Here is a 72,089-nt window from a genome sequence, read left to right on the forward strand (position 1 = left end):
TATGGGTGACCTTTGAGAGACACTAAAGTAACCTTGAGAAATTCCAACCACTTACTAGTCTTAAAATAGAGTCATAAATGAGTGTGAGGAATTAGGACTAGAAGCTAGAGTTGAGGTTTACAATACTAGATGGGATTAACTATGATGTGAAAATGTCATTTAAGTGTGAGTTTATCTATCCTTCTTCCAATACTCAATACTTAGTACATTTCCGTTCATTTAGTGTGTGAGTGCTACAAGTAACTACATAATTTTTACTGGGCATTTCATCTCAGTTATTTAGAAGTGTCTACTTATGGTTTCTGCAGACGCGCCACTGTAGTACATTCCTGCTTGCCGGATGAAATAAAAAGCAAAAAAGCAAAAGTCAGGACTTCAAATGAAATCCTGTCTGAAAATTATGCACTTATATGCAGCAATCGCCCATTAAATGAACAGAAGAAATACCCGAAAATGTTTAATATCGCACACATATTGAACATTAAAAAATGGGTTGTCTAAAAATTCACGGACACATATTCTGTATTCAATTTAACCAATTTCTATTTATCCTATTCATAGTATTGATCGAATTCTTGTTAATGGAGTTTAGAATGTAACCATCTATCAGATTAAGTGATGAGGTTTTATATAAGTAAATATACATTAGTGAAGACTATATGTAATCTAGGAGAAATTGAAATTCCCTGTATGGATCGAAATATGTGTCACCGAGTACACTGATGTTTGCTAATATTTCTCTTCATCAATCTAACGTTATGCATCAATGAATTTTGTTTCTAACTAAGAAATCTGTAATTAATGACATAGGGGTCGAATGTTTCCCGACTAGTCAGCGGAAAAACTTTGAGCCTCAGTTGTACGCGGTGTTTTATCAATATTTATCAATAACATTTATAATATAGCTTATGATAGTGTTCGGAACCGTAAAAACAAGGACACTATCATTGAGATAATGGAGTTTGAAAGTATCTATGAATAGTAGTCTCACGATGTTCACGAATTGATTGTCAATGGATAGGTACTTGCTTTGTCGTTTACATTAAGAAATCAGAATTATTTTAGTTCGATCTTTGAGAGAAAGACAATCGATTGTACATACTCACTGTTAGAGAATACTAAATTAATCAAGTATTCCAGTAAATGGATAGTGTATGGAAACGAAAATAATTCATAAACAGAATTTAATGAACCTATTGAAGTCTCCTACAGTTTTCTCTGTCTATAAATCAAAAATACAATGATGAACACTCGTCACTTATAAGGACTCAAATAGATTTTAAGAGTTCCCACCTGGTACATGTTTAGGACTAAGTATATAGGGATAGAACTAGAGATTTAGGGCTATAGATTTTATCATCAATCTACAACAATTATAATACAAAAATGCTCTACAGATGAATGTATTTCGCTTAAAGGCTCAAGCGATGTCTATAAAATAAAGTCCCACTAGGTTAGGGTTGTACTCAAAATATATTTTACTTGGTAACTACTTTGTCTTAAGATATCAGTTCAATTAGACTACATGTATATTATCAATCGATCAATGCCTCTAATTAATTAATATGAAAATCTCTAGACGTCTTCTCATTACAAAATTATAAAAGGTTAACTCATAGCACATAAAAATCACCGAGATATGTATCCAAATAATATTGAGGTACGAAACTGTAAAATGTGACAACAGGTTTAATTATGAACTTACTGATAAATTACAGCAAGTGAGTTTAGACGTGCAGTGTATTGTGAACGATAACTAATGGAAAAGTTTATTAGCATCAGGAAATCAAGTTGCATTTTGAAAAACTGTTTGTTAACGAGTAATCAAAGATACACAAGCTGAATGTAATTAAAGAGTAGAAATATTAATGAAGTTTATTTCCAAAGTAAGTTTAACTTAAGTATCTCCATAGATTTGATATGATTAAATCAATGTGAAATACTCAACGTTAGGTACAGGTGGCAAGCGTATAAATTCTTGGTTCACTATGACTGAACAAGTAATAATTTACATTATGTAATAAATAGACGAGCTTTCGAACTGTGTAAAATGTTAAACAAACTTCATTAGCAGTATAGATGATTACATCGCATCGTATAAATTTATGAATCCTTTAGAGAATCCCTTGGGAATCGTAACTTTGAACCGGTCTTATTTTTGTCGTGACTTTTGTATATCACCATTAACTATACTTAAACTAGTCCTGATCATTTTAAAGTGCTAAATGATTGATTTTCTCAACAAAATTCTCATATAATCCCTTCAAACTACCACTAGGAAAGTCAACCAGAGTACCAGATACCCTTCTAAACCACTCAGATTATGATAATTTACATAAAAGGCGAGACAAAAATCTCTCTAAATAATAAATCTTAATAAGTATCTACGAGGATACATACAGTACAAAACAGCGCAATAGCTTTATAACTAATTTAAGCCCTCTTCGCGGGACTTGAAGTTCTTGAGTTACATCATCGGTCGGGTCGTGGATATAAACTGCATTGTGGACTCTCATACTAAGACGAAACACCTGTCCAATGCTACTACTACTGTTAGGCATGTTAGATCCCCAGAACTCACTTGGTAAATATCTTAATTTTGTAATTTTATTTTGAAAATTTAAACTTCCTTGTTTTCGAGTCAAAAACGCACTTTTCACCTTCATGTCGTATTTACGACTTGGGAGAATCATTAACGTTATTGGCTCGCTGTGTAATTTTAGTTTGCTATTTTTCCTACGTTTCCCAAGGACAGTTTTCTACTGTATATATATCTTTGTTTTGTGTCTGTTATTACTCACTCGTCCTTCTGGATTAAGGAATATAAATTACCGTTCCAAAGCTGGACATCTTCCTCTAATTAAAGGAGCTGGGACATATCAAATAGCTAGCTTATAAGTCTATGATACGAGGAATGAGTTCCCTTCTCATAATAAAAGAAATCGTAATGGCCACAAACCAAGCAACAACTATACTACTACTACTACTACTACTACTACTACTACTACTACTACTGGTTAACAAATACACTGCTTCGCTCATCTTCCCCGTTCTGTTTTCATTCGAGATTGAGTTAACTGAGATATAAAACAAATATTATTTACATTCATATACTGTGAGAGCGCAGACACGATATCTTACTTTGGATTACACCACTGGGGAGTTCATCGATACGTTTGGAATTACCAAGCATCTATAATTGTGGATTCATTGTACCAGAATAAAGCCGAACACGTATCATTTTGGTGAACTTAGGTAAAGTCCTGTGGAGATAACTCTAACAAGCTTATTTTGTAAATAGTTTTTAATATTATTTGTATTTATTTTGTCAATTTTTCACTGTATGTACATTCATCATTAAATGACTGTACGTGTTGTTTTAGTCATTGACCTTGAAGACACTTTCCGTTGAGCTACTACATAGCGTGACATATTCGTGCTGGTTAACAAATACATTACTACTCACGCATTCCTAGTTCTATCTTCATTTGTGATTGAGTTAATGGAAGTTTAAATCAAATACTATCTACATTTATAGACTATAATCGGAATATATCACATCCTACGTTGGACTATATCGCTAGAGAGTTCACCAACCTGCTCAGAGTCATCAAGCATTTATAATTGTGGATTTACATTACTGGACTTAATCAGAACACGCAACGTTTGGGCAATTTAAGTAACGTCCTTAATTATTATTGTATTTGTAACATTTAACTTGTATATATTAATATTACTATTGATTGTTATTAACTTTGTTGATACCTTTTGCGTTTATATATTGTCTGGTCCACCACAATTATTTGGTGAGCCTCGTGTTTATCCTAACGGTTATTTTGTCTTTCATTTCACACAATTTACTGGCTTATTTTTTTCTCGTAATGTCCTCTCCCACTAAACTCATTGATATGGATTCGCCTCCAGTAACAACTTTTGTCTCATTGTCGAACTCTCCCGAAAATAATTTTAGTCCAGTTAATTCTATCTCAGAATTCAGACTCCCAACTTATGGAGCTAATAATCCCAGAGTCTGGTTTGCTCAAATTGAAGCTTTATTCATGGCTAGAGGCATAAGATCTCAGGCATCAAAGTATGCATACGTAGTCGGCGCACTTCCTATCGAGATTGCCGCTGAAGTTGGTGATTTAATCGATCACGTGCCAGAATCTGAACCATATGATAAGATAAAAGCAGCAGTTATTCAACGCACCACGGTCTCAGATGAGAAAAGGCTACAACAGTTGTTAACATCTTGTGACTTGGGTGATAAAAGACCCTCGCAACTTCTCCGCCACATGAAACAACTCGCCGGTCCATACAAGCTAGACGAAGCCCTCCTAAAGCAAATGTGGTTTCAAAGATTACCACACAGCGTTCGACAAATTCTCAGTGTTTCAGGGAAATCCGTCGCACTTGATGACTTAGCCGACATGGCAGATAAAATGATGGAAGTATACCACGATAATCACTGTGTAAACTCATTGCAACCACCTGGACCAACAGATATTAGCTGTTTAGCCTCCTTTCAAAAGCAGTTAACACAATTAACGAGCCAGCTGGCGTCACTGCAATCGACCATAGCAACCATCCAAGCTAGACAATCGAGATCCCCCTCCAGACGAAGATCTTTTTCTAGACAACGGTCTCGGTCACCGAAGCGAACATTTGATATTTGTTGGTACCACCAAAAATACGGCACCAAAGCACGGCGTTGTACACGACCGTGCACATTTTCTGCGTCTGACACAGAAAATCAGGGAAACGACCCGGCCAGACAGTGATGGCGGCGCCTGTTTCTGGCCACTACCCGAGCCGTCTATTTCATGTCAGGGATCGAATTTCGGGCTCAGATTTTTGGTCGATACAGGAGCCGAAATCAGCATTATCCCATTACAGCTCTCTCAACGACGGCACCCTCAGAGTACTAAATTGTCTCTAGTCGCAGCCAATAACACAGTCATTAAAACTTATGGCGAGCAATCACTTATTTTAGATCTCGGTCTCCGGAGACGTTTCACATGGGTTTTCATCGTAGCTGAAATCAAACAACCCATTATCGGGGCCGATTTTCTCGGTGCTTACAACCTACTTGTAGATATGGCAAAAAAGAAACTAATCGACAAAAACACAAGCTTACAGGTCAGTGGCACAACTATCTCCAGTTACGAAATTCATGGAGTCCGTATGTTAAGACCTGAAAACAAAATTTTCACCGATATCCTATCGAACTATGAAAGTATAACCAGAGCTGATTACCAAAACGAATGCTCCACACATCGTGTCCAACACAGTATTACTACTACAGGACCACCTATTCGCGCCAGGGCGAGAAGACTCCCTCCAAACAAGTTGCAGTTCTCTAAGAGAGAATTCGAACATATGATGCAACTTGGGATAATCGGACAATCTAACAGTCCTTGGGCCTCGCCGCTGCATATGGTTCCCAAGAAAGATCAAGACTGGCGCCCATGTGGAGATTATCGCCGATTGAATAACCAGACTATCCCAGACCGGTATCCGATCCCTCACCTGCATGATTTTTCTTTAAATCTACATGGAAAACAGATTTTTCAAAGTTAGATCTAGTCCGAGCATACCATCAAATACCGATGGCACCTGAGGATATCGAGAAAACAGCTGTAATCACACCTTTTGGCTTGTTTGAATTCTTGAGGATGCCTTTCGGACTAAAAAACGCCGCTCAAACCTTCCAGAGATTTATGGACGAAGTAACTAGAGGTCTGGATTTCGTATTTGTCTATATCGACGATGTTTTAATCGCTAGTTCTTCCATTGACGAACATGTTCAACACCTACACACGCTTTTTGAACGTTTCAAAAGTTATGGTGTTGTAATCAACCCTTCGAAGTGTATATTTGGCGCCTCATCTCTGGAATTCCTGGGACACCACATTGATTCCCAAGGAATTAAACCACTTGAAGAGAAAGTCAAAGCCATCTCCAGCTATCCAGAACCAACCTCAGTAAAATCACTACGCCGTTTTCTTGGAACATGTAATTTTTATCGACGATTTCTACCAAATTGTGCCGATGTACTACAGCCATTGACAGATTTACTGAAAAACGATAAATCAGGTACCAAGAAAGAAAAGAACCAAATATTCAAGTTACCTTCCGATGCCAAAGTAGCATTTGAAAAAGCTAAATCCATGATTGCTAATGCTACCATGCTCCAACACCTAAATACTGACCCCACAACACTGTTGATCCTATGCACGGATGCTTCACAAAAAGCCGTAGGGGCAGTATTACAACAGCGAGTAAACAACACGATTACCCCCATTGCCTTTTTCTCCAAGAGATTATCGCCAGCACAAGAACGTTATAGTACTTTTGGACGCGAACTCTTAGCTATGTATTTAGCAGTAAAACATTTCAACTTTTTGCTACAGGGTCGTGATTTCATCATTATGACAGATCATAAACCCCTTTGCCATTCTTTTAGCACATCGTATGACAAACACTCCCCACGAGAAGCAAGACAACTTGATTATATCTCACAATTTACCACAGACATCAGGTTTATCAAAGGTCACTCGAACATTGTTGCAGACGCACTATCTAGGAGGGATATCAATACGATGGTACTCAATCATGACATCAGCCTTGAAACCTTGGCTAAATTACAAGCAGACGATGCAGAATTAAAAGTCTGCAAAGAAAAGTCTAGCTTAGACCTCAAACCTGTACCTATTCCCCTTTCAGACGAATTCATCATGTGCGACACTTCAACAGACAACAATCGTCCGTTTGTCCCACATGCTTGCCGACGAAAAATATTCCAGCATTTGCATGGTCTTTCACATCCAGGCATCAGAGCAACAACAAAGCTCATTACCGAACGTTTTGTGTGGCCTAAAATCAACTCGGATGTTAAACGTTGGACACGTAACTGTCTCCAGTGCCAACGCAGTAAGACGCAAAAACACACCTACAGTCCAATTGGGAAGTTCCCTATCCCTGACAAACGCTTCCAGCACGTGCATTTAGATTTAGTTGGGCCTCTGCCACCATCAAACTCTTTCACACATATCCTCACCGCAATAGATAGGTTCACAAGATGGGCCATAGCATGCCCCATTAAAGACACATCGGCAGAGACAGTGGCTTCAGTTTTCCTCGACCGCTGGATATCCAACTTTGGCGTACCATCAACAATCACAACAGATCGCGGTCCCCAATTCCAATCCGTTCTATTTAACGAGTTCACTAAACTTCTTGGAGTAAATCATGTTAAAACGACAGCTTATCATCCGGCAGCTAATGGCATGGTTGAAAGATTCCATCGCCAACTAAAAAGCTCTCTGATGGCACAACCGGACCCTTCAAAATGGAGCGATGCTTTACCGCTCGTTCTCCTTGGGATTCGCTCGTCTGTAAAGGAAGACATCGGATGCACGGCCGCTGAATTAGTCTATGGCACGACATTAACGTTACCAGGACAACTGGTCAAGAATGAAACCACAACACCAGGAGACCCTTCTCGTTTTGTAAGCAGATTACTACAAATGATGCAGAGCATCAGAGCAATACCACCTCGAGAATACGACAACCGAGTCCATCTCGATAAACATTTAGAAACGTGCAAATTTGTTTTTGTCCGAGTAGACGCGGTGAAAAAGCCACTGACACCACCATATGAAGGCCCTTATAAAGTAATAAAACGCACTGACAAATATTTCATTATCAACAAAAATGGGAACCATGAGACAATTTCTATAGACCGAATAAAACCAGCTTCCTACGAAGTCCCTCATGACACAGAAGACAATACTGCGAACAAACAATCACTCCCATCTATTGCTAAGAAACAAGAGGAAGAGGAAAAACTTAGCACTACACCCTCTTGTTTAACACGTTCTGGGAGACTTATAAAAAAACCAAAGCGTTACGTACATTTTGCCATATAAAAAAAAAACTAAAACAATCAAAGCAAACAATTATCGAGGACCTACACTATCAATCCCATCTAAAAAAAATTTTTTTTTTTAACAGTGTATATGATTAATCACATTTTCCCACAATTATTCGTTTTGTCACTTTTTCAAAAAAAAAAATTTTGTCACAAAAATAAACGGTTCAATTTTGTTTGTGTGTGTGTGGGTCATTAACAGTTTTACACATTATCATTGTTAGCTAAACAAGACATTAAATGACAGTATATTCATTTTCTTTTGTGTTTGTTATTCTGTGACATCACTGTTATTTTTTTCACTCGATAACACACGGTATGTCTCACTAATATACATATCATACGCATCTCCGCATCTTTGTTTGTTATAACTGTAAATATTATTTTTTTTTTATATACATATCATATTCTCACATTTTTGTTGTTATTATAACCAGTGTTACCTCCGGACACTCTGGGGGGAGCTATGTGGAGATAACTCTAACAAGCTTATTTTGTAAATAGTTTTTAATATTATTTGTATTTATTTTGTCAATTTTCCACTGTATGTACATTCATCATTAAATGACTGTACGTGTTGTTTTAGTCATTGACCTTGAAGACACTTTCCGTTGAGCTACTACATAGCGTGACATATTCGTGCTGGTTAACAAATACATTACTACTCACGCATTCCTAGTTCTATCTTCATTTGTGATTGAGTTAATGGAAGTTTAAATCAAATACTATCTACATTTATAGACTATAATCGGAATATATCACATCCTACGTTGGACTATATCGCTAGAGAGTTCACCAACCTGCTCAGAGTCATCAAGCATTTATAATTGTGGATTTACATTACTGGACTTAATCAGAACACGCAACGTTTGGGCAATTTAAGTAACGTCCTTAATTATTATTGTATTTGTAACATTTAACTTGTATATATTAATATTACTATTGATTGTTATTAACTTTGTTGATACCTTTTGCGTTTATATATTGTCTGGTCCACCACAGTCCCATTTTTATTGTATTTGTAACATTTAACTGATATATATTAATATTACTATTGTTTTTTATTAACTTTGTTGATACTTTTTGTGTTTATATATCGTCTGGTCCACCACAGTATCAATGGCAAGGTTGGACTTGATGGTTTCAAACAAATCGAGCATTGAGTAGAAGGTTAATAATAAATATACTTTTTGTTATATCCTAATGAGTAGAAAAATATATTTCTGACGTTTCGTGACTTAATGTACTCCACTTCTTCAGAATAAATAATTGACCGACATTAAATTAACATAAGTCTAAATAGTCCAAAGGAAACAATTCAGAATCTTTTAGTACAATCAAACTCATAATAGGTTTGAATATGTCAATGTTAAGTAATTTATGGTCAAGGTGAATTTGTATGTTCTGTCACTGTATTAATTTGTGTCAGAATGCGGGTATAAAAAATGCGTGTATTTGTAAAATGATGTAGTGGGTTGTTATGTCCCGATGAGAATAATGAATGGTAACTGTTGGAATACATTTCTGGACTAGTACTATACATGTATTTCTATTGTATAATTGTTAAGTAACTAAAATATTCATATTTGTTCACTTGGTGCTGTTTTACTCGTATCTTCCCATTGTTATTTAGGACTGCAATCAATCAGTCTCATGTTGGCATATGTGCATCCTGTGCAGATTGCCTCAAGTCATATTTGTGTTTCTCTTGTTATAAGCTTTATTTTGACCCATAGACTATTATTATACGATTTATCGTTCTTGAGTTATGCCCAGTCTATTAATTACTATCTCTCACATTCACAGTAACTTTAGGCTAAATCTTGTACAAATGTTATTTTCTATTTTATGGTACGATGTGGTCTGTCTGGTTGGCATGTAAACCTAATATGTTTGAAATACATGATTCACATCACAGAGGCTGAGATCAGTGTTCTGGATTTAAAAGATAGGGCTAGGCAGGAACAAGGATTCAGAGCTAGTAAATCTAACTATTGGGTCCGTAATGTATGGTACCACCGGGTTAAGATTTGTTTCAGGATTAATAGTTACGATTTGAAAATATTACTTACTCGTCTGTTATATACAATCTACAAAGTAGAATTGGAGTACTTAATACGTCTAACACTATTCTTTACAAGTTATGACGACAAAAAGCCATTTTCCAATACCATTTCAAACGATTTCAGTGCTATACAAAGGTATTTCTACTGCCTGCTATACATGTTTAGATTTTGAGCACAAATATAAGTCGATTCTGATTGGCTCGTTTCTATACTAAGTTTTTACCATCCATCATCTATATTCGATCGATAAGCTTATTTTGTGATAAACTCGCTGTGATTACTCCGAAGCAACTTGACCAAATCGAGTTGACTTATTCGCTTTGACTTCTCGCTTTTCACTCTAAATGTCTGTTCGGATCAACGAGTTTACGAAATAAACGTATTCAAACTTCATCCTCGTATTTGACTTAGTTTATTTCATTATTCTCTAACGTGAATTAAGTCGATAATTATGTACGAAGATAATCAGAATGTATATTTTGATAACATCATCATACCATCTAATTGGAGCCAAACCAAACTGCCATAAAAGTCTCATTATGAAATACAATGTTTTAATAACAAGAATAAGGAGTATGAGAAAGGAGAGTAGAACGAAAAAAGAAGACAATCCTCGTCAGACCAACCGTCACTATATCGACTGATTATCAAGTCAACTTTGAAATCATAGCAAAATTCAGCAAAAGCAGCATTGACCAAGAGGGTGAGTGTATACAAGGAGTTAAAAATGGGAAAATCAATAAAGAAATAAGGAAAGACCACATAATTTCCTCTGAAAAACAACACAAATCACAAGCGACAAACAACAACAACGGAATAGGTTATTGTGATGTTATGAAATAATTTATATGCAAATAATAAGTGTACAACGAGAAAAAGGTACTAGACCTTAGAAACCCGGTGGAATACAAACGTAATAATAACAGTACTAGTTTGTAGACAGAAAGGAACCAGTTAAATCACAGATAATTCAGTTTCAATGGGAATTATATAATTTGCCAATACTTGAAGCCTAGAATCATATTATCTTGATGAAGAGAACGACAGACAACCATTTACCAGCCAACACAAACAACTGAATATCGACTTGAATGTCACATACATCTGTCAATTATCAACCAATCAGTCAATCAAACAGAGTCAGTTATCCAAAAGTCAGTGGATTTTTTAAAAACAAACAACTGTTATTTATGCAGTAGCGGTAGTAGCAGGAATTTCAAGTGATTCCATTTGAGTAAAATGTTTTACATGAGAACTGCCAGCACTGCTGCTGTAATTACAGATATTACGCAATCCGGAAGCGCATAGATTACAAAACTGTACAGATCTTTGTTCATTTGACCATAAACTCGGAATTTTTGGTGGGTTTGAGTGAATACACCGAGAGCATGTAAGCAGACCACATGAATGACAATGAACCTGTTTGTTTTTCCGGAAGATTAATAAAAACACAATTAAAAACCAATATATGACATTGAGCATAAATTTCACTGTAGAAAAACTCAGTGACAAAATTAAATGGTACCGTCTTTACGGCACGCTTCTTGACGATGTGCAAACACTGACCTTAAATAAGACGGTTCCCCACAGGATTTTTACAAACACTGTGGTAAACACGATATCACAAAGTCACTGTTTTGAAAACCCACGGTCGGGGAACATTATGGACATTTGGATTTCAACTAGAAAGAAACTGCTGTTATCAAAAGCTTACTTAGCTTTACATGAATCTACAACTTCTGAACTAATAGAATTATCTCCATTTACACAGAACATGAAAGAAAATAGTGACATCAAAACATGTTGATACGGTGTTGTGTCCTCCATACTCGACTGGTTAATTATAGACTTTTGATTACATTTTTAGACAAGGTCATCAATACATACTTCGAAAGGAAGTGAGTTATTAAAATTTCTTTACAATTGACTAACAGCTTGTTCTGCGGACTTGACAGGTTGGATCTTGTTTGAGCGGTTATTTTTTGTGTTGTCCGATTCTAATACTGACATACAAGCTTCTTATACAGTAGCCCAAACCAGCTAGTTGAATGAGAAGGAAGCTTTGATGACCGAAACTAAATCAAGAATGTATATTTACTTAATCATGAATACATATCTCTATCCCCTACAACATGAGGTCAAGTTTTCGACAAACCACATGTGATTTTTTTACTTGGAGAGGGAAGCCAAGTCCTGTTCAATAGCGTAAGGTTGTTATTTGACCTGTATCTGATTCCCTAAGAATGTCACATTTAATTTATAAATATTCAGAAAAATATGTATAAATCGTTTTTAAACAGCAATTTATCGCTCAATATCTAGGATCAGTCTTTTTTCAGTGCAATTCTCTTCATCCCTGAATATATCTGCTGCATTAATTCTATGGTAATTGCTTTTCGTTGCTCCAAAAGATAGAGGGGTAAGAAGAAAATTATACGGACCAGCGTGATGGTACCTCTTGATAAGATTTCTTGTAAAAAGGTCGTATGAAAGCGCGTAAATACGGTTGATAGACAATAATTCATTAAAACAATCGGAAATATGGTGGTGAATACGTTTGAACAGCCCATCGTGTCATAACCATGCCTACTTAGTAGCTTGTATTACATACTTACCGATTGATTTGACAAAGCTAACAAACTATTACATACACAGCATAAACTTCCTGATTTAAAGCAATGTGTCCAGTTCACGTTGATTATACTCATCTCACATTTCAATTGTCCAATGGTGGGTTGAGATAAACGCTTTTGATCACCTAAAAATTTGTTATCCGAAGAGAAAAAGAATTAGGAAAACTCAATATAGTATCACGTTACAATTGGACGGATATCGTAAAGGTTGGCAATTTTCGGAAGTATTTCTCAGATTATTGTCATTTATATTTTATCTTTAACTGGTATTATTGTATTTCTATGTTTCCTCCATGATAGACTTACTAAGCATTGTTATGCGCTTTATTATTTATTTATTTTAACAAATAGACATTGGTACAAAGAGGCACTAAATACATATGCGCCACACAAATCTCATTCGATATGTGTGAGGGCTGTGATACTGCCCGGGCGCCCGGACCGAAGCAGGTGGTTTTCTCAGGGGGCCACACCCAGAGCCTTCGACCTGAAGGTCTGACCCACAAGGTAGTGTAGCATCGTGAGGAGATGCAGTCCCATGGAAGCCGGTGACCAAGAATTGGTTCATACGCCATTTGTTCCTGTTAAAGCGCCGGACATTCGCTTTTCGTCCTCTCATTTTCGTAAACAACACCACCGCCACGAGAAGGCAGTGAGTAGGACTACCCTGACAGAGACTCCGGGTTGATCGTACGAAGATGTTATGAACATAAATTTTCTATTTGACTCCGTATATTACCTAGGCTAATTCAGTCTGTGTAACGGCGGTAATAAGAAGCCAAATACGTGTCGTTGGATGAATTGATTTCAAGCACTCGTTTATACAGACAGACATTCAGAATGAAGAAGCGGGAAAGCAAGGGAGCCAACTCCATTCGGTTAAGCGTGACTCAGTGTTTATAGTCAGACAAAAAGAGGTTACAGATAGTCAAGGCTAATAAGCGAATAATTAACAAGGTCAAAGTGTGACCTGAAAAGAATTAGTAAGTAGATCTGTACGGGAGCTAGAATAACCCACGTGGGCCTGACATGGTACTAGACACTACAGCTTCGCTCCTGCCACTCATGGCATGATTGTATTTTTAGTGGCCCTGTATGTGATTCCGATTAAATCGTATGCTGATTGTCATCGAAATGTACATGCCTCCTGTTGTGACTATTAAGTATGGTTTAATATCACGTGATTTATTCACCAATCGGAATACGACTTATACAATCTTAGCGGTGTGCCAAACCAATGATGTGTTGTCCTTACTGGTTCTTTGTTCTTCAAGTTCTCCCAGTTGAGTCCCAAACACCGATACAAGCTTCCGCTATGCGAATCATTTATTTCAAACCTACCTAGTTTATATACAAACCAAACGGACCATATCACAAAATAAAATAGGGAATAACATTTGTACATGTTCTAGGCAAAAGTGGCTGTGATGGTGGGAGACGGTAATTAATAAACTGAGCATAACTTGGGAATAGTAAGTCGTATAATAATAGTCTATAGGTGAAAATAAAGCTTATAATAAGAGAAACATAAATACATATAATCTAGTTACTGAATAGTTGTATATATATATATATATATATATATATATATATATATATATATATATATATATATATAACATATTAGTCTATTAATAGTTCTCAGATATTGCTCGTAATTTAATCTTCATAAAGATATGACACTGCCGATCCTTGTACATAATTATCGACTTAATTCGCGTTAGAATATAAACAAGTCAAATACAAGAATGAAGTTTGAAGTGAGCCAACTCGATTTAACCAATCGTGAATCGATAATTATAGTCAAACAAAAATAAGTTAAAGACACACGATGTATAGGATGAGTAATTAACACACATTCAAATAAAAATAGTCAAGAATAATAAGCGAATAGTTAACATGGTAAAATGTGGGTTGAGAAGAATGGATAAATTGGTTTGTCCAGAAGGTGGAATAACCTTTGCTGGCTTGACATAGTACCAGCCACTACATGTTCAACGTGTGACTTCTTATTCGGTGTGCTGTGCAATTTGATAATTCGTGCTTAGGTAAGCCAATATGTGTTTAAAATAGTTGTTGACTCGGTGATTGGAACATAATAGTTGAAGTTTGTCTGTTGAATTCTCTTCCGACTTAAGACTAGAGATTGAGAAAGGTTTGCGAATAGGTGTACCAGTAGGAGTGGTGTTGATGTCAACTGAAGGTCAAGTGCACAGATCAGGACATATAACTGACTAATCCCAAGATGCCAGGCTACAGAGAGAATAGCAGTTGCGGGATAGAAGAAATTATAATCGGAAATATCACTGAAGAACTCAGCATGTGATATCCACTAAGGTCTCAAGTCTCAACATACTATACATATGATTGAAGTGTATTCATAATTGTATATTACACAAAGTACATCGATTGATTAAATTAATGATAAGACTGGTAGTTCATTGAACTCTGGTGGTTATGTGAATTCTTAACTGAATTTTTAATTCGCACAATGTTCCCAGCTTCTCAATGCCGTACACTAGAAACTAAAAGGCGGAAATACAGACAACAAAGGATATTTTCGGATGATTACCAAAGAATGCAACAGACTAAAAGACTTTTACGAAAGTGTTAAACTTCCACCTTCATCAATCAGAGTGAAGAAAAGCGTACTGAGTTAACTTGCTCATTATACTGGTGTGGGGTAGGAAAGTGTTTAGATCATATCGACTAAAAATGTATCCCATTAGTTAATGAGTAGATTAGAATTGGAAACAATGTAAATAAGAAAATTCAGTCTAAAAATACTTTGTTTATTTTAATCACCTTTAGACCCTCCCCTCAGCAGTGTTTATGTTGACTTTAACAAGCAAAGCATGTTTTAATACGTGCGAGGCAGCTATTAGGCAGCTGAAATACAAGAATTATCAAATCACTAGAGACTTGAAAATTTTACCATGCCGTAATTTTCTTTATTTCGTGTAGTTATTCAGTTATCATCAACATAAAACCTGGCCTAAGTTTTCATACCGTATCGGCTTGACGAGATGAAAATAACGTGGCAGTAATGACGAGAAAGTATGAAAAGTATATATGAAGGAATACTAGAATTCAAGATAGAAAGTGCTAGGTTTGAAGCAGTTACGAGTTCACTTAGACTGCGGACGGAACAAAGACTTGTGACCGAAGACCAATGAACTTGCGTTCAAGCCTCGCTAACTAGAGAGAGAAGTCGAAGTCCGAACGGGGAAGTATATTCCGCAAAAGCCAGAAGCACGGGCGATAACAACAGACACAAATCAAAACGTATATATATACAGCACAAAACCGTCCTTGGAAAGCTTTACAAAATAACATACTAAAAGACACTGGACCAATAGCGTTTAAGATTCTCCCAAGTGGGAAATACGACATGAAAAGTGTGACAGTTAGTGACATCTTGGACTGATGTCATATCTTGTTATGGATATACCATTGGTTTTTTCTAACCACCCCTCTCACTGATAAGCATCGCTCGTCGTCAAAGTAGATGGTGGTTAGGCATATGTATAACAAGTATGTGCTAACCACTTCAGTCAATGAAGATTAAACAATCTCGACAACGGATTTTTTTACCTTTGCCTAGCAACCTCCATACGTAAACTTCATTATTACTCACTTGGTCATTCCACGAGACGCGAACAATACTTCAAAGATGCCTATAATCAAACTTCATTCCACATTATTACATTTAATCAATATATGCGTAACGCCCAAAGTATTTTACGCTAAATTCCAATGAACGGGGAAAAAAAAGTTCCTTAATAATTTAATAAACACCATACATTATATCAACTTCAAGTTACGCTTACTCGTAATTGAATTCTGTTTTGTAAGAACACGAGAATGATTATTAGCATTATTGTTAAGGGTTGGTGACGATGTGATTGTACGTTGAAAATGAAATAAATTGGAGATAGTATCTATGATCGTCTGTTCATTTCCATCATTGTTCATAAGCTAAGAGGAATTTTTTCATATAAAATAACATGGTTGAAGTAAAATAAAACAATAAAGAAATAAGCAGATTTTTATAAAATCTAATCTCAGCACCCGCGAGGCTCGAACCTGGGACCATCGATATTGCATGTAAAAACTTAAACTCTAGACCACTGAGCTCTCACCCAACAATGTTAATGTCTAACTTCAATCGATCTCGCGCAATCCACTGTCTGAGGCGAGTAATTCTTTAATCTATAGGGATCGAATTCTACTGGTCATGACTTTTTCACTAGAAATCCAGGAAATCCATCTTGAAGCTAGTCACTAGTGAGCAAATGATTAATTTAATCATGTAGATCACATTGTTGTTTGATATACAACTGGTTCGTATATGAAACAACCCTGTTATCTTTAAAGAAGAGTGAGTTCCAGAGAAACGACTTATAAATGTAAACATGTAGAGTATCAACTTTGAAAGTAATGGTGCAAAATATTGTTCAGTATGTAATTTACATCACCGTTTGACATTAGTTGGACGATTATAACGAAACGGAAAAAGCATCGGGTAGCTCCATTTGGTTCAAAAATGAGAGTTGCTTGAAGGTGTATCTATATGATATCACTAGGGGTAGGATCTAGTGTCTATAAGCCTCGCATGATGCCTAACTTTCAAACCACTGAGTTGGCATTTGAGTCCTGGGTACGATTCTTGGTGGAGTTGTTGATGGACATTACTAAGTTCCATGCTAGTACGAAACAACTGTCAAGTACGTGATGTAAACAATAGATTCCGAGATTACTAGTTATAGTCACATTGCTTTATATATATATATATGCTGACCCAGATATAGACAGACAAATGAATTATTAATTCACGTGCGATAGCATCCCGACGCTTTCATGTTTTGTGTGTGAACTCTTCCAGCCTATCAATATGTTGTTGATTAAATGCTACATGAGACTGGCTAGACCACCAGTGACATCTCTCTTCAACTTCAAAGACGAATGATGATGAATCGAGTTATCGAAGAAGATCGAGTTTCAACGAATACGCATGCACAATACCTCCTTGTTGAAGGACAATATCGGATATGAAGTTTTAAATTTATTCAAACAATTAACTCAAAGTAGTAGTACAAAGTACGGTCATATAAACAAAAAGCTAACATACAATAAACTTGGAAGTTACATAACCATCAACGCTAATAAGTAAACATAATCTTTGGTTTTAGATAAATAAAACGTTACTCTATACAGGGCCATAAATATAACACCTTAATGTATAGATAAATCTTATAGAAAACTTAAAATTCATACCAGCTGTTTGATTTATAATATAATTTATTATTTAGCCATTTAAACACGTTATTATCGTCTTTAAGTATATAGCTTTATTGATGGGAACTTCAAACTGTCGAACAAGAAAATATGATTAAATTACCCGTTCGCAATAAATTTTCGGAGCTGTGAGAACATAAAACTGATTCCTTTCCTACTTATATCTTAAATATCATTATTAAAAATCATTTATTTTTACAAACACCTACCTACCTTAGATGTGATAGATTTTTCCATTGAATTAGATAGATTATTCTTACCAAATACAATTTTAAAATTTAATAATTCTTGCAACTGACCGATTCTAGCCTCTAAAAGTCGATTGTGATCGAGTAGAGTTGACAGACCGGATAAATAATCCGAAACATAATTTTCACGTTGTAAATCGTATTTAGGCAAACGCCATTCCCAATGTAAATAAAGATCACGCCATAAACTGTTGCAATGAAATGAATAAAAACAAGAATATATGTTTAAAAATCTAAGTCTACAAATTGATGGTGTAATTCGATTGCTTGATTTATGACGAAGCAAGTGTTTCGGCTGATCAGTGAGCTACTTTATGCTAAAAGTTAGCACACTAACAAAATTGATAATAATGTCTAGTTTGATAAGTAATCATAAATAAATTGGAATAGTTAATTGAAGGTTATATATATATATATATATATATATATATATATATATATATATATATATATATATATATATATATATATATATATATTGATTGATTGAGTAACGAAAGCATGATAATTCAGTAAGACTTTTTACTCTGTACGGAACAACTATATTATTTCATATAAATAGGACAGAAAGGTGAATATTTTCTAAGTGAAAGATTTCGCTAACTGACGCCAAGAAATAAGATGGTAAAATTCTCTAATTGCGCATAGACTAAAGCGAGTCAATGACATTAAACTACATGTAGAGATAGAATTTCCTACAAGTCATTCCATTATTTCAAGAAAAACACAATAAAATGATAAGTAAATAAATATATTTGTAATATCCTAATGAGTAGAGAATATTCTCTGAAGAAGTGGATTACACTAAGTCACAAAACGTCAGAAAATCAAGTTTTTCTACTCATTGGAATATTACAAATATATTAATTTATTTCTAACAATCTACCCGATGCTTAATTCATTCGAAATTATCAAGTCAAACCTTGGAAATGATACCTACAATAACATAATGTTTTTCAGCACATAAAAAATTCAATTAATTGAAATTACAAAATACAGATGATTAGTTAGTTAGTTGAAACGTAGGACCTGGTACGTATGTAATAGATATCGAAAATACGATTCAAGAAGAAAATATAAATTAGTGAAATAAAAACAAAATTTGAGGGGAGACAAAGAATGGATGCATCTGCGCCATGCCATCCAAAGTCTCTACCACTGGTTATGATAATCATGTGGACCGTGAAAAACTGGTCTACCCCTGTTAACATGGTTCAGCTCGTTTGCCAATGACTTCAATGATTGATTCTACGTCTCGATTTGGGCACTCCTAGCTTTTACCCAAATCCTACACCAGACAACATCATCCGTCGAAATAGGCGGTAGTTGAACATATGTAGCACATGTCCCAACTATCTCAGTCGACGAAGATCTACTAACTTATCAACCAATTTACCATCCTTACCTAAAATCCTATTCCTAACCCGGACATTGTTTGCTAGGTAGTCCCAAAATACACGAGAATGATTCGAAAATATATGTAATCGAATACTAGTAATCTACGATTACCCTCACGTCTTTATGGCCATGAATCACATCAATAAGTTAGAACCGATCAAACTCATTTGATTGGTAGAGCGATATTTCACATACACCCCAAGTGATGCAATTTAGCAAAACTAATCGAGCCTTCTGAATTTGTGTCAAGATAACGTCTGTGGCTGAATGCCAGTTGAACTGTAACATAAAGTGTCCTGCCGATCAGCTCAATCTCCTGGATCAAGGGTGAATAACAGTCCCAGCATTATATGAGATTGTCTCACAAACAGCCGGATTTTTAATACCCGTTTCCTTGATAAGTCAGAACAGTTGTCTACGATTACCTATCGTCGCTGCTTTTTCAATTTCTTCTGCATTCGCCACCCACCACTGCTCACGATCATTACGTAAGCTTTTGATCAACCTACGCTTAATCGGCCTCTGCTTCTCATCGTGTTTGTAGTCAGATAGGATGAATTCCCGAGCATCTGTGAGCTCATTAGGCGCAGCAGAAATCCACTTTTTTTTCATAACTTTTTGGTTAAAGTCACTAGTAAATATCACTACTGCTTCCACAGCTATTCGGACATCATACTAAGTTACCTCGGGGTGAATATCACTGTCATGGTTTACTAGTTCCTTCTCTAGTTGTTCCTGAAATATATTTTTGACTTATTCATTGTTAAGTTGAACTCTAAGGGGTTTTCTTGGTATGGCTTTTCTAAGTCCAGGACGACGCAGACAAACACATGCCCGAAGTAGAGCACGATTCTAGTATAAACATGTACTCCAGAATGAGCGACAGTTTCCTATCGAGTTTTTTCAACGATGGCAATATGGTCTATTTGAGTCCATCGATGAGTCGATTGTGGAGGTCGCCGCGCCAGATGATGTTCTTCCTTATGCTTAAAGTTGGTGTTTGTCAGAAATAGACGGTTATCTGAACACAGTTGCAACAGACGGTCACCAATATCTGTTCGTTGAGCTGAGACACCGTAAAATCCGCTCACGTGCCTTTCAATTTGGCTTGGTTTACCTACTTGGGCACTAAAATCACCGGTAACCATTGCTATATCAGTGCGCCTAGCTCTTTGAAGGAGGTTGGATAGATTTCCTATAAAATTTATCTTTGACGTCGTCCGAGCTGCAATCGATGGGAGATAAGGCAAAGACAACGAAGAGGCAACGGCGTGTGCTCCTAAATCTCTGAGTTCTTACTGTCTTGAGTAGTCGAACAGCACACAAGCGACTGTCTAGTGAAATTCAGTCTAGGAGAGCCTGTTCCGCTTTTGAAATTAAGGCTATACCTGAACCAGTGAGGCCACTTGACGTAGCCGTGTGGATTTCAGATACACAAAAGGTAAATCGTGCCAGTTCTTTACATTGACAAAGTAAGATCCGAGAATGAATGTACTTGGACCCCGTGTGTGTTTTGGAGACCCAGCATACATTGGTGGCGTGAGGTTCTAGAGTCCAAGCTAAAGAAATCTACTATCGTATCTGACAAAAGGTTCGAAAATTAAAATCTCACACATGCAGTTTAGAGTATGGTTTCAAGATACCAGGGATAAGATTTCGTGAACTCAAATCATTAACATTAGTGGTGCGTGATGATAGATATGTGAGTAGGGTTAGGAAAACAATTGACAAGTGAGGGGTGGATTTGATCATAAACAAGATCATCTCGGGCGCCCCCAAATGCACTGGTACGGTAGAGAATGGGGAAGGACATCCCTCCCATTCTCTCTCTCACTGCCTACTAACACCGGGGGAGCTGTTTATGAAATTGAGAGGACGGAAAGCGAATGTCCGGCGTTTTGACCAGGTTAGTGCATATGGAGGATCCACCTGGAGGGTTATAATTAAGATAACGCATATCAATTTGATAACATTCATTTTTATGTTTTTATATACTATGCCACATAGATAATCCATTTCATTCCCACTCTGTCTATCCTTACTTTTCGACTTAGACAGCAGCTCGTCTATAGTGGAAATTCGACTCTATCTAAACGTTCTGTAGTCACTGCCTCGTTGAAAATTGAATGCTACCACCAAATACGAATACTAAAACAGCTTTTCTGAAACCACGTGCACCATTCAAACTGGCTGCCTTCAACGTTCGCACACTTATGTAGGTCGGACAACAAATAGGGCTGACTATGTCTTTAGAAAGTCTTAACATTGATGATTGCTGTCTATCCGAGACCCGTATTCAAGACTCTGGTGAAGTACTACAAATTCGCTCTTCATCTGTCGCTTCGAAAAGCTTGTTTTACGTGCGTTTATCCGGAGACCCTGTGGCATCTTCGTCTGGTCTTGCTGGCGTTGGTGTCGCACTAAACGCTAGTGCTGAGGTAGCACTAATAGATTGGACCCCCATTAGCAGTCGGTTATGTGCTGTTAGAATAGAAAGTTCCATCAAAGTGAGAAGAAATCGGCGGGAGAAACGATGTCTTCTCGTCATCTCCACGTATGCCTCGACAAATTGCAGCCCGGATGCAATCAACGATGAATTCCACCACCAATTATCTGTTCTTCTGCAGAAAGTGCGTTCGACAGATATTGTAGTACCAGCCGGAGACTTGAATGCTCAGGTCGGGCGTCTAGGCACAGAATAGAGTCGTTTAGGTGGCCGATGGGGACTTCTTGGTCGCAGGACAGATAACGGGGACTGTCTACTGCAACTGTGCACAGTCCCGCCTATAAGCACTGGGTTTCTTCAGGCTCCTTACAACTCATCGAAGCCCATCGGTCTACACCAGGTGACCGTGAGTCTGATCACAAACGGTGATCGTCTACTGCAATTGTGCATAGACCACAACATATTTCTGGCTAGCACTGACTTCCGGCACAGTCACCGCCGATGTGCCACATGGCATCCTTCCTCTGCATCTCTAGCCTGGACTCAGATTGATCACATCGCGATCAGCTACCGCTGACGTGGTTGTATACAAGACTGCCACTCCTTTTGGAGTACCTATCTAGACTCTGACCATGCCTTGGTCTGCGCCAATCTTACCTTACTTCTCAGTGGCCAACGAAGTGACCACCATCAACGGATTGATGTCAGCAAGTTGGTTGCAACTCCTGTTGCTAGTAAGTATCGAACCGAGCTAGCTTCTAGGCTGGCTACCACTCCACGGAAAAGTATAGATGAGCATTGGTTGTGACTTCATGACGCCATGAAAATGGCGAGTAAAGTCGCATGCGGTTTCGCAAAAGGTCTCGCTTATAAGCACGGAGTTTCTTCAGGCTCCTTACAGCTCATTCAAGCCCGTCAGTCTACTCCGGGTGGCCGTGAGTTTGACCACAAATGGCGGTGTGGATCTGTTGCCTGGAGAAAGAATTAATGACCTTCAGTACGCGAATGATATTGCCTTATTGTGCGATAATGCCCAAGTCATGCAATCCTCACTTAATCAGTTGGCAATCAGTGTCCGTAGGTATGGTATGTGCTTTGCACCTCCGAAGTGCAAAGTACTTCTACAAGACTGGCAGGATTCTAATCCTGCACTCACCCTGGATGGTGAGCAGATAGAAGCAGTCGAGAAGTTCGTGTATATAGGTAGTTTCATAAGTGCTGGTGGTGGCGTGAGTGATGAGATCAATGCACGTATAGTGAAAGCCAGAGCGGCTTATGCCAATCCGGGCCATCTTTGGCTCCTTCGTGATGTAAGTCTGACTAAAAAAGTTCGGATCTACAACGCGTCGGTGAGAGCAGTTTTGCTCTATGCTTGTGAAACCTGGCCTCCGAGTTGAGGATGTTAGACGACTCTCTGTGTTTGATCATCGTTGTCTCCGAAGAATTGCTGGCATCCAGTAGCAACACCATGTTAGTAATGCAGAGGTCCGGTATCGTGTGTTCGGGCACAGAAATGATAATGCAATCGATGTCACCATCTTGAAACACCGACTTCAGTGGCTTGGACATGGTCTACGAATGTCGTCCCAGAGAATTCCACGTCGTGCATTATTTGCCGACTCTGGGACTGGTTGGAAAAATCGGAGAGGTGGGCAGTGTATGACATGGTGTCGTGGTATGAAAGAAACCTGCAAAGGGCTGGCTTGTGTTGGTCCTTCACGACTCCCTGGTTGGAGTCTGAGAGATTGTGCGACACAGTGGCTAAAGACGTTATCAGATATGGCTCAGAATAGAAGCCAGTGGCGATCCTGCTGTAATCTTCTTTTACTTTCTTCATAAGAAGTGGTTGTAACTTCCTTAACTGAAAAACTTCTTCTGGTTGTACCTTTCCGTTTCCCACACTATTATTATTATTATTATTTCACTACCATACACTAATCTGTAGTCGTTATTGTTCCTTTTTTCTGATACGCACCTTACATTCTTTTTCTCGTCCCATTCTCATTGTTTTGTGTGGCGCATATATATCTGGTGCCCCCTTCTATCAATATTTATGTGTTCAAATAATTAATTAGAAATAAATGATCTCAGGTGCCAATAGAGGTATGAAGGCGGTTGTCACTTTCCGGCTGCCGATACCGCAGAAGGATTTTTGCCTTAAGGGACCTGAAAATAAAGCTGAATTAGTTGTATTTTCATCGACCTGGTAGCGTGAACGCAGAGCCCAAACGATAACTTCTTGAGGCCGGTCACGCACGACCTTTTTGATGTTTTAGCTTCGCACTTCAAAAGATCTTAACTTTGGAGAAGGAATTCCACATGGTAAGGTGTGACATTTTTAAGGTCGAGGTTTTCTAGCCTCTGCTTTCCGTTGTGAGAAGGCAGTATCGCTGCAGATGCTGGTTGTACGGGATGAGATATAGACTGCTGATATGCCTAATTTTTTTGGAATATATATATATATATATATATATATATATATATATATATATACCTGAGCGACAACTGTGTTTTAAACCATCCGTTATATCAGTAGCCGTGCTTGATATAGAAAATGTGTATCAGTATCAACTGTCGGACAGCGCACGATACGACAGCATGCTCATTGTTATTGCTATTATTATTATATTTATTATTGAAACTTTCTTTGATTTTGATCTCATTCATTTCATTTCTATCTCTCACATACGAAATCAACTTAGAAGGAACATATACATTGAACAATTGTCAGAAGCTTTTCCAGCTTATACGAGCTGCTGTCAGTTAAACACACTATGGGATTACATGCAAATGCCAGCTAACAGTAGTCTTCAAAGTAGACTTCACAGAGCATTCTGGAAGAAATTTATTGGTTGGTCAGTTGCTTTGACACAACTTCGGTCAAAGAAATTATTTTGCTTACATTATCACTTAGAATGAAAAAAACCCACAAAATATCTTGGCTGCTAATAGGAATGAATAAACAGCTTGTTACCTACCGAAATAAAGGTGCACATAGAATATATACAGGTAGTATATCCGCTGCATATCGACTATTCCCTTTACCATCACTAATCAACTCAATTCCAACAGTAATTAATTCATCGGTTTCAAAATGAGATGATATATTGTATTTGTAGTTACCCCTGCCACCTCCGTCAATAGAAAAATCGATCCATACAGAATTATGTTCATAGAATGGATTAATCCATCTGTCACGATATCGATTTAAATAACCCCATAAAGAGTAAGTGTTTTGTTGAACTCTACAATAAAAAAATATTATAACCTACGTCGATAATCCAGAGAGAAAAAACAAACATTTAACTGAACTGAACTTTGTGAATACAGACAACTCATATTTGACTGTTTGATCAAGAATCAGATATCAATTGACACAATTACGTTGACACGAAGTGCAGTGGTGGGAGTTGAGGTCATCTACAACCTAGTAGAAGCTTCCACAGATAATACGAGATAGTCAAGTTAAAATATGTAACAAGAGCTGCAAAACTGAGGTGATTCGAGTAGATTCTCACTTCTACTTGGTTGACACCCGTGGGACAATCAGATTCAATAGTTGAAGACGCTTGGTGGTAAGGTCTGAAATTGGTTACAGTAATGCAAATCTATTAAGTCTATGTTTTAAACTGGATATCGAGAGTTACTACTGTGGAGTATGCTATTCATGTCAACAGACATAAGTAGTATGCAACACCAATCACAAGTGGAATGCCTGGAAGCAGAAGGTTGAGAAGATCGAATTGAAGAGAACAGAAAGGGATTTTAATAACAAATAGAATGAAGGAACGACGATGTTTGTAAGAGACAATTGATGGAAGATGTGCAAACTGTGTATTTAATATATGGTTTTCATATTTTAGGAAGACATTCTGTAATATAGAAATAAACAGTAAATTGGTATTACCCACCTGACTTCTCGTTCACTACACTATTACTCCATACTTACAACTAAATGATAACTGAGTAGTGACCAACGTCAAATCCTTTTTAGTGTTAATCGAATTCTATTGATCAAAATTGTAAATGCATCCTAGTCCTACAGTTCAGTCACGACCCGAGTTCAGTGGTAACGTCGTTGACTATGAAGCTAGAAGTGACAGGATAGAATTCCCCAACCAGCATCGTTCCCCTTGAAATTACAGGTACACCATTACGACGAGTGTCGAATAGAACGAAACCTAGGTCAAACGGATTTTGTCGACTATTTCCAACCACCAACCTACATTTCAGAATTTTTTTACCCCATGAATGCATTCATTCTTTCTAAACTATATTTTTTATAACAACTGGTCTTTTTCACAACCATAGACAGTATCACTAATAATACGACTAGTTTATCAAGTGTTTAGTTCATTTATATCTCTTTACGCTGATGCAACTATGCCAAATTGAACGGAGGCATACATCAGTGTCAGATGCTAGATAGACCATGGCGACTTAATAATAAACAACTTATGAGTGGTAGTCGCTGCGTTAGACACCCAGTAATTAGGTCGCAGCTTTGGGCTCTCATCTCATCCTGCTCCAGTTTAGACTACCGGATGATAGTAGGATCACCAGCACCAGACACTTGTAGTGTGGCTTGAAGTTAAGTACAAAAATCTGTACATGGTAAATGAGTTTTAAAAATCGGAGACAAAACAACTAACTTTAAATTGACTCTTTCTTTTTCACTACATCCAATAAATGTTCCATAAACGGCTGAATAAATTTGATCATGTAAATACTTTAGTAATTTAATATTATATTCAAATTTAGTTGGGCAGATTTCTAGCAAATGTCGTAAGCAATCAAGAAATTGTGTAAATATTGGGGAGATTTCACGGGGATCAGCACCTGACACTAAACCACATCGTTCAGTGAATTTGTAACCGAATTGTATCCAGTCTTTTTCAATTAAAGCCTAACAAGATAAAGTTATATGATATATATATATATATATATATTAACCTACTTACGCCTGTTACTCCTAATGGAGCATAGACCGTCGACCAGCATTCTCCAACCCACCCTGTCCTGGGCCTCCCTTTCTAATTCCATCCAATTCTTGTTCATTTTTCTCATGTCTATCTCTATTTCCCGGCGTAATGTGTTCTTTGGTCTTCCTCTTCTCATTTAGCCTTGAGGATTCTATATGAGGGCTTGCCTTGTGATGCAGTTGGGTGATTTCCTCATTGTGTCCTATCCACTTCCAGCGCTTCTTCCTGATTTCGTCCTCTGTTGAGATCTGGTTATTTCTCTCCTACAGTAGATTGTTGTCGATAGTGTCTGGCCAATGGATCCGAAGTATTTTGCGTAGACAGCTATTAATAAACACTTGTATCTTCTGGATGATGGCCTTTGTAGTTCTCCAAGTTTCCGCCCCATACAGTAGAACTGTCTTGATATTTGTATTGAAAATTTTGACTTTGGTGTTGGTTGACAGTTGTTTTAACTTCCAGATGTTCTTCAGTCGTAAATATGCTGTTCTTGCTTTTCCGATCCTCACCTTCACATCTGCATCAGATCCACCGTGTTCATCAATGATGCTGCCCGGATATGTAAAGGTTTTTACATCTTCCAAATCTTCTCTGTCAAGTGTGATTCGATTGTTGCATGCTGTGTTGTATTGGAGAATCTTGCATTTCCCTTTGTGTATGTTGAGACCTGCTGCTGCTACACTGGTTGGCTTCTTTTGTATTTGTTGTTGCGTGTGCGATAGAAAAGCCAGATCATCTGCGAAGTCTAGGTCGCCAGCTGTTCACTGTATCCAATGCTTTCCCCTAGATGTTGACGTCTTCATAATTCAGTCGACCACTAGGAGAAAAGGAAAGGGTGATAGTAAGCAACATTACCTGACATCAGTCTTTACTTCGAACGAGTCTGTGAGCTGTTTCTTTAATTAATGGTGGGCCAGAATTGATTGGGAGGTCCGTGGATGCTGCTTCGATGTTCTACCCACCTGTCGCGCTGTTCTTCGATGTTGGTGATCACTTTGCCCTCCTTGCCTTTCACTGGTCGTTCTGGTTTGTCAGTATCCCGAAGAAAGGCCGTATTAAACTTCTCTGATGTTGTCCGCTCCATTCTTGAGTTTCAATTTCATCTTGGCGACCAGCAAGTGATGATCTGATGCTATATTAGCTCCTTTCTTGGTTCTCACATCCTCCATTGTCCTCCTGAACTTTTTGATGCAGATATGGTCGATTCGGTTCTGTGTAGTGTGATCCGGTGAAGTTCATGTGGTTTCGTGTATGCGTTTGTGTGGGAATATGGTGCTGCCTATGACCAGTTTATTGAAGGCACATAGGTTTGCAAATCTCTCACCATTTTCGTTCCTTTCTCCTGATCCATGTCGTCCCATGATCTCTTATATATATATATATATATATATATATATATATATATATATATATATATATATATATATATATATGCATATATGCATATATATATTTATAAAGTGAAAATCACAGAACATTGATAAATTGTCATCAGCCTTATTTAGGACTGTACAAGTATGCATCAATAGTCATAGAAACTGTTGAAATTTTCGTTGCAAATACAGCACGACGATGGATGCCACCTTGACACGATGACCGAGCTTGTATGTGATGATCCAACAGAGTAATGTTGGCTAGGACACTTATTCCCTGAGGACCTGACCATGACAGGAAAATTGGTTTGGGGGGTGAAACTAAAAGCAGCAGTCTTGAGATCCACAAAGAAGTCTTACTGCCAACCGTACTGGGGTGCGACAGTATTTTCGATCAAGAAACGGTTAAGGTTGAGTTTTACTTTGCTTGACTGTTCCTGGTTTCCTATGCCATTCAGTGTAAGATGTTGGGGTAGGTACTATGGTTAGAACATGCGTTACACATGCTAACCAATTGACCAATCTATGAAAATCTAGTCCCGTCGAGTGGTTACTCATAGTCTCCTAGAACCTCACCCTACCTTACCTACAACTCCGGATGTGACTCAACTAATTATTATTACTTTCAGTTTGATAATTTGCTATATAATGTACGTCATTACCTCTTAAATACTCCACTATAAAATTAACTGAGACAGCAAACGAATACTTCAAACAAAACTTTCCTCATCAATAAACATACTGAACATGAAAATTAACATGTTTCACGTTGCTGATGGTTCTGATGAGTTACATGATATAGGACAGTTTTTTGGTGTCTTATGGATTTAACTCCCTTCTTGATATTTAAGTTATTTGTACAATACAGGTCAAACAATCTCTACGTATTTACATATCCATTTGTTTTTAACTCACTTGCAACCCTAGAAATGTTCTATAATATGGATCTAATATAATTTGAGCTAGGGCACAAACTTGAGCAGTACGATCCCATCCATCGGAACAATGTACAAGTACAGAATTTCCTTCATCTAATCGTTTTGCGACAAAATAAGCTGCTTCTAATATAGCATGTAAATGTTTCAACCAACCAGATTTATTTAAACCAGAAGTAAATTGTTCCACATTAACTGTTGGATTACAACATACTATATTGAAAAGAAATATAAGAAATGAAAGTGCTAAGTGCAAAATCGTACATTAAATACCTCATTTGCATATCATTCTTCAGTTATCCTTACACACTCCATCATTCTTCTAATGATATTGTTATCGTGATTGATCTCTGTTTTCCCTCCTTTTCTCTTTATTTCAATCTTCTGCTGGTTAACATTCTACTTCCAATTCCGGCTAAATACTACTTATATTTGTCCGCATAAGTAGCGCACACTACACGTGTACCAGCCAAAAACAACCAATTAAAAGGGTAGGGAAACATATATGACACCTCAATTACTTATCAGACTATCTACCAGTTTATCTAGGAAACCCACCGATCAATGTTTCCTTTCATCCATACAACAATAAGAATACTAGCTTTATTCGGTACCACATGTTTGGCTTACGCAGAATTTTTAGCACAAAATCGCAACAAATTTCTTGTTTTTTTTTTTTTAAAAAATCAGTTGGATTGCAAATAATAGGAAAAAGCAGCATTCCTCAACGCCTGATAAAAACGGTTTTTCTGAGTTGAAGATGTTAAACAATACTCTATGTTAGATCATTGTTGTTTGCGAAAACCTAATATTATGTGGCAACACTGTTAGTAATACTGAGGTTTGATAGTGTATTCAGGCACAGTGACAACAACTCAAGTGATGTCACTATCTTGAAACATTGACTTCGGTGCCCTGGATGTAATACGAGTGGCATCTAAGCGACTTTCACATCGTCCGACACTTGCCAACGATAGGACGGTATAGAAAATGTAGAGAAGTGGTCACTTTATGACATGTCACCGTGGTGCCAATAGATGCTCTACAGAACCGGATTCCGTCGACTTATCATGACTACCTGGTTTGGGTCCGATAAATGGTGCAACTCGAAGGCTTAAGGCGTTATTAAACATGGCTTAGAACGGAAACTAATGGCAATCATGAAGCACTTTTCTTTTATACTCAAATGTGAGCACCACTACTCTAACTGAATTGTCTCGTTTTTATTGTTAACCAAACTGCTTCACCTATTATACTGTTAGTGTTAACAATTTTCTTTTTCATTGTCTTCAAATGTACTCTTTTTCCTCTACAATATTATTCATACATTGTGCGGTGCATGCTATTTTTTGATGCCCTGTTGTACCAGCTTATTTATACGTGCTTATATAAATCATTAAATATTAAAACTCTTGAGACCTGTGGGCAACTTCTTGGTGCATGAGAGATTTGGAGAGAACGTTCATTTTGAATGCAGTTATTTATACCATAAAAATTGACTTCCTCTAAACAATCAACCAAAACTTTGGAGTGGTAGACAATCGCTTTGTTGTATTATATTTTTAAAATCTCAACCTCTCATTATCGCGCCAAAAGCACCTATTTTCACCTTCAGGTTGTATTTCCCACTTGGAAGGGTCTTAAATGTAATTGGCTCGTTTCCTCTTTCAATACGTTATTTTGTGACGCTTCCCAAGGACATTTTTATGTTGTATATATACGTTTGACTTGTGTGCCTGTTTGTTCGCGCTTTTAACTGCTTGTGCAATATACTTCTACATCGGCTGAATCTCTTTTCCCTCTAGATAGCAGGGCTGGGGTGCAGTAAATAGTTAGCTTGTCTTGGTATCGTGTTGCTGGCTTTCGTTTCGTTCGTCGGTTTAGGTGAGTCTCAATCCCTTCAAACGTAGCCCCAATAGACAATTATGTGGAAGAAATTGAGTCAAAGATTACGTAATAGTTTCAAGTATACTTACATTCAGTTGGTTTTCATATTGATTCAGTGTAATTTCTGCATAATAAAATATTTACTTTAATTAATTGATCCTATATGATTTTGCGTTCATATACATTAACACAAATGAATTTCGTGTGAAGATCGTGTGATATAAAAAAACTTTTATATTAAAATTAGAGACTAAACCTGGATATAAATGAATGCATTTGAATGATTAATCTCTTTTGATCTCTGTCAAAAAACTTTGAATACCGTTTCTAGTAAGTGGACAGAGAGGAAAAGGACAGGAAGCAGTCTTGTTTATTGTCACTGAAGCTAGAGTTATGAATTGGTTGCTCAGACCACAAACGTTTCAATCTCCTGGTTCATTGTATCGCCAAAATACATGTGTCGTTCTCTTTGATATTAAGTCAGTTTACGTATGACGGTTAGAGAGTGGTGCTTTACACGCCTGCTCAAAGAGGGATTCGAACATTGGAATGATGTCGATATTATTCGTGAGTATGTATTATATTAATCGAGTTTTAGTTCAGTGGATGATATAACTCAACGGATTTTAATAAAATGATCGAAAAGAATGGGCGCTGATAATTCACCAACAACCGACAACAAGTATAGCTGCTACCTGCATCCCGCCCATCACCATCAGAACCATAAATCTCACTGGTTCGTGAAGGATCAGAAGACCAAGGTCATCCCTGTGACTACGAAGAATTAATCATTATTTGGGAAAAATATTACCATTCACGTGCAGTGTTAATCATTCATAAATCACATTGAAAATTTTACTAAATAGTTTGTACTGATTAATTTAACGGAATGGATTGTTCAGTAAGGTTTGTTTTGACTACGCAGCAGCATGAATCAAAATCTGTAGTGCGAAAAATGTCCACTTCATTAACCAACGACCTTAAATGATGATTACTACTTCGGCTACTTTCCATTATCATCAATGGGCTTCCAGCTACTACTACGTTTAAGTAAAATTGAATAATCGGACACTTTCATCACTCAAAATGGAACGAATCTGGATATCAAAATTAAGTTTTCGAAATTTTGTTTAATTACTGAGTTAAGCTGTCAGTTGAAATTATTCCAATTACTTATACTTATGTTGTAGTGATCTCATGAAAGAAAAAAACATGTAATACCGGTGAATGAGGTTCAAAATAGTTTGCTTTGTTTTTGTTTTAAAATGTCTTAACCTTACGTTTGAAAACATAAAGATGGCAACAAGGATTTTCATGTAAAGTTTTATAACTTGAACAAGAATTGAGCCTGATAATTAAGTCTTCACTCTATTTGCACTTGAGTGACCGATAAAGCATTCATTTTATCCAATCACTCATGTTCTGACTAACTTGTAATGATGTAGCTAATATATATATATATATATATATACATATATATATATATATATATATTCTGTGATGAGTAAATGTCTTGTCTTCAATTCGATCTTGTGAACAGTTATCACTCAGCCCTATGGTACCATTGGATATCGTCGTTCATAAAAAAGCACTTTTTCAATCATTTTATTTACCTAAAGACCGTTTCACCATTAGAAATTGTAAAATTGTTATGCTAAATGGTGTCGGATTCTGAAACTGATACGAAAGCTTCCCATACACGAGCTCGATCGGTTAGTCGGGGGAGAAGGAAGTCATTATTAACTAACCAGATCAAGAAATAACTGAACACCCATATATATAGCCAACACAATCTTTTTTGAAAACATGAATACAATTAATACGAAAAACGCAAAATAGTACAGTCAATTACAAAAGGAACAATAAATACAAGCCTACCGAAACTTTTCTTTGACTAAAGTTTAATACTATCACTAATATGCATCCTTCATTAAGGTGTATCTGCAATCTTGGAAGAATGCAGCTTTGCATCACGTGACTTTTTGGTGAGATTGGAACAGCACGAAGGGGATAACTTATAGTTATCTAACATTATGACACAACACAGGAAATATCGGCGGTGACCACAGCAACAGTTTATAGCCTAATATGATGACATATGTCAATAGTGAAACAAATGTTATTAAATCATACAAAAACATAACATACAAGACAAGTGTTTAACAGTACACATACCTTTTAGTAATTTTTCTAACGATGAACGAACAACATGGATATTTTCAATATCAAAAAATTGTATGACAGCATTACGATAAACATTTGTATCTTCATAACCTTTGCCTTGTGCACGATTAGTAAATGCATTAATTGCTGGTCGCGTATCAACAACATATAATATATTCGAATCGGGATTTGAATTACGTATAGCTTCTAAAAGTACTTGGTCTTCGGTTGATTTTGATGAAAAACCTGCTAACGGTTGACTACTTCGACACAAAGCTGACTAAATACGGTTGTATACATTCACATGAAAAAAAGTGAAAACTAAACGATCAGACTGTTGAATATAGCTTGATGGAACGGCGAACTGATTGATTAAAGTAACTTACTTGATTTTTAACTCGTATATGCAAAGTTCGAAATCCGTCCAATATACTTTGGTTTAGATAACCGGGTATTATTGCTCGGCCTAAACAAAACTAAAGTATATGACTCAAAGCTGTGTACATCTGTTAATCAATTGAGTGTATTTTATAATTACGGGGATTTAGATTTTTATAAAGAAATTTTATGCTTTTGGTTGATAGGGTAGAATTTATTGTACGTTCAATTTTATTTATTGTGCCATATAAGTATATTAATGTAAGTATATGATAAGGAGATGGTGAATCATTCATAAAATGTAGATTCAGGGCTAGAGGCATTTTCGCACTGAATGGGTGTAGAGTTAAAATCAACATAATGATTTGAATGGGTTGGTTTTTGGTATATGGCTAGATTTCGACTACCATTAGAATTCTTTTTAACTAGACAGTTTAAGAATAGTAGTTCACTATGTTCATCTTCCTTTTCGAAAATGAATTTGATATATCCTGAGAACGTGTTCATGTATTTGGAAAAATTTTTGAGAATCTTTTTGATAATGACAAATGTGTCATCTACATATCTGAACCCGATGCGTTCTACATAAGTTTTTCCGTGAGATCTCAACTCGTGTCAAGGAACATTTAAGTTACACAAAAAGACTTTCTAATAATCCTGTAAAATTTAAAAGTTTACAAATTAAATCAGTAATAGCAGTACATGCTATTTTCAACAATCACCGAACTGATATTAAAAATACCAAAATAATTCGGAGAGGCTTTTCAACTATAAGGTGAGGCGAGCAGACTAAGCGTTTCACATAATGCTAAATCCCTCTGCCCTCAATAGGAAAGAAGGCTCGAAGATTCATCCAACCTGGACTGTTTATCTAAACAAACATATTTGACCCTATTTAATTTCCACACAATTTGAACCCCAAAACTTCATATTACAAGTGCATACATTTTTCGTACTCACATTCTGAGGCACAAATTAATATAGTGACAGACCATACAAATTCACCTTGCCCACAAATTACTTGAGGTTGATATATTTCGTTGATCCGACAACGGAGGTTCACATACACGAAATCGAATCAGTGTAGAGCTATTTAAAAAACTATTTACGTCCATATAAATGGTCACAAGTAAGACTGCTATGGAGCCATAAGATTTATAAAAAAAATCGTTCAGTTGAGTAGTTTTTGGTTATTGCTATCGTCAAGTATTTAAATTATCTGGAAAAATTTTAAAAACAGGGGAACATTGGAAACCTTTACCGTCTTAATTAAAGAACCTCTAAAAAAGTAGCGGCACCAGAAGCAACGTGTACACCTACAACAACAACTACGATACACTATAAGACTTGAAACTTTGAAGAACCGCCTCTCGGTTGGGAAAAAAGATGTACTTAACTCAAATTTAAGGACGGAATAGTTCCACCATCAAAAATTCTATTGCACTATTTGGACTGATCATTTTTAACAAGTTAGCATCCACTATCTTCAACAGCTTAAATGAATGGCTTTAAAATATCTGATTTTATCGGATAATAAGCTTTAACGAACGATTTTTGGTTTACACCAAGTACTTTGTACAATAATTAGTGGTTATATGTAGGCTTACATAACTCTACAGGTTATCAATGAATATATGACCCGACACTAGACATAAATTCTCATGACAGAAGAGGAGGGAATGACTGTGACGAACAAAAAACATTGTTTAAAACAAAAAGGAAGCACACAAACAAACAAGACTAACTAACCTTCCCATTTGGATGTAAGTAAGTTAAGACAGGGAATCGGCCACGACTGCGAAAACGTGAACTTCCATACAAAATATTCTTTGATACCATACTTGGAACATATAATACGGGTGGATAAGTATCACATATCTGTATTGGTATATCGGAACGAAGATTGGAGAAATGATAACTTACAGAAATAATTTATGGATTACAGTTATAGTATAATTGCTAACTAACTAGATCACTATGTATATGTATTCCGTTTATCATAAGCTTTCGGTTACCCTATAAACTACTGTTATATGAGCTACTACTCCTTATTTGTTGCCAATCTATTACTTACACCTACTTTTGGCTTGTTTATGTACCATTGTTGTTTTTCACTTTACGGTGTGGTACTGTCCAGTGTGTTTGTATATAAACCACTCCTGTTTGAAAAATATAGAAGCTAGTTGCTGACTTTTGGACTCAACGCAGGGCATAGAGAAAAGCTTGCGAATAACGGACTGACAGAAACAGCTGCTTCGGTTGGAGGCCAAGTCAGTGACGATGAACTGTAGAGGAAACGGCTACTGTCACCTTAAGTCTGCAGGGTGATAGACATCATATAGAGAATCACTTAAACCAGTAGGTTGCAGAGTTTAAACACCGATCCACCTGAGTTTAAGGCACCTGAATAGTAGTACAGTAGTCTTTTACAAAATGTAACTCAAACACGTACAGAAAATTGTACCTGGTAAACAAGTAACACTTAAGATACCGATTATAGATTATGATAATTTTGTCGAACCCAAACAGGACAATGTAAGGTAAATCTTAAATATTTAAATGCTCAGAATAGTAGTCCATATTATATAATATTTTAGTACTAGGCAAAGGCGTTGTTGTGTTAAACAAAAATTTGGGATTTGAAAATAAAATATTTATCAGCTTACGGGTTAGATAACAAATGTTGATCAATAGTCTAATCAAAAAACAATCGGAGTTTCTTTATTCGGTTGAATATTATATTCCTTTACTTTATTCAGCCTGATCCCAAGCATCATATGTATTTTGGTAACTTTACATACAAGGCAAAGTAACAAGTTGACAGTTCAATCTGTTTTATAACGGACTAATTATATTATGTGTAATCGTTTAAAACTATATAAACAAAGATGGGATCTAAATTCATGAACTGAAAGTTGATGGTTAATTGACTCAATCATTATGCTGTAAATCAATAATAGTATTGTTTTCATTCCGACATCATCTCTCTCCACACAAACACACATGTGCGGAATAGATGTGATTTTCTATTCAGAGGGTAGTTGAGCGATTTTACTGGACAGAACGTATGAAATATTCGATTACAGAATCTATTCCAAATACTTTTCTGATTGATATAATGAGGAATAACTAAGCATGAGATTTATGCCCTGATTTCATTGACTCATGAATAACTTTGTATCCTACATCTGCAGTACAGAAAATTCGTAATCTCGTTTATTTTCGTTAGAATGATTTAAGATGATCAATGATTTTAATGCATGAGAGTTAATGACGCGGTACAATGTCAGTAGTGAAATAGATTTGAGAATTGTATTAAATCAGTAACAACAAATAATAAGAATTTCCTATAGCTAAATTCACTTCACGTGACCAAATTTTACACTTTGTGGTTGGCTTGTGTTTTGTACTTTTTTCATGTATTTAGTATGACTCACAATCATCACTTATTGTTTCATCACAAGTTTGGTTACTAAGATAACTCAGAATAATGATTCTGATAATTGTAAAACAGCAATTTTGGTTGTGAATACAGTTTCATTTCCTATGTTAACCCTAAATTTTATACAACTAACCTCAAAATTTTCGTTAACATTAGTTAGACTCCAAAAATAATTAGGTAATCCAAATCGATCATACTGAGACTTAAGTGAAAATGTTGACCACCCTTCTTCTTGAGACCAATAACAATCCGGCGGTACAAATTGATAACACGGGAGTGCAGACACATGTGCTACATAAAATCCATTCCAAGAAACGAAAGAGATAAAAAGAATTATAAGAACTGAACAAGTTCATATTTATAAAACAGTGCACAAAGAATAAACAAACGATCGCGAGAAATGAAAGTTTTGGATTGGATCTTGTACGTGGAGTCATCGTCAGTGAACCCAGTTGCCATGAATTCTCAAAACTAGAGTGAAACAGCCGTTTAACGAAAACCACTTATCACATATCTACTCTACTTACATTTTAATGCATACTCAGTTGCTGGGTACAGATTTGTGTACTTTGCTTCAAGTCACAGTCTAAATGTATAAAGGCTAGTGATGTTACTCAGTTGAGAAAAGCTGAAGTAGGTAGGCTAGCGTTTGAACGCGCAACTTAGCAGCAGTCAAATGTTCTAATAATTGAGCCAACACCCTAATTTCGAATATTTAACAGAAAACTACGTAAAACCACTTGGTTTAAATAGTTGCTTCTATAAAAATCTTCCGCATTATTGTCCCACACACTGCAGAAGCTAAAGCGCAAAAAAAATGAGTACGAAAAAATTATCGTTGATACTCACATACATTCCATAGAACGAATAAAACAAATCAATGTCTAAATGGTCTTCTCTTCTGAAACATAAAGCTAGATTGCTTTGTGAACACATAAAAAAGGCGTTAAGTAAATACTGCCTGTACATTCAACTCATTTCACAATGAACATTGATTTCGCATACATCCTAATGACCTGTGGGACCTCATTATGAAAACAAATCCTACGCAATTGAAAGTAATTGAGATTTTACAAGTGTATCATTTAAGAAAACGAAAATCATGAGTTATATAATGAGAAGTTAAAAAAGACTACCAAACTATACTAATAACTGTCATCTTATTTTAGGTAGACTGACTAATGGAAATTTCACAAGATGTGGGAACGTACATATTGTTATTAACCCTAGAAGTATTATTACTATCATTTCAACACATAAACAAAGGTACGAGAAGGCACCAAATAGGTATGCGCCACACAAATCATTCGATTTGTGTGAGGGCTGGAATACTGCACGGGTGCCCAGACAGAAGCAGGTGGCTTTCGCAGGGGGCCACACCCAGAGCCTTTGACTTAAAGGTCCGACCCACAAGACAGTAGAGCAGCGTAAGGAGATGCAGTACCATGGTAGCTGGTGACCAACAATCGGTTCATACGCCAATTGTTCCATCAGAACCCTGAAGCCCATGTTCACTGTTGATTTGGAATCAGGGTTTTCCAATTCCCTTAGGTGAACCCTCTGTATTCATCGACCCGGTTAAAGTGCCGGGCATTCGCTTTTCGTCCTCTCAATCTCGTAAACAACACCTCTGCCGCAAGAAGGTAGAGAGTTGAACTTTGAGGGAAGTGGTTATATGCACGTTGCTGTGTGAGAGCATTTGTAGAGGGAGAGCTGACTCTCCCCACTCTCGGTTGCACCAGGGCATTAGGGGCAACCCCAGGAGTATGCAATGTGCTTCCCCTAAACGATGTTTAGAACTGAATTTGACTGATCATTGTTGACATATGACTAGAGTCAGTACAGAAATATCAACAATGAGGAAAATACAAACCTTTTCTAATAAAGATCATATTTTCACAACTTAAACAGCGAACTGATCTTAGCTAAACCAGCATTGGAAATCTGATCTTCATCAACAAACCTTGCTGGATAGAGTAAAGTATAGTCAAACTAATGGTGAGAAATGTTCTGGTTTATGAGTATAGTAATTTGACTTAAGCCCGCAAAAGCCCAGGTATGGCCGAGAGCAGGGACGACCTACCCTCCCTCTCGAAGTGCTCTCACACGGCCGCACGCACACAGCCTCTGCCAGGGAAGTCCTACTCACTGCTTTCTCACACCAGGGGTGATGTTTACGAAATTGAGAGGAAGGAAAGCGAATGTCCGTCGCTTTAACCGGGCCCGTGGACACGGTGAGTCCACCTAGGGGAGTTAGGAAACCCTGATTCCAAACCAACAGTGAACATGGGCTCCAGTATCCTGGGGGAACAACTGGTGCATGAACCGATTGTTGGTCACCAGCTACCATGGGACTGCAGCTCCTCATGATACTCCACTGCCTGATAGATAAGACCTTTAGGTCAAAGGCTCGGGGTATTGCCCCCAAAGAAAACCATCTGCTTCGGTCTGGCCACTCGGACAGTATCACAGCCCTCACACAAATAAAATGAAATTACGATATTTACTGAAAATACTATTCTCGCCTCGACTTACAGTCAAACAATTCACATTATTATCATTAATTTTTACTACGTCACTTATTCGCTTTCTTTTATTCCCACTCTGTCTATCCTTACTTTTCGACTTAGACAGCAGCTCGTCTATAGTGGAAATTCGACTCTATCTAAACGTTCTGTAGTCACTGCCTCGTTGAAAATTGAATGCTACCACCAAATACGAATACTAAAACAGCTTTTCTGAAACCACGTGCACCATTCAAACTGGCTGCCTTCAACGTTCGCACACTTATGTAGGTCGGACAACAAATAGGGCTGACTATGTCTTTAGAAAGTCTTAACATTGATGATTGCTGTCTATCCGAGACCCGTATTCAAGACTCTGGTGAAGTACTACAAATTCGCTCTTCATCTGTCGCTTCGAAAAGCTTGTTTTACGTGCGTTTATCCGGAGACCCTGTGGCATCTTCGTCTGGTCTTGCTGGCGTTGGTGTCGCACTAAACGCTAGTGCTGAGGTAGCACTAATAGATTGGACCCCATTAGCAGTCGGTTATGTGCTGTTAGAATAGAAAGTTCCATCAAAGTGAGAAGAAATCGGCGGGAGAAACGATGTCTTCTCGTCATCTCCACGTATGCCTCGACAAATTGCAGCCCGGATGCAATCAACGATGAATTCCACCACCAATTATCTGTTCTTCTGCAGAAAGTGCGTTCGACAGATATTGTAGTACCAGCCGGAGACTTGAATGCTCAGGTCGGGCGTCTAGGCACAGAATAGAGTCGTTTAGGTGGCCGATGGGGACTTCTTGGTCGCAGGACAGATAACGGGGACTGTCTACTGCAACTGTGCACAGTCCCGCCTATAAGCACTGGGTTTCTTCAGGCTCCTTACAACTCATCGAAGCCCATCGGTCTACACCAGGTGACCGTGAGTCTGATCACAAACGGTGATCGTCTACTGCAATTGTGCATAGACCACAACATATTTCTGGCTAGCACTGACTTCCGGCACAGTCACCGCCGATGTGCCACATGGCATCCTTCCTCTGCATCTCTAGCCTGGACTCAGATTGATCACATCGCGATCAGCTACCGCTGACGTGGTTGTATACAAGACTGCCACTCCTTTTGGAGTACCTATCTAGACTCTGACCATGCCTTGGTCTGCGCCAATCTTACCTTACTTCTCAGTGGCCAACGAAGTGACCACCATCAACGGATTGATGTCAGCAAGTTGGTTGCAACTCCTGTTGCTAGTAAGTATCGAACCGAGCTAGCTTCTAGGCTGGCTACCACTCCACGGAAAAGTATAGATGAGCATTGGTTGTGACTTCATGACGCCATGAAAATGGCGAGTAAAGTCGCATGCGGTTTCGCAAAAGGTCTCGCTTATAAGCACGGAGTTTCTTCAGGCTCCTTACAGCTCATTCAAGCCCGTCAGTCTACTCCGGGTGGCCGTGAGTTTGACCACAAATGGCGGTGTGGATCTGTTGCCTGGAGAAAGAATTAATGACCTTCAGTACGCGAATGATATTGCCTTATTGTGCGATAATGCCCAAGTCATGCAATCCTCACTTAATCAGTTGGCAATCAGTGTCCGTAGGTATGGTATGTGCTTTGCACCTCCGAAGTGCAAAGTACTTCTACAAGACTGGCAGGATTCTAATCCTGCACTCACCCTGGATGGTGAGCAGATAGAAGCAGTCGAGAAGTTCGTGTATATAGGTAGTTTCATAAGTGCTGGTGGTGGCGTGAGTGATGAGATCAATGCACGTATAGTGAAAGCCAGAGCGGCTTATGCCAATCCGGGCCATCTTTGGCTCCTTCGTGATGTAAGTCTGACTAAAAAGTTCGGATCTACAACGCGTCGGTGAGAGCAGTTTTGCTCTATGCTTGTGAAACCTGGCCTCCGAGTTGAGGATGTTAGACGACTCTCTGTGTTTGATCATCGTTGTCTCCGAAGAATTGCTGGCATCCAGTAGCAACACCATGTTAGTAATGCAGAGGTCCGGTATCGTGTGTTCGGGCACAGAAATGATAATGCAATCGATGTCACCATCTTGAAACACCGACTTCAGTGGCTTGGACATGGTCTACGAATGTCGTCCCAGAGAATTCCACGTCGTGCATTATTTGCCGACTCTGGGACTGGTTGGAAAAATCGGAGAGGTGGGCAGTGTATGACATGGTGTCGTGGTATGAAAGAAACCTGCAAAGGGCTGGCTTGTGTTGGTCCTTCACGACTCCCTGGTTGGAGTCTGAGAGATTGTGCGACACAGTGGCTAAAGACGTTATCAGATATGGCTCAGAATAGAAGCCAGTGGCGATCCTGCTGTAATCTTCTTTTACTTTCTTCATAAGAAGTGGTTGTAACTTCCTTAACTGAAAAACTTCTTCTGGTTGTACCTTTCCGTTTCCCACACTATTATTATTATTATTATTTCACTACCATACACTAATCTGTAGTCGTTATTGTTCCTTTTTTCTGATACGCACCTTACATTCTTTTTCTCGTCCCATTCTCATTGTTTTGTGTGGCGCATATATATCTGGTGCCCCCTTCTATCAATATTTGTGTTCAAATAAATAAATAAATAAGAAATAATTTGACTCAAACACAAAACAATGTTGCGCCATCATATACTAGGAAGTTAGCTTACAAGTTAAGTAGGAATTGTTTCAGTATGTAAGCGGCTACGACACAACTTAACACCCGAGATTATTAGGTTTAAAAAGGCACACGTACATATGTTTGGGTACTACTTATTGATAATCCATAAAATATTTTGTCAGTATATTGTTTGTAACATATATCTGCTTTGTACCTGAATTACAATTTAAACACACTAACGAACTTGGATGAATAAATGAGCTAACCAGCATCTTGATTAGAACCAACTGGTCGACATGTATTGATGAATGAGAAAAAATTAGAAATATCTCACGGATGTACATTTATTCTTTTATTGCTTAATTCACAACTTGTATATAAACTCGTGAGTACGCCCCGCGGGTGAACTCGAGGAAGCTCTAAGAAGTTCAGGAAAAGCCTAAGATATTCTATCCAATCATCTTTTCGAAGAATATTCCAGAATCTCTACGTGTAGCTTCCCTATCGGACAAATGCCAAAACCCCTGTATGCGGATTGGATGACCATAATGATGATTTCGTTTTTACTAAAAACCTGGGAGTTTTGTACCATATTTGACACTGTTTGAAATAGCATTCCTTTCACTTGTCTTCTGTCTTATTATTTGAGACTTGGAGGGTTCTAGCGTTCGAGTCCTGAAGCTCTAGATATAACAAAACTATGTAGTAAGTACGGAGACGCATTGAAGAGAGCTGACTTAAGTACCAAAGGAGATATGCACCATTCAGATGAGTCACAACAAGAACGAAGAGTATGCCTAAAAGATAGTCGGTCAAATGGCATGAAGATTGGGATTTTCGCAGAACCAGGGCTATCAAAGCCGACTGAATTGTTCAGTTTATTCATGAATGGTAACTAGAGCTATCTTAGTGAGTTTATTTAGTAAAATAACTAGAGCTTTCAATAAATAATTTATAAATATTTTAATTAGGATGTATCATTCAAGTTAACTCTAGCAACATATTCTGTTACTTTAATTACTAAAAGATAACATCTGAGAAATGAACGATTTCACATCCATGTTTTATTCTTGAGCTTAACACTTACCAACACAAAGTAACCGTGTCAATGTTGAATAAACATCGTGACAATCTCGTTCTTTTAATACAACCAAACGAATTACATGGAAATCTTTTCCACGTATAATCAAAGGTGCACCACCAGTAGTTAACGGTAGACGTTCAACTGAAGAAATTAGTTGATTCGGTAACTATACAAAATGAACGCAAAAAGCATATGCTGATCAAAACAAAACAGTTAAATCAAGCCAGATCAACAACTGAGGCAGAATAATATGAATTTATTCTGTTTCACGGTTTCTCGTCAGCTAGTCACAACCAAATATGGATTAAAGTGTGACAAAGGGCTATGATATAGTGTGAGGCAAAAGAACTTGATGACGGAAAGGATTTGAGTTACAAAGATAATCAACAATATATATATATATATATATATATATATATATATATATATATATATATATATGAGTGGGCACATGTGAGGTTATTTAAATATGGAATTCAAAAACAATCCTTCCAAGTTATCAGCCGACTCTTCCATAGCAATTTAGGGACCCAAACCTGATCTATGCCTCCAGAAAGAGACAGTAATCAACCTATTATTTTGTTAAATTTACAGATTTGACTAAAATCACCTGCAATTATTATTTTTGCCTATTATTACTATTTTATTGGTGTCTCTTTTGCAATGCAGTGTTCGTCAAACTGGTTTTTATGAATGCCAAAATCATCCTTTCATTTGTCGGGGTTTTTTCATCCACGTAACAGTCTAAACTCTTCGGATCTTACGTAATTATTATGCAACTCTTCAATTTTAGTTATAAGCAATCATCATTACATTGTTCTAAATCTTCTATAACCATTTTCAAGTGATTTGAATTTTACGTAGACTCTTCACAACTATAATTATCACACGACCCACCCTATTCTGTCTCCAGACTTCATTTGATTATTCCCTCACACCTGTTCAATTATATATATATATATATATATATATATATATATATATATATATACAATTGATAATCTTAGTCATTTTAGTTTTTTTCATCAATAACAATTGTTTCACATTGTCATACCTCAATATTACACTTCAATACATATATAGTCGTAAGCAGCCGATGAGAAACCACAAAATATGAGTCCATACTATTCTGACTTAATTGTTCTGCGGGCTTTATTCAAATTCGTAATAGGAACCAATAGCATGGAAACAGTTAAACATGTTGTCCGAGGATGCATTTCTATCAAGAATTGCTATTGAACGACATCATCAGCACAAACTTCAGAAGAACGATGAAAGCACCACGACCAAACCATCCAGCTCAGTGAACAAAACTCTATCAAAATCCTCAAGATCCTACCATGCCAGACAGACCGGTTGAGGAACGATAAGATTGAAAGCAGAAAACCTAAGGTCCGGGAGCGAAGTCATACTGCTAACTGTACAGGGGTGTGGCGGTAGTAAAATATTTCCTTCAGACAACCAGCATAACAGCGATGCTGCCTTCCTACAAAGGAAGGGTCGACCCTAAAAATGCACACTTCGCTTTATTCCACAGATATTCGTCTCCAGGGATAAGGTTCCAACAAGTACAGGGCTAACACGAAAATTACTCACAAAAATGTCATGTGTGACTGGCCCCAAGCAGTTGTCCCTTGAGCATTGCGATAACACTCTCAGGTCACTAAGACCACCTCTAATCCAATTTCCTTTTCAGGTACCTCTAGAAGAACCCTTCTATGGTGTGCGCAACTGGGAAGTGATAACCACCCTCATACCTCTAACAGAACTCAAGACCACCGTATTCATAATCAGTTCCCCTCTTCCATTCCTATTCTTCCTCCTAATTCGACTATCAACTCCAAATTCCCTCTTTTGACTTTTTCCTCAAGTATCACCATGGCCAACGATGCTAGTGCGCGAAATATTGTCCCAAGACTGCTGCCTATGTCAAATCGACCAACAGGAATCTTAGCCAAGACCCTAAAATCTCATACGGTTGATGTATGCTGTGTCTCTGAAACATACAAAGAGGATCTTAGTGTGGTCACTCACTTGACCTCACCTAGCCAAAACGAGGAGCCCACGAGATATACCCTCCTGTTAGCTGGCGATCAGACTTTATTTTATTTATTTGAAAACATAAATATTGGTACAAAAGGATGCTAAATACATATGCGTCACACAATTCACTTTATCCAACAACTTAAATTAAGTCAGTGATAGAAATCCAATAGTATTTCCTGACTTGGCATCCTTAATAAAATTCTGTATTGAGTCAGTCAGTCAGCTACAGTGTAGGACCAAATACATACATGAATCGGTCCAAGTTGCCACACCTCATTAGCACAAGATGAACACCGGATTCAAAGAAGCAGTTAACTCAATAGTGTAATATATAAACGAAAGATTTTATGTAAGGATACAGTACAGAAAAAAAAGAATTAGTTAGTAGAAAGAAATACGTGAAAAATTTTTAAGAGAAGACAAAGAGTGTATACACTTACGCCATTGTGATCGATTCTGAGCCACGTCACCAAGAGTCTCCAACCATTGGTTACGATTGTCACGCGGACCCCAACCAAGTAGTCTGCATCTACCAACATGGCTCAGACTAAAAGTTAGTGACTTCAAGCACTAATGCCACGTTTTGGTTTGGCCGCCCCTAACTTCCTTCCAACCTTCCCCAACACCGGTTAGCATTACACGCCGTGGTAATCGGTGTTCAGGCATATGTAACATGTGGCCCAACCATCTCAGCCGATGAAGATTCATAACCTCATTAACTGATTTACCATCATTACACAATACCCTGCGTCTAACCTCACTATTACTTACCCGGTGATCCCAGCAGATGCCAGCAATATTTCTAAGGCATCTGTGGTCAAATACTAGTAGCTTACGAGTGTCTTCTACTCTTAATGGCCACGTTTTGCAGCCGTAAAGTAAAACAGAACGGACTGCCGCGCAGTATACTCGTCCTTTTATTGATAGACGGATATATCGCCTTCGCCATAGGTGGCGCAAGTTGGCAAAAGCCAAGCGAGCTTTTCGAATCCGTGCTGAGATTTCGTCAGACACCAACCCATTAAGGCTGATCAGACTTCCAAGGTAAGTGAAGTTGTTAACGCGTTCGACTACTTCACTCCCTATCCTTAGTTCAGGTGTTGACGCAGACCAGTCCTGAAGCAGCAGCTTGCATTTAGAGGGAGAGAAGCGCATTCCAAACATTCTGGCATTGTTGCTTAGTGCTGCCAAAAGACTGCATTTTGTCAGCGTCTTCATCAAACGGGACTATGTCATCTGCGTATTGTAAGTCGTTAAGTGGACCTCCTGGTAGGAGATCAATGCCCGAAAATTCAGCCGATGAGAGTGTTATTTCCAACATTATGTCTATGATGAAATTGAACAAAAATGGAGAAAGTGGACAGCCTTGGCGGACACCACTTGAGGTTGCGAAATCAGATGACTCAACTAGTAGTGTTCGAGTAAAGAGTCTTCACAAGGTTTATGTACTTCTGAGGTACGCCTTTCAATGACAGACACGGCCACAGAACCTCTCGGTCTACGGGGTCAAATCCTGCTTTTAAGTCAAGGAAAACCACCATCGTCGGACGCCGATAAGCATGCCTGTGTTCTAGAACCTGACTAATGGTGCATATGTGGTCGATGCAATCACCACCAGGTCTGAAGCCAGCTTGATTCTCTGGTGTTTGCAGTTCACGAGTCTTAGTTAGGCGTCTGATAATTATCGAAGCTAGTATTTTAGATACTATATTAGTCAAATTAATCCCTCTATGGTTATTACAGGGTGATTTCGACCCCTTCTTATATATTGCGATAGTCAGTGATTGCGACCAGTCAGATGGGATTACGTCCAATTCCCAGATTTTAGCAAAAATATTAGTCAACCTAATCGCTAAAATTAGACCACCATTCTTAAAGACCTCTGAAGCCAATCCATCTGGACCATCTGCTGTTCTTCGTTTCAGATTAACTATAGCCTTTCGAACTTTAGCTAGAGTCGAAGGACCTACTTCAGTGTTCAATTCAGGCTGTTTGGGAATTGTGCGTAGTTGTAGACTAGCTGAAGGCCAGCTGAACTGCTCCTTAAAGTGTTCCGCCCATCGTTCTAAACGTCTGGGTCGAGAGCAGATAAAAGTGTCGTCTTTTTCTGAAATAGTCTCAATTACATTTGAATTTTTAGTTCCAATTTCTTCTTTGAGTCTGAAGAGTTGTCTTATGTTCCCTATAGCCGCCGCCTTGTCCATCTCCTTTGCCTTCGATGCTTACCACTGCTCACAGTCGTTCCTTAGACTTTTGCTTAACCTAGATCTGATTTGCTTCCACTCATCATCGTATCCAGAGCCTGACGGGATGAGTTTGCGAGAATCCACCAGTGCAACAGCCCTTGGAGAAATCCATTGGTTCTTTGTAGCGCTGTTTCCACACCTGTTCGTATATCTTTCCAAGCAACATCTAGGTCAGCCTCGTTTTCAGAACTACCTAAGTGTGACCTCAGTTGTTCCTGGAATCTACTTTCGACTTTCTCGTCACTCAGTACAATTCTAATAGATCTTCTTGGTATGCCTTTTCTGTGTCCAGTGAGGTGCAAGCAAATGCGTGCCCGTATCAGAGCATGGTCAGAGTCTAAGCGTATATTCCAGAACAAGAGACAGTCTTCTATCGACTCTCTCCAACGACGACTGATGGCAATATGGTCTATTTCAGTCCATCGTTGGTTTGATTCAGGTTGTCGTCATGTTAGACTATGTCTCTCCTTATGCTTAGAATTAGTTCCCTAAAAACAAACCATTGTTTGAGCACAATTGCAGCAGACGATCACCATTATCTGTTCGCTGTGTCGGAGTACTAAAATACCCACCTAAATGTCTTTCTGTTTGGTTTAAGCTACCTATCTGAGCATTAAAGTCACCTCCTATGAGTACTATGTCTGAACGTTTAGCTTTCTGAAGAAGTTCAGATAGCTTTCTGTGAAATTCATCGTTCACTTGATCTGAGTTGCAGTCGGTGGGAGCGTAGGCAGAAACAACGAGAAGGCAACGACGTGTTTCCCGATTTTTACGAGTTCTTATGTACCCGTTTAGCCGAACAGCGCATAGATGACCGTTAACGGGGACCTACTGTAATAGTGCTTGTTCCGCCCTCGTACTTAGTGCTATGCCTACACCTATCAGGCTATGAGAACTTGCCATCGGGTTGGCAGATACACGGCGGGTGTATCTCGTCGCCTCTCCGTCTTGCCGAGGTGAGGTCAAGTGAATGAGCACACTAGGATCCTGTATGCGTGTTTCGGAAACACAACATACATCAATGGTACGAGATTCTAGAGTTCCAACGAAGGAGGCCTGCTGGCCGATTTGACATGGAGTGTATACGTTGAAAGCTCTGTGTAGTTTGAAGCGAAGTTTCAATAAACTCGGGAGTGTTTTGCGCGCTAGAATCGTTGACTATGGTGATACTTGAGAAGGAAGCTTAGTGGTGAAAGTCGATGTAGGAGGAATAATGGGAATTAAAGAGGGAGGCTGATTATGAATACAGTGGTCTTGAGTGCTGTTAGAGGTATGGGGGCATTTATCACTTCCCGGTTGTCCACACCGTGGAAGGGTTACTCTGGAAGTTTATTTATTTATTTGAATACATAAATATTGATACAAGAAGGCACCAAATAGATATGCACCACTCTGGAAGTACCTGAAAAGCGAATTGGGTTAAAGGTGGTCTTAGTGACCTGAGAGCGTGACTTTATTGCACAAGGAACAACTGCTTGAGGTCGGTAACACACGACCATTTTGTGAGTAATTTTAGTGTTAGCTCCATACTTGTTGAGACCTTACCGCCGGAGACATATTCGTGGGATAAGGCGAGGTGTGCACTTTTAGGGTCGACCTTTTTTGACCCCACCACTCCTTGTGAGAAGGCAGCATCGCTGTCATGCTGGTCGTTTGAAGGAAACACCTTACTGCTGTCACACCTCTGTACAGTCAGCAGTAGGACTTCGCTTTTGGACCTTGGGTTTGTTGCCTTTAGTCTTACCGCACTTCAACCGGTCTGTCTGGCACGATAGGACCTTGAGGAACGATTGTTCCAGCCAGTATAGCTCAGCTGCTTCATCACGATAGGTGAGCCCGACCACCACGTCAAGGTAGCAACAACGGTCGGGAAGATTGTAAAGGTAACTGTAAGGAATCATTCTGTTTGAGGAAGATCAAGACCAGTCATGAGTTAATTGACGATAATCGAAACAGTTGTAAACAACAAAGCCGACATCTTATGAATTATTACACGTTTAGAGAATTTGCAAGCAAGTTACGAAATTTTTCCAGTTGGATTATCTATGCTAACTCTTGATTCGAAGATGATAATGTGACTTAGGTAAATCACGTTTGCGAAAACCTAAAATCTACTCAGTCAGAAAGTCCTCCTTTCTAATTTAACGCAGCTGATAATTTCTCTTAGCCTAAACATTTAACCACCATATATACTTAATGAAAGGTGAAAAATGAATAAATCCATCTAATATCAGTTTCAAAAGTTGGTAATGCGGTGATACCTTATGTAAGTAACAATATTTTAAACTCGCATTGATCAGTTACTCCTACGGAATAACATTTGTATGAATACATTGATTCGTTTTAACAGATTAAACACACGCAAAAAGCACATTTTATGTTTAACAATAATATATGCATCAAAATACTGAATAAACATGAACAAACAAAAAAGACTACCCATATTTCCTGTTTTCGAGATAATCCAAGAAAAAATATGTGCGTCAGAGTTAAATGTAAGGTTCCACGAATATGTGCATTACCATCGAATTGATCTATGTAGAAAACGTCATTTACCTATAAGAAATAATACGTTTTATGATAAAAGCAGTTGCAAAGTTTGTTTACAGAAAAAGTTACTTTAATAGTCGTTATTTGTCTGGTACTATGATTAATATTTGACCAATCATAGTTTTAAGTTATTTTAACTATTGCATACATCTAATAGGTACAGTATCATCGATAATAAAAAGTCAGTATGAATGGAGTGACAGCATTTCATTATCATTTCAACACAAAGGTACGAGAAGGCACCAAATAGGTATGCGCCACACAAATCATTCGATTTGTGTGAGGGCTGGAATACTGCACGGGTGCCCAGACAGAAGCAGGTGGCTTTCGCAGGGGGCCACACCCAGAGCCTTTGACTTAAAGGTCCGACCCACAAGACAGTAGAGCAGCGTAAGGAGATGCAGTACCATGGTAGCTGGTGACCAACAATCGGTTCATACGCCAATTGTTCCATCAGAACCCTGAAGCCCATGTTCACTGTTGATTTGGAATCAGGGTTTTCCAATTCCCTTAGGTGAACCCTCTGTATTCATCGACCCGGTTAAAGTGCCGGGCATTCGCTTTTCGTCCTCTCAATCTCGTAAACAACACCTCTGCCGCAAGAAGGTAGAGAGTTGAACTTTGAGGGAAGTGGTTATATGAACGTTGCTGTGTGAGAGCATTTGTAGAGGGAGAGCTGACTCTCCCCACTCTCGGTTGCACCAGGGCATTGTGAGGCGATATTGTACCAAAATATAATATTGAATAAAGCCATTAATAATAATAATAGTGGTTAACGACTAGGTGGGATATTTGGGAAAGTTTAAAACGAAAAGGAATCTGAAAGTCAAAGCAGGCGAAAATCACAAGTACCCTAGTATATGTTTGTTACTTTTGTGTTGTGTAGAATATCTGAGAATACCATCAGCAGTGAGCAACTAAATTTATTAACCGACTTATTGAATTTATATAAATGAGTAGCTGCAACAGTGTTTCAGAAATCCCGTTGACCCCCTATTAATGGTTAAATTCAGAGAAAGAATCCGTCAAGCAAACGAATCTACCCAAGCTGCCAGCTTTGGAAAAATCCCCAAAGTGAAATGGCCTTCCCCAAAGTTTGGGGAAATTTTGGGGTTCGCGTCTCATTTCCCCAAAATTTACTATAGCGGCTTCCCCAAAATTTCCTCAAAATGGACCAAATTTCCCTCAAAGTTGGCAGCTTGGGTATGAAGTCGATGAACTGGTTGACAAAGTGCACACTTTGACAAGCGCTCGTCCAAAAATTTAAGTAGTTTTTATCACCCAAGTCCAGGTCGTCAGAGAGGAAATGTGTGATGTCGGTCCGAACCACTATAAACCCTGTGAGCAAAAAACGAATTCATGTGGCTGCAGCCACATGAACACTTTATATCACAGAAAATTAGAGTAGCACTCAAGATGTTCTCGACGAATCTACGCACTTCCCAGCATTATACAGAAATCCCCCAGAAATATTTGATACCTTTAAAGAGAAACCCATGTACCTGTGTCACGGATATCTTGTCCATGCACTTATGTAACGCAATAGTTGAAGATGATAAGTTTAATTATCAATGTTATGTTATTTTTGGAAAGTTATGGACGTGAAATAGTCTGTTTTGGTCCTGATAGCTGGTATGAAGACCATACAACACAAAGGATGTTATTATGAAAGTGTATTGATAAGAATGAGTACAGAGAAGATAGCGAGACAACCACCGCATACGATTAATAGATGCGGGTTGGTTATTATTATCAATATCATTATTATTGTTATTACCATCATTACTATTCACAAACATCTTATGGGTACGTAAGTGTTGTGAAGAAACCATTTTGGTTTTCGTCAAAAACGCAATAATACACAAGTTTCTTGTATAGCCTCATCAGCTGCTGTACCTCGTCCAGGACATTTATATCGCTTCCGAAGAGAGGGGGCAACAATATTTCTGGTGTGATTGTGCCAAGTTGTTTACATGACATTTCTACAGGTTACGTTCTGACCCATTGTCTACTGTTCATCTCTCGATTATCGCAACGTCCTTCTGAAGTTCAATCGAATGCTTATCGCTTTTCATGGACGTCTAGAACTTGTATCGTTTTTATAGAATAGTGACGCCGAGCTTATTTTACCTAGTAGGTCGTCAACAAAGATTAAAAACAGGAGATGACTTTTGCGAAACTCCTGCTGTTGGGACCTTCTCATTCGTATATACTCTATTTAACTTGGTACGAAATATCTTGTTCCTTAGATAGTTTTAGAATCAAAACAATAGTGGGTCAGTGAAGCCCATCTTCGCAGCCTCCGCTATCAGAAGTACATGAGGTGTTGTGTCAGAGGCTTCAGCGAAGCTGAGAAATAATACATAAATAGTTATCTTGTGGTACCATCAGATCATCCAGCTGTCCCATAATATGAGGAGATCGAACGCAAATGACCTGTTTTTTTTCTGAAACCGTGTTGGACTTTAGGGAGTATGATGTTGTTTTCGATGTATTCCTTCATTTGTTTATTGATCAGCCCTCTAATTACCCATGGCAGTATTGAGAGTGTAGAATATCAAAGTAGATGATCTATGCTGAATGATTGGGAACGTCATCGATTTAGACGGGAATGATATGGCGAATCAGATAACTTTGAAGTCACACCTCGCGGTCAGCATCCAAGGTGGATGAGCCCTTCGCTGTTTCAAAGTACTATGGCTGCTATAAAGACCATACAACACAAAGGATGTTATTATGAAAGTGTATTGATAAGAATGAGTACAGAGAAGATAGCGAGACAACCACCGCATACGATTAATAGATGCGGGTTGGTTATTATTATCATTATCATTATTATTGTTATTACCATCATTACTATTCACAAACATCTTATGGGTACATAAGTGTTGTGAAGAAACCATTTTGGTTTTCGTCAAAAACGCAATAATACACAAGTTTCAACAATGTTAGCATTATATTTGCCACATTTGAAAAAGAGAATAATAATAATAGAATAATAATAAATCAGGTTCTGTGTGATTGAGAAGAATATTGAATTGAGTTTCAAGAAGTAAAGGGAGAAAATAAGGAAATAGAAATAAAAGAAGTGCTTAATAGGCGTGTTTATGAACACAGAACAAGAATGAACGACTATGTATGTATCGTCAAATTAGTAACGAAAATAAATTGGAAAATAATTATGAAAAATTAACTTATTATTTCAGTAAGATATGACGCTAGAATAAATGTTTTTGCAGTCGTAGTTTGGAGTGATGCTATGAAAGTCTCAATTAAGTGAAAAGGATAATGAAATATCAATATGTATGAGTCATATGTGCATAGTGAAGATAAAACGAGTCTTAATTAAAAACCTCGTAAACCTAAGAATAATATTTATTTAGATGGAAAAAAGAGAATTAAACACCTGATGAAAGAGTACGACCATGATAATAATAACAATAATAATGATAATTGTGTAATCAATATCGACCTCTGAAGTAAACCAGCAATTTAAAAAGAAATAAGACAAAAAAGCATCCTTTATGTAGTAGTACACAGTGTAGTAGTACACAGAGTGAAACCGGACGTTGTTATAAATTTTTGTGCAATAGTAATTTAGAAGTATGCTATGAAATTCACAATTAATCCCAAAGGATAACCAAATATCAGTTTCCATGTGTTATATATATGTGTGTGGTGAAGATAAAATGGATCTAAGAAGTTAATTTGTTTAAGTGTAACATAGGATAATATTTTTTGTCTTTAATAATAGACTTTGGATGTTTAGGAATATAATATGTTTAGAAGGACAAGAAGAGATAGAAAGAATACCTGATGTGTTGAGGGACTAATAATGATATTAATAACAGTAATAATTATCAATACGAACACAAGCAGACTTCACATATTAAGATGAATAAAAATAAGAACAAAATAGACGTTGAAAGTTCAAAAGGCTACATTTTGCTTTTCAGTCAATTAGATGGATGACGGACCTTGTTTGTATAAATCGTTGTTAGACACATTGATATTCAATAGGCGACATAATCCACCTTCATTAAGAAAATCATCAAGGAGACTTCTGAACTGGGTTGTAGTTTCACTGCAACGGCGGTTCACCGACAGTCTGTTCCACACGGTTGGGTAGCGTGAAGATGGCACAGGTATTCAGTGTTTGACAACGCTTTTACCAGTAACACCTTCTAATATAATTCGTACCCACGAGGAGAAATCAAAAGACAGAATCGAGGAGATCAGAAATTGTATTTGACGATTGCCAATATATCGGAATTATCTGATCTAATCTGGCTAGCGATTGCAGTAGCAGTTGAGCTCGGCGTTCCCACACGTGATCTGGTGCGGATGCACGACCGAGCGCCTTCAGCTAGATGAGTCCACTAAAACTAATCTGGTCAGCATCCAATGTCGAAAACTTACAGAGTTATTTTTTTGGGGGATTTATTTACCGCTACAAGCGAATAACGAAAAAATTCTGGCGTAAGTTTGTATAGGTCCTTGCAATCGCTAGAACATTCTCCTTATTGTGTAGATTGTGGGATGATATCATAGAGTATGAAGGAGTGGATGCCAAAGAGTAGGGAATACCGTCTATAAGCCGGTTGATAAAAACAAGGTTTAATTTGATACGCCTGATCCAGAGAGATCCTAATTTAAGTTGTTGACATCTGGACAACTGGACAAACAGCACTACAAAGGTTCAATACAGCCTTCCTTCGAGATACTGACAAACTCAATAAATTCAAGATAGCTCTCAACAACAGGTTTCAAGTCTTGCAGGATCTACTGAAGGAAGAAGAAACTACTATGGAGGACAACCGGAAAAGTATCAAAGAAGCATTAGCTTCAACGTGTCGATAGGTTCTGGGCCTCAAGAAGCATCATCGTAAGGAATGGATCTCTATAGAAACACTGGACAGGATCAAAGAAATGAAGAACAAGAAGACAGCAATTAACAACAGCCGAACACAAGCAGAGAAAGTCCAAGCACAAGCTGAGTACATAGAAGCAAACAAGCAAGTGAAGAAGAGCATCAAAGCCGACAAGCAGAAATACGTGGAAGAACTAGCAACGACGGCGGAAAAAGCTGCAAGAGAAGGAAATATGAAACAGCGTTACGATACAACGAGGAAACTAGCAGGGAAATATAGCAAACCAGAGAGACCGGTAAAGGACAAAGAAGGCAAGCCAATAACTGAAATTCAAGAACAGCGGAACAAATGGGTAGAGCACTTCCAGGAAATCCTGAATAGGCCGGCTCCAATAAATCCACCGGACATCGAAGCAGCTCACACAGATCTTCCTATAGATGTCAATCCACCAACGACGGAAGAAATCAGAATGGCCATCAGACAAATCAAGAGCGGCAAAGCAGCAGGACCCGACAACATAACAATGGTGCACTTGGGCTCCAGTATCCTGTGGGAACAAATGGCGTATGAACCAATTGTTAGTCACCGGCTATTATGGGACTGCATCTCCTCCAGTGCTCCACTGCCTTGTGGATCAGACCTTTAGATCAAAGGCTCGGGGCGGGGCCCGTAAAAACCAGATCACACACAAAAAGTGATGAATTGTCGATAATTATGAAAAATATTCTTCTTGCTCCGAATAACAATCAAATGACTCACATTGTAATTATTATTATCATCATTATTATTATTTACTATGTCATTTATTCACTCTCTTTTATTCCCACTCTGTCTATCCTTACTTTTCGACTTATACAGAAGCTCGCCTATGGTGGAAACTCGGTTCTATCTAAACGTTCTCGAGTCACTGCCTCGTTGAAAATTGAATCACCAAATACGAATACTAAAACAGCTTTTCTGAAACCACGTGCACCATTCAAACTGGCTGCCTTCAACGTTCGCACACTTATGTAGGTCGGACAACAAATAGGGCTGACTATGTCTTTAGAAAGTCTTAACATTGATGATTGCTGTCTATCCGAGACCCGTATTCAAGACTCTGGTGAAGTACTACAAATTCGCTCTTCATCTGTCGCTTCGAAAAGCTTGTTTTACGTGCGTTTATCCGGAGACCCTGTGGCATCTTCGTCTGGTCTTGCTGGCGTTGGTGTCGCACTAAACGCTAGTGCTGAGGTAGCACTAATAGATTGGACCCCCATTAGCAGTCGGTTATGTGCTGTTAGAATAGAAAGTTCCATCAAAGTGAGAAGAAATCGGCGGGAGAAACGATGTCTTCTCGTCATCTCCACGTATGCCTCGACAAATTGCAGCCCGGATGCAATCAACGATGAATTCCACCACCAATTATCTGTTCTTCTGCAGAAAGTGCGTTCGACAGATATTGTAGTACCAGCCGGAGACTTGAATGCTCAGATCGGGCGTCTAGGCACAGAAGAGAGTCGTTTAGGTGGCCGATGGGGACTTCTTGGTCGCAGGACAGATAACGGGGACTGTCTACTGCAACTGTGCACAGTCCCGCCTATAAGCACTGGGTTTCTTCAGGCTCCTTACAACTCATCGAAGCCCATCGGTCTACACCAGGTGACCGTGAGTCTGATCACAAACGGTGATCGTCTACTGCAATTGTGCATAGACCACAACATATTTCTGGCTAGCACTGACTTCCGGCACAGTCACCGCCGATGTGCCACATGGCATCCTTCCTCTGCATCTCTAGCCTGGACTCAGATTGATCACATCGCGATCAGCTACCGCTGACGTGGTTGTATACAAGACTGCCACTCCTTTTGGAGTACCTATCTAGACTCTGACCATGCCTTGGTCTGCGCCAATCTTACCTTACTTCTCAGTGGCCAACGAAGTGACCACCATCAACGGATTGATGTCAGCAAGTTGGTTGCAACTCCTGTTGCTAGTAAGTATCGAACCGAGCTAGCTTCTAGGCTGGCTACCACTCCACGGAAAAGTATAGATGAGCATTGGTTGTGACTTCATGACGCCATGAAAATGGCGAGTAAAGTCGCATGCGGTTTCGCAAAAGGTCTCGCTTATAAGCACGGAGTTTCTTCAGGCTCCTTACAGCTCATTCAAGCCCGTCAGTCTACTCCGGGTGGCCGTGAGTTTGACCACAAATGGCGGTGTGGATCTGTTGCCTGGAGAAAGAATTAATGACCTTCAGTACGCGAATGATATTGCCTTATTGTGCGATAATGCCCAAGTCATGCAATCCTCACTTAATCAGTTGGCAATCAGTGTCCGTAGGTATGGTATGTGCTTTGCACCTCCGAAGTGCAAAGTACTTCTACAAGACTGGCAGGATTCTAATCCTGCACTCACCCTGGATGGTGAGCAGATAGAAGCAGTCGAGAAGTTCGTGTATATAGGTAGTTTCATAAGTGCTGGTGGTGGCGTGAGTGATGAGATCAATGCACGTATAGTGAAAGCCAGAGCGGCTTATGCCAATCCGGGCCATCTTTGGCTTCTTCGTGATGTAAGTCTGACTAAAAAAGTTCGGATCTACAACGCGTCGGCTTCATGACAATTACAATCGTTGCTGCTCATTTATAAACATTCACTGGTTCATTTATTCCACTTTTCTGAAAAAGTCTAATTCCTGTTCAACGATAGACAGAGAAGCATAGCGTTCTGGTCCATTTCATCGATAAACGAGTGTTGCTTGTTTATATAAATAATTTTTTTTATTTATTTTATTTCGAATGCATTACGCATTAACACTTTCAGACACTAGAGTTTGCGTTATTATGTGAATGCAGAGAACAGTTTTTGGACGTTGCTTTATCCTGTAAATCGGTTATATGTTGCAGGCAAGTGATCATAATCATAAATCGTAATTATAATAATAGTTTTTAAAATGAAAACCACCATTCAACCCATAACAGCTTGGGAATGTGAAAACAGTTCAAATAAATAGCCATGGGAAAGTAGTGCCCAAAATAACTAGAAATATAATCTCCAGATCAACTATTCCCGGACATAACGTTCCCAAGTCACTCAGTAGTATCACTGAAAACTTATACAACTCATAAATTAGTGCTGTCTTATAGCAATGAGTAGATTACTAACTGCAAAGCTTAGCATTTTCGTAGATACTAAATAGACATTGTCAAGCAACAGTCAGAAACCTGCTATCACGAAAAGACTTATGCTTTTGAGATGGTGGATGCTTTCTAATAAACAGATGAAGTCGAAAAGTCTTGGTAGAACAGCTTATTTTCAAGAACACCTAAAAGGTCATTGTTTGCAGAGCCAGTTTATTCCTTTTCGTCGCCTATCTAACTCATGTACTTGATTTCGAATTCTTAACACGATACGTTCGTTAGTGCTAACCTAGTTCTGTTTAGCTTAAATTGCACTGTTTCGGGAATGCCTAGTTAATACAACAATTCGAATACTTCTAATCGTCACAAAACCCATCCATTAACACACCTGTAGTTTATTCCTCTCGACTCCTTTAGCTGCATATTCCGTAAGAATTTTTTACTCTAGCTAAAACGGCATTACTTAGTTTTGTTTTACACACGTTTCGCTGAGTTTCGCATGAGTTTTCATGAACTGCATCTACGATGTTTGCTTTTGACAGCAACCATATTGATTCGTTCCGCATTTAGCTTATGTAGCTTGAGCTGAATGCAATTGTGCATTTTTGATTGTGAATGACAACACACTTCCAGAACTGGGACATCCAGGGTTATAGTGAGTAGCTAAATATATCAGACCACCAATAAAGACATAGAAGCACTGTACAGTTGTTTCGTTCTAGTATGGGACTCCACATCAGTGGTCGCCCACGATCCCGCATGCGGGACAAAGACACATGAACTTCGGTCCTGCGCAAACGCCTAACTTCTAGACCACTGAACAGGGGTCCAACTTCAACCAATTCACGATATTTCGCGTCCATCAAACGTGTAGTCGTAGAAATAGTAGAAACTTCTAGATGTATTTTAAATTTAACAACGAAAAATGTAGTCGTTCATTGAGTTAAGATTTATCCACCTTAGTTTATCATCTCATTATGTAAACGTAATTAACATTATATATATATATATATATATATATATATATATATATATTTATGGTTGATCTATCAATCCTTGGACTAGACAACGAAACACACACAAATCTACCTTTTAGACCTTACATTTCTGTTATGTTGCTGTTGATAAAGTGTATTTAAAACACCATTGTATCTCTAAAACCATTTCATATTATTTTATTTTTAAAACGTATTTTATTGTAGAGTTAGTCCATGGCAAAAAGCACAGCTGGTAAAATTAGTTCGTCAATCAATTAAAGATGCAGTCACTCTGGCTATAGGCGATGGAGCGAATGATGTTGGAATGATACAAGTACATTTTGTGATAGTAGTACATTGGCCCTTAGTTTATATTATACCTTATGACTCACTGACCCATATAACGGACTTATTCATTAATCAGTATCTTACTTATAAATTGGTCTGTTATCTACTCCTTGGCATAGTGAATAGTTTAGTTATTTAACAATTATGCCATGTAAATATGCGCATAGTATTGGTCCATAAATGGATCCCAAAAGTTACCATTCATTATGCTTATCGGGGCATAACAAATGGTTACTTACATACTTACACATGTTACTTAAACGTTTTTGCTGATAGTTGTAGTGGTTGTCTAGATTTAAGCTCCGTACTGTAGAACTGACTTGATATTCGTATTGAGGATGCTGACTTTGATGTTTGTTGAGTTGTTTTGATTTCCATATGTTCTTCAACCGTATGAAGACTGTCCTTGCTTTGCCGATCCTTGCCTTCACATCAGCATCAGATCTTCCTTGTTTATTGATGATGCTGCTCAGATACGTGAAAACTTTCACCTCTTCCAGAGCTTCTCCATCAAATATGATTAGGTTAGTGCTCTCTGTGTTATATTTCAGAGTCTTGGTGTGTATGGGATTAGAAGAGCTTGGTGATCTGAGAAGTCTAAATAGTCTAGTTGCACCCAATCTGTCCATTGTATTCCGTTTTTCCCCGTAGATGTGAAGGTCTTTACAATCCAATAGACCAACAGAATAAAGAGGAAGGGGGAGAGCAGGCAGCCTTGTCTGATACCGGTTGTCCCTTTGAATGCATCTGTCAGCTATCCTCCATGAACCACCTTTTTGTGTAGCCCGTCGTATGAATTCCTGATGACGTTGACTATCATCTCAGGTAATCACGATGTCGAAGAGGTTTACATGATGTCCTCCTATCAACACTGTCAAGTGATTTCTCATAGTCAAGGAGCTTGATGTATAGTGACAAATTCCATTCAATCGATTGCTCAACAACGATCCGTGGCATCGAGATTTCGTCTGTGTACAACCGATCCCCACGGTATACGTCCTATCGATCTAGAAGTTGGTCGTGCTAATGAATCTTGCACTCGGTTTAACAATATTCTGTTGAAAACTTTTCCTTGTATCGGTAGTGCTGTGATGTCTCTGTATTTTCCACACATGCTGAGATCTTTCTTCGGTATCTTTGTAACGTGTCCTTCTTCCCAGTCCGAGGCACTTGTTCTTCCTTCCAAATCTTCCTTAATAGAATGGGGAGCATGTTTTCAGTCACTTCTATGCCTGACTTCAGTGCTTCAGCCGGTATACTGTCAGGTCACGCTGCTTTCCCACTCATGGTTTGTCTGATGACCATGCTGATTTCTTCGGTCTCTGGTGGAGTGACATCTATACGAAGATCTGTGTGTTGTTGCTCCGATGTCCGGTGAGTTCTTCGGAGAGTTCTATCTATCCTTTCCTCTTTTCCTGAACCTCAGTGATTGCCTTGTCTTCTTTGTCTTTAACTGGTCTCTCTAACTTACCTTATTTTCCTGCCAGCTGTTTCGTTGTGTCACATAGTTTTCTCATATTTCTTTCTCTTGCAGCTTTTTCTGCTGTCATTGCTATGTCTTGCACGTATTTCCGCTTGTCAACCTTAATGTTCTTCTTCACTTGATTGTTTACTTCCGTGTATTCGATCTGTACCTTGGCTTTCTCTGCTCTTGTTCGACTGCTGTCTTCTTGGTTCTCCTTGCTTGAATTCTGCCCAGGGTTTCAATGGAGATCCATTCGTTATGATGATGCTTCTTCAGGCCCAGAACCTTCCGACACGTTTAAGCTAGTTATTCTTTGATCCCTTCCCAGTTTTTCTCCATAGTAGTTCCATGTTTGAGTAGATCTTGTAAGGTTTAGAACCTGCTGCTGAGGGCGATCTTGAATTCGTCGTGCTTGTCAGTATCTTGAAGGAAGACTTTATTAAACCTTAGTAATGCTGTTTCTTCAGTTGCACAGTGCTACTTGGGCTTTAGTTTCCTCTTGGCAGCCACAATTGTTGTGACGTCAAAAAATCTTAGCAGCGTTAAATTGAATTATTTTTCGATTATTTTGAATACGTTCATTGCATCTACTTTATGTATCGACCTCCATTAGATGTAGTGCTGTATAATTAACTAAGCAGAACTTAGTCCTCAGAGTCACAGGTTCTTTGAGATATGTTCAACAAAACTTATAGATACCCATCTTTCCAACCATCCAACGTACATGTATTTTGCAAGTACATATAAATCGACTTAAGCAGTTGAAGGTCACATATGATATTTATTAACTGTATCTGTTCAGTCAGACAGCTACAACGTAGGACTAGGCTCGTATATGCATCGGTCGAAGTTGCCAGACCTCAGTAGTACAGCAAGACGAATAGCAAATCCATAGAAGCAGTTACTTCAATGGTACTAAAAAAAGACTTCATATAAAGATATGATACAAGGAGCAAGAGTCAGTTCGTAGAAAGAAAGATATAAAGTAATTTTAATCTCACAGTTTAAAGAAAGACAGAGGAGTGAATGCATCTACGCCATTGTGGTGGATTCTAAGCCGTGTCACCCGGAATCTCCAACCATTGGTTACAATGGTGGCGCGGATCCCAACCAAGTAGTCTGCAACTGCCAATATGGCTCAGATCAAAAGTTAGTGACTTTATGGAGTGATGACACGTTCTGGTTTGTCCGCCCCTAACTTTCTCCCAACCAACCCCAACACTGGTCAACATTGCGCTTCGTGGTAATAAGTGTTCAGGCATACATCGTCTGAGTCGCGTCATAAAATTGAACTGTGGTTAGAAGTTATCTACTTGCTATGTTGTATTTATTCTGTCTATCGAGCAAGCGAGCTTGTGAAAACTGCAACCTGACAGCTCCTTACAACCTAGAATATCTAAAACATAATTACGACATTGATTTAAATTACCTGTGTGAAGCAGTTCAGTTGGAAGTTACGTTGAAGACACATTGGTATTAGATAGCAAGGGTGTGAATAAATTCAATAAACCGAATACTGTAAACATATATCTTTTGTAAAACAATATTCCACAGCATTGATTGTGACAAGAGTTCAAACTGCCAGAATATATGTGATTACGCAATGCGTAAACGATGATTGGGACAAATTGAGTAAAGCTCATTTAATAAAATAAGATTACTATTTTGGAAGAGAGTTGAAATGAAGAAAAACCTCAATGATGTAGTAAGTAAAAGAAAACGTTTTTTATTATGTTTTAAGATCCAATGAAGGAAAGATTTATAACCATCACTTTTTGAACACATAAACCAGGTTTTTGACGCCAGGCAGTAACGGCTTCAGAAGACTGAAGTTTGGCTGCTTACTAATCACCTTGAGGGATTGCAAGGTATCGACTTGATGTCCTGTATCAAAGAGATGTTAGGTGATTGCACTGTTTAGAGTCTTTCTTTCTCTTGTTGTGAGGCTTTTTGGAACATCTTCAAAAATCCAAGATATGCCCTCCTTTCTGTTAGACCAGTGTATCTGCTTTGGCAGGTACACGCTATATATTTCTTTGATAATTTTGATCTTGATTATTACCCTGAAGAATTCATGTTACTCTGCTAGAATCGTTGTTCTTGCTCTTTTTAGAAAGAATTGAATAATACTGAGCTACTGCCTATCAATAAAAACCCAAACAAGCCCAAACAAGGAAGACTGAAGAACGAAAGATATGGTTAGACGAGATCGGAACAAAGGTTAGAATACACAAAAAGAGAAGGAACAAATAAATGACAATACTGTTCAACAAAGAAGCTGCAGAGGGATTTTCATTGTTCTCTTTCCGTTACAACAGATGTGAAAAATGCAAGCAAGATCCCTTGCATTTAAGACGAATTAAACTCAATCTGAACTTGCTATTCAAAATCTTATACAACAAAACTACATTAAATTGTATCACGTTAAAATTTGTCAAAAATATTTGAAGATATTGAAAACATCAAATAAGCTAAGGTTAAGTTTCGTTGTTACATGCTATGCAAGTCCTTGAAATAGGTTACCAGTAGACATCCTATCAGGTAAAACTCCTAATCAATTTAAATCTTCCCTGAGATGCTATATAGACCGATTCGGAGATTCGCACATCTAAACTAAGCTGCAGTTAAAAGTAATCCATCCTGCATCTAACCAACTGGCTCCGAAATACTTTGACGAGAAGCCTTTCGTGTGGGACTTTATCAATGGCATAGGACTGATACAAGGTGTCCGTTGTTCCGTTTCAGTGTTGTATCATTCAAGTAGTCTATTAGGGCTGCAATTAAACGCAACTCAACTTCGTAAATGTGCCCTTCCGCTTAGCAACCAATCAGAATGGGGCGGGAATTGGTATATCCGCCATCTTTGTAAGCAATGACGGTCGGCTTTCTTCGTTCTGTGCTTCTTTCAGCTATTTCTTTTGTGTAGCTATGTAAGTTAATGTTTCAGTGTGTTAAAATGCCGCAGTTAGTGTAATGTTCTGTATGTTGGTGTGAAACTTACTTCGAATCAGCATTGTTTTTTGGGCTTTTGCTGCTTCTTCTCAAGTCAATGTATTTCTTCAGCCAAGCTGGCTAGTCTTATGTTTTAAGATGGTAATCGGTTTTGTATTGACTTGTTTTCTAGATATCCAAAGACGAAGTTCGTTTTTTTAGCTAAAATAATTGTTGCTGCCGCCTGTGACTAACTGTCCGCATGTTCGTTCCTAACTGTTCTTTATGCATAAAGAACATCATGATGTTATCGCCAAAATGAAAGGAAACAATCTGCGGTTTTTAATTTTGTTCAGTATTATGGACAACACTATCCCGCCAACGAGTCAAACTAATACTGATTGCCTAGCAGTAGTTGATATCAGTATTGTTTTCGAAAGGACCCAGACTTCCGACAACCATAGATGAAGTCGCAGATACTACCATTCTATTGCAGAGGGTTTGTTTTAAAAAATGTCATATAGCAGTAATAGAGGGGTTGTACTCGTTACGTAGTGCGTTAAAGCAAGCTTAACATTGAGTAGCCGGAAATCTGCTATCAGTATGTAGTGTATGTTTGCTGTTTTGGCCATAAAAGGAAGCCGAAGGGTCATAATCAGGGAGTAAAAAGGTAATTATTTGTTTATTAAGCTCACTTTTTTATAGATCATATTTCACCACTCGCAAATTTGTGTTTTTTACGGTATGATGTCAAATGGCACCTAATGTGTTCACTCTTACGGTGAAAAGTGCCTGCAAATTTTCACCTTCATATTCGAATTATTTTTGGACAACTGTCTTACAGTTTGAGTGCTTCGTATGCCCTGGTTGACTAGATTCCTAAATTATTCATAGTTCCAGTACAACTTTCTCACGCAGTAAGTTCAAAATAGACACTAGTCTTTTTAATTAAGCCCGTTAAGCTAATATCCGTATTCTCCATTTCAGTAAATCGATGAAGACATGTACCACGTGCATCTGCTGTATTCTGCCATTTTACTCCAATTCTAACTGTTATATCTTACTTCTGAAAAATAAAATTGCTATATGCAGCAAATACAGTGTAGATCACCAACGTAGACGATCTATGTCGAAAATGATTGCAGGCCTACTCGAGTTAGACGTGAATGGTGTGACAAACTAGCTAACATCGAAGTCACATCTCATGGTCAGCACCTTACGTGGACTACCCCATTAACATACCAAGGTACCATAGATGCTTTGAAGACTGTACAACACAGGGGACGTCGTTACGGAAATATATTAGTTAAAGTAGATACAAGCGAAAGTGAGACCACTGCCGCATGGGCCAGTCCATGGTACACGATTAACTGATGCGCGTTGGTTGTCACTGACCTTGACGAGGATCGGTGATTTGCTCGATATCCAATGACCCAACTGCCGGATGATTTGGCTATGGCTTAGTGACATTTCGCTGGCCCTACAACAGACTTATTTGTTTTGATGGGGGTATGGGAGTTCATGGGATTTTTAGCAGGACTGTAGTAATATTCTCACTAAAGAGCTAAGTGAGTGCGCAGACCAATGTAAGGTATCATACAGGATGCCTTTGAGTTACTCGTGTTCCATTAGTGCGGGTGGGGGCATTGCCTCCCTATCATATAGCATTTGAATAGGGAGCTATGAGATTAGACTCAGGTACGGTTAGGATGCATAACGCGTGTCCATCAGCTGCCGTGACAACTCATGGTGGTTAGAATAAGTTATGAGAGGACCCGGGTCTGTAGGTTTCCCAAGAAAATGACGAAGATATTTACTAAATCACTTAAATTTACTACATATGAACTAGGTGCTGAGAGGCTCGTGTATCAAAATTTTCTTGCAACGAATAAGTAGATAAAACAAAGCAGCATTAGATTTAAAAATTTATTCAGGAACGTTCGTTAAAAATCGAATATCAAACAAAGGTTTAGACCAAGTTCCCGTTTAAAAGTTGCACTGGTAGTGTTAAGCTGCAGTCTTTGTTGTTTTTTCCAAACGAAAGGGTAGAAGAAGTAACTCAAAAAATACTGGAAGTGGTTGTGAGACTAAAATGGACGTCCAGCATCCCTTTTACGATCTGCTGTTAGTTGGGTCTCCCGTAAACAGTCTCTAGGATCTGTGAAGCCTCACTCCTGTTGCATTCTAAATGAAAAAATAGTAATCAATTTAGTCAGAAATGTGGAATAGATAAATAACCAAATTACATGTTTTTAGCAAAGAATTTATGCAGTTGTGATTTACCTTGAGTTCATGAATATTAGATAAGGTCAGCTACTACTACTTGTGCAAAGCATCACATGGGCTTAGTGCCGTATCACAATGCTTTTATTGTTTTGCTCTCATTTAGGTATTCCTATGCATCTGCGTCTAGTTTAACAGGAAGACATACAAGCCGAGTTAGTGTCTGATAAACTAAAAGTCCCAGTTGTCAAAAAGATTCTTAACATTTGTCCACAGCCAGCTGCATTTAATTGAGACACAGAACACTCATCTTCTAAGACTGTTTAATGCTGTTTTGCGGGCAACTAAAAGCTCAGACGCTTAGCTATCTTACTACCGATGTTATTGCTGTGGAAATGACAGTGATCTTGAAATATGGTCAGTGATAGATGTACAGTCTAGAAATAAACACCAAACATACTTAAAGCTATCAAATAATGTATGACAGCAACAGTACCAAAGGCATTTTTTCTCATTTTTAATCAGACTGATTTGAATCAGTATACTCATTAGGAACAGGCAGCTCTACTTACTAAACTAAACAACTGTCATAATTATTGTTTCATTTTCACAGACATGTTGCTCAAAGCAGTTAAATGGACATAATTCAGCCGATAAAACTAAAACACGAAATATAGGCCAGTTGAACTGATCTAACAGAAGACCAAGGATATATACATTGCTTTCCGACTGAAGACAACAGTCAGCTGTTCATAAAAACATAGTTTACAGTACAACAAACTTTCCTTCAGTAACATTATGCACAGACGGTCTATCTGGAAACGATCAACTATGAGAGTAAACTCACTATGACTTGGAATATCACCCCAGCGTGCATGAATGTACAGTGTAACGCAGTCAGACGTGGCGAATAAAAATTAAAAACAGAGTAAAATTAACAACATAATCTAGTTATTTAATTAAAAATACATTATGAAATGACAAAATCTGTGATTGCTTGAACGCACAGATGAACCTGTGCGATACATTAAGTTTACATGTTTGCGTTGCGGATAAATTCACCCATGTGGAGCATGTGGCCACGCCATGTGCCATCACTTACTTACTTACGTCTGTTACCCCGCGTATGTATGTCTTATGTATGTATGTCTTATCCACTTACATAATCGTTCCCTAATTTCTTCCTCAGTTGGGAGTTGGTTTGTTCTCTTCCACAGTAGGCTGTTGCTGATGGTTCTGGCCAACGGACATTCAGCATCTAACGTAGAAAATTGTTTATAAATACTTGTACCTTTTTGATGATCATTGTGGTAGTTCTCCAAGTTTCAGCTTCGTACAGTAAAACTGTCTTGACGTTTGTATCGAAGATTCGCACTTTGATATTGGTTGAGAGTTGTTTTTAGTTCCGCAAGTTCTTCAACTGCAGGAATGTTGTCCTTCCTTTGCTAGTCCTCTCCTTTACGTCTGCATCAGATCCTCCTTGTTCATCGATGATGCTCCCCAGGTAAGTTTCCACCTCTCCCATGCAATAGTCGTGTATTAGTAATGGACGTCTCAACCACTTCAGTCGATGAAGATTCAAATTGTTGATTCTCCGTGGAAGAATGAATGCAATGTGATAAGTGTCAAAAGTGTTTCCATAAGATGTGAACTCGTTTACGTTCCACCGCATACAAAATATGCTCGAAGACTAACTCGCATTGGCTTTGTATGTTTTGCTGTACAAGTAAGATGTTACTGATCCAGGAGGCTATGAACCTATCAGCTTTGGCCAGTAAGAACGAAGATGGTGGTCGCGCTGGTAATTCCAGTACCAACAGTGAAGAATTTGTCAGTGTAGTACGTGCTGCTACGGGACCCTTTGAACACTAAACTGTGATTGAGATAAAATTAAAACCGTAACCGTCCCTATTAGTCCCAGTCTGGCTGTACCGAGTTATGGGAAATACGCACTTAGTTAGCAAGTCATTGGTGAACTCCCGTTCTGAGCCACGAAATACACTACCGAAATCTGATACTAAGACAGAACACCACCCTGGTGTGACTGAGAAGAAGTTAATCTCACCGAATATTGTTGTGAGTAGTTTGCTAGAGCCAAACGACCCTGATACCAAAATAAGACACTCACATGATTTGGAAAAGCCCGGAGAATTTAACCGTAGCATCTTATCAGTTAACTCTATAGGAGTTCAGGTAAAAAAATTTATAAGAATTTATAAGATAAGAGAACTAACAACAGTGTTGAACTTCGACCATATAAACTCCTTAACACAATCCCTGGGTCGAGGAAGCAACGTGATCTTCTGTCAAGTAGCGCTAGTATTCACGACAACACCAACATTCGAGTAAAACCTGACATGTCTATTGATGATAGAATAAAAATGAAGACGGCATTAGCTGAATTAGAAAGCCTTCGACAAATCAATGAGGAGCGTTTTCAATTAATGAGTTTTTGAATCATCACGTCTTGGAAGCGAATGCTACCAGGGCCCGTGTGGATAGACCTTTCCCCCTAGGAGTTTCGTATGTCAATGCTCGTAGTATAAGAAATAAATTCTGTGTACTAGAAACATTAATAGACAAATTTAAGCCACTTCTTGTAGCTGTGACGGAAACTTGGTTAGTCTATTACTTCAATATTACTCCAGAATTATCCGGATATTACTACTCAAGAAGTGATAGACATATATGTAGAAAAGGTGATGACGTCCTTTTACTACTACTACTACTACTTACGTCTGTTACTCCTCGTGAAGGAGCATAGGCCGCTCACCAGCATTCTCCATCCAACCCTGTCCTGGGCAATCCTTTCTAGCTCCGTCCAGTTGTAATTCATCCTTTTCATATCTGCTTCTATTATCCGACGCAATGTGTTCTTTGGACTTCCTCTTTTTCGCTTCCCTTCAGGATTCCAAGTTAGGGCTTGCTTCGTGATGCAGTTTGACGATTTGTGTAATGTATGTCCTATCCATTTCCATCGTCTTTTCCTAATTTCTTCTTCAGCTGGAAGTTGGTTTGTTCTCTCCCACAGAAGGCTGTTGCTGATGGTATCCGGTCAATGGATGTTGAGTATCTTGAGAAGACAGCTATTTATAAATACTTGTACTTTCTTGATTGTGGTTGTTGTAGTTCTCCAAGTTTCAGCTCCATACAGTAGAACTGCCTTGACGTTCGTATTGAAGATTGTGACTTTGATATTGGTTGAAAGATTTTTTGAGTCCCATATGTTCTTCAATTGTAGGAATGCGACCCTTGCTTTGCCGATCCTCGCCTTTACGTCTGCATCGGATCCTCCTTGTTCATCGATGATGCTTCCCAGGTATGTGAAGGACTCTACATCTTCCAGAGTTTCGCCATCAAGTGTGATTGGATTGCTGTTTTCCGCTTTGAATTTGAGGACCTTAGTTTTCCCTTTTTGTATGCTGAGGCCTACTGATGCAGAGACTGCTGCTACACTGGCTGTCTTCATCTGCATCTGTTCGTGTGTACGTGATAGGAGGGCTAGGTCATCTGCGAAGTCCAAATCGTCTAATTGGTTCTGAGCTGTCCATTGTATTCCGTGTTTTCCTTCAGATGTCGAGGTCCTCGTAATCCAGTCGACCACCAGAAGAAAGAGGAAGGGAGAGAGTAAACAGCCTTGTCTGACTCCGGTCCTTACTTGGAATGCATCTGTCAGCTGTCCTCCATGCACTACTTTGCACTGTAGTCCGTCGTATGAGTTCCGGATAATATTGACAATCTTCTCAGGAACTCCGTAGTGTCGAAGAAGTTTCCATAACGTCCTCCTATCTACACTGTCGAATGCCTTTTCATAATCAATGAAGTTGATGTATAGTGATGAGTTCCACTCAACTGATTGCTCGACGATGATCCGTAGTGTTGCAATTTGGTCTGTGCACGACCGATCCTTACGGAATCCAGCCTGTTGATCTCGAAGTTGGGCATCTACTGCATCCTTCATCCGGTTCAGCAACACCCTGTTGAAGACTTTCCCTGGTATTGACAGTAGTGTTATGCCTCTGTAGTTTTCACATTTGCTCAGATCTCCTTTCTTTGGAATCTTGACGAGGTGTCCTTCTTTCCAGTCCATCGGCACTTGTTCCTCCTCCCAAATCTTTTTGAATAGAAGATAAAGCATGCTTGTGGTTGTTTCGATGTCTGATTTCAGTGCTTCAGCTGGTATGTTGTCGGGTCCCGCTGCTTTCCCGTTCTTGATTTGTCTGACGGCCATTCTGATTTCTTCCGTAGTTGGTGGATTGACATCTATAGGAAGATCTATGTGTGCTGCTTCGATGTCCGGCGGATTCATTGGAGCCGGCCTATTCAGGAGCTCTTCGAAGTATTCTACCCATCTGTTACGCTGTTGTTGAATTTCGGTGATTGGCTTGCCTTCTTTGTCTTTGACCGGCCTCTCTGGTTTACTGTATTTCCCTGATAGTTTCTTCGTTGTATCGTAAAGCTGTTTCATATTTCCTTCTCTAGCAGCTTTTTCTGCCGTCGTTGCTAGTTCTTCCACGTACTTCTTCTTGTCGGCTCTAATGCTCCTCTTCACTTGTTTGTTTGCTTCTATGTACTCAGCTTGTGCTTGGACTTTCTCTGCTTGTGTTCGGCTGTTGTTAATTGCTGTCTTCTTGTTCTTCATTTCTTTGATCCTGTCCAGTGTTTCTATAGAGATCCATTCCTTACGATGATGCTTCTTGAGGCCCAGAACCTATCGACACGTTGAAGCTAATGCTTCTTTGATACTTTTCCAGTTGTCCTCCATAGTAGTTTCTTCTTCCTTCAGTAGATCCTGCAAGACTTGAAACCTGTTGTTGAGAGCTATCTTGAATTTATTGAGTTTGTCAGTATCTCGAAGGAAGGCTGTATTGAACCTTTGTAGTGCTGTTTGTCCAGTTGTCCAGTTTTTCTTTAGCTTCAGTTTTAAATTGGCCACAACTAGGTGGTGATCTGAAGCTATGCCAGCTCCTCTCCTGGTCCTCACATCTTCCATTGTCCTTCGAAATTTTTTATTGATGCAGATATGATCTATCTGGTTCGCTGTAGTGTGGTCCGGTGAGATCCATGTAGCTTTGTGTATACGTTTGTGTGGAAATATTGTGCCTCCTATGACCAACTTGTTGAATGCACACAGATTTGCAAATCTTTCCCCGTTTTCGTTTTTTTCTCTTAGTCCATGCCGTCCCATGATATCTCCATATCCGGTGTTGTCTATTCCGACTTTGGCATTTAGATCTCCCATCAGGATAGTTAGGTCCTTTCTTGGGCATTTCTCAATGATTGACTGCAGCCGCTCGTAGAATTGATCTTTAATGTCGTCGTTGCTATCATTGGTGGGTGCATAACATTGGATAATATTCATTAAGATACCCTCCTTCTTTGTTTTGAATGATGCTTTGGTGATTATGGATCCGTGAGATTCCCATCCTACAAGTGCATTTCGTACTACTTTAGACAGCATTAGAGCAACTCCCTGAGTGTGTGGAGCATTTTCCTCTTCGTGACCGGAGTATAGCAGCATCTCTCCCGTATTTAACCTTTGTTGTCCAGCTTGGGTCCAACGGGTTTTGCTGATTCCCAGTACTACCAAATAGTATCTCCTCCTTTCCGTTGCTATTTGACTGTTCTTTCAGGTCTCCCACATTGTTCGAACGTTCCATGTACCTATAAAATTTTTTGCTCTGGTTGTTAGAAGGGGCATCGGCCTCGTGGCTTCCGAAGGAACTCGGCTTTCACCATGAAGCGTCATAATTCTTGTAAATGAAGACCTTCTAACTCCCAGGGCAGAGTTAAAATGGTTTGGATTATTTTTTCTGGTAAGCGTTTTTTTAGCGAGTTAGTTTTCTACGGGATGGGGACGCTAACCCCATGCCCAACCCTTCTCCTTTACCCGGGCTTGGGACCGGCGGCAACCCTATAAGAGCTACAGGCGGAGTA

The 72,089-nt window shown here is 38.5% G+C and overlaps 1 protein-coding gene across 1 annotated transcript; it reads right to left on the bottom strand.

The window, feature by feature from the left end:
• Positions 1–8,615: 8,615 nt before the first annotated feature.
• Positions 8,616–51,957, bottom strand: MTMR6 (Myotubularin- protein 6). The gene is made up of 13 exons (XM_051212890.1): positions 51,721–51,957; positions 50,108–50,224; positions 43,380–43,542; positions 37,316–37,473; positions 35,490–35,618; positions 33,375–33,642; positions 29,293–29,525; positions 26,675–26,928; positions 25,001–25,267; positions 18,144–18,366; positions 16,463–16,610; positions 12,615–12,757; positions 8,616–11,418 (listed from the first exon to the last, which is right to left on the bottom strand). The coding sequence occupies exons 1-13, from the start codon at positions 51,742–51,744 to the stop codon at positions 11,188–11,190; spliced, it is 2,358 nt and encodes a 785-aa protein (XP_051068814.1). The 5' UTR covers positions 51,745–51,957; the 3' UTR covers positions 8,616–11,187.
• Positions 51,958–72,089: the final 20,132 nt, after the last annotated feature.

Source organism: Schistosoma haematobium, chromosome 3 (assembly GCF_000699445.3).
Source record: "Schistosoma haematobium chromosome 3, whole genome shotgun sequence".
Lineage (NCBI taxonomy): Eukaryota > Metazoa > Platyhelminthes > Trematoda > Strigeidida > Schistosomatidae > Schistosoma > Schistosoma haematobium.

Bases quoted from the DNA above. Each gene is read 5' to 3' on its own strand.
- MTMR6 (XM_051212890.1), bottom strand. From the start codon at position 51,744: ATGGACAAGATATCCGTGACACAG. The intron at 26,929-29,292 runs GTGAGTTAAAAA...TTATCTTGTTAG, and splicing joins GAACATTTCTAGGGTTGCAA to GCTTTAATTGAAAAAGACTG. The intron at 11,419-12,614 runs GTAAGTATGTAA...AAAAACAAACAG, and splicing joins TAGCTTTGTCAAATCAATCG to GTTCATTGTCATTCATGTGG.